Raw genomic sequence first — 72089 nt, 5'->3', positions numbered from 1 at the left:
ATATCATCTGGGGAGGCGGGTCATGTTTCAACATATGAATCTGGAGGGAGAGTTCCCTCACTTATGCCTATGTCATATGAAGTTTAAAGTACTACAAATAAACATAACCTGAGTAGTCACTTAAGTTCTTTGAAAGGGGAATTTCAGGAAATAAATTATCACTCTTTGGGAAGAAAATGTACTATTTAGTATTTCTTTGGATTTCATTAAATGTTTGTTCATGCTGTTTACTTCTGTTTTAAAACATGGCCAGACACATCTTTATTATCCACTTTAATCTTTTGACACTTCAGATGTTACCCATCATCTGTTCAATTTGAAATACTCTTACTTGTACATGTCAGTGTACCTAGAACTCTTTATCAATAAAAGTTCTTCTTTCTCTCTTGTTTTACCTCATTTGTACCTCTAGGACAGAAATTCTAAAGTATTCTATGAATACCATAGCAAAACAATAAAATTAAATATGATATGGCTAATATCATATTCCCAAAACCTAAAAAAAAATATGTTGTACAAATTTTACCATGATATTTAAATTAAAAATGATATCTGTGAATTCTAATAGTTTGCAAATTACCCTTTGATGATAGACTTCAGAGACTGAATCAATTGGATTTTAGTAGCAGTAGGGAGTGAGATGCTGTGTTAATAGGAACAGTAAAGTGGTCCCTTCTTTTAACAACATCCTCTCCTTTTAACTTAGTGCCAAATAAACACAACTCCTGGGATGAAGATTTAATAGGAAAAAAAAGGGAAAATTTCCCAGCAAATAATAACAGCAGCACTTAAAGCACATGAGGAATTAAGATACATCTCTGCCACCAGATTAGTAATGAATAAATAGGGCCCACTAATTTTTACTGTGCTTGCAGTAAAACAGACCACACAGGATTTCTCTTGTGGAATCTGGAAGTAATGCTTTAAAATCCTTACATGGCTCTGGCACCTGTAATGACTGAGGATGTTCAGGGATGTCTAAAGGAAAAGGTACTCAGCATTTTCTTATATACACAGTTAAAAATAATTTCTTGACTGTTAGCTACTGTGACCCCAAGGACAGCTTCAGGCCCAAACACCAGGGGTATTATTCTCTACTCACTTATTATCTACATTAGTTTTTTTTTAATGTGACTCATCAATTACCCCTATATTAATACATCCTCCAGCCCTGATGATTGATATAAATGTTCCCCATCCATGATAACATAATTTACAGTACTAACTTCCTTTCATCTACAATTCTGCATAGGTTTTTTGACTCATAATAAGATCCCACATCACTTTAATTTTTCATATTGAATTCATTTCAAGAGCTGCACCCCGGGATCCCCTCACATGACATCTCATTTTCAGGACAATCTGTAAACACTATAGCAATCTGTAAGCCAACCTGATAGGAGGTTATGTTTGTAGAGACCCCAAGGAACTGCTACTGCTAAAGGGAGAATCTCTCTCACTGTGTTGCTGCCCCCACATTTGTGACAGCTCCTGCTAATGGCTGTGTTCTGACTGATGCTGGTACAAAGCTAACTCATATACAGTGGAAATCATTCTTGGGTAGAGGCTTGGATAGCTGTACAACCTTTAATTCCCCAGGTACAAAGCAGGGATTGCGATGGGTATACAGAAGCAGAAACACCCCATTTTCCCCTTTCCCAGACCCCAAATCCCCACTGTCATTGGACTATCCAGCTGTGTCCCATATTATGATGGAAATTTGACTGTAAAAAAATTTACTGTGAGAGTCCCACAGCTTCTGTGCATTTGCTACTTTTTTCCTATAGCTCAACTCAAAACCTCCTAGTTTTAAAAACATCCATGTCTTTACAGATTTTAATCCAGACCTAGGACCTATGTCATGGGAAACCCACTGAAATCACTGGGAAGCATGTATATATGACATATTTAAGTAGCCATGAAACAGTTAAACAGCAAAAGCCTGTGAAGGCAGCCAGTGAACAGCTTTTAATCAAAGGCTGCTGATGTCATGGGGTGGAGGGGGGGGGAGTGGGGTGAGGGAGGGTGGTGGTCATTGATAGCAAAACACAAGAAGCAACAATAAAGTAAATGACTTCTAAGTGGTGGTGGAGACGATTTTTTAACTAGTGCTCATCCTGAAGCTTGTTCCATTTCCCACCCCTCAAAACCTCTTCCTTGCTATTACAAAGGTTAGATATTTTTGCCCAGGCAGCTATGAAATAACTAAACAAGTACCAAACCAGAAGATAATCACATTTCCAGCATTAACATGAATCCATATAGTAAGAGATAGGAAGTAATTAGCTAAAGTCATGAAAATCAGTACATAAGGAGTTTGCACTTCAAATACTAAAACAAATAGTAATAAAAAACTTTGTCGTGGCAGATTGAGAGACTAAGAATTTTCTATAATTTGTATATCAGCCCTGACACATATATATTGTGTCTATATTGGCAACTATAAAATGGAATACATCACCGAGAATCAATGGGACAGCAGGTGATTAAAAAAATAAAACAAAACAAAAACAAAAACAAAATAATGGCTGGACCTAAACCAGGTCAGAGATGTTTTCCTAGCCATGTCTGATGCTTCTCATGGATTTGGTGAGAAGAAATTGAGAGATAACACAAAAGTACAATATATTTCCAAATATAACAGAGTTTGTTTTTATCTACAGGTCATATTTATATTCATGACTTAGTAAACACATCTATTTCGTTCTATTATGAGCATTGAATTGCCTTAATTATTATGATCCTCATAAACAATCTTTATAAATACTTTGAATAGGGGTGCCAGGATGGCTTAGTCCGTCAAGTGTCCAACCTTGGCTCAGGTCATGATCTCACTGTTCGTGAGTTCAAGCCCCGCATCATGCTCTGTGCTGACAGTTCAGAGCCTGGAGCCTGCTTCAGATTCTGTCTCTGCCTCTCTGCCCTTCCCTGCTCACTCTCTGTCTCTCTGTCTCTCTTTCTCTCTCAAATATAAAAAATAGGGGCGCCTGGGTGGCTCAGTCGGTTAAGCGTCCGACTTCAGCTCAGGTAACGATCTCACAGTCTGTGAGTTCGAGCCCCGCGTCAGGCTCTGGGCTGATGGCTCAGAGCCTGGAGCCTGCTTCCGATTCTGTGTCTCCCTCTCTCTCTGCCCCTCCCCCATTCATGCTCTGTCTCTCTCTGTTCCAAAAATAAATAAACATTAAAAAAATTAAAAAAATATATATAAAATAAAACAAAATATTTTAAAATACTTTAACTCCATTTGATCATATTTAATTTTTTTTTAATTTTATTTAAATCCAAGTTAGCTAACATATAGTGTAATAATGGTTTCAGGAGTAGAATCTAGCGATTCATCAGTTACATATGACACTCAGTGCTCATCCCAACCAGTGCCCTCTTTAATGCGCAGCACCCATTTAGCCCATCCCCACACCCAACTCCCCTCCGGCAAACCTCAGTTTGTTCTCTGTATTTAAGAGTCTCTTATGGTTTGCCTCCCTCTCTGTGTTTATCTTTTTTTTTCCTTCCCTTCTCCTATGTTCATCTGTTTTGTTTCTTAAATGCGACATATGAGGGGCGCCTGGGTGGCGCAGTCGGTTAAGCGTCCGACTTCAGCCAGGTCACGATCTCGCGGTCCGTGAGTTCGAGCCCCGCATCAGGCTCTGGGCTAATGGCTTGGAGCCTGTTTCCGATTCTGTGTCTCCCTCTCTCTCTGCCCCTCCCCCGTTCATGCTCTGTCTCTCTCTGTCCCAAAAATAAATAAAAAACGTTGAAAAAAAATGCGACATATGAGTGAAATCATATGATATTTATCTTTATCTGACTTATTTTGCTTAGTATAATACACTCTAGTTCCATCCATGTTGTTGCAAATGGCAAGATTTCATGCTTTTTGATTGCTGAGTAATATTCCATTATATTACCACATCTTCTTTATTCATCTGTCAGTCAATGGACATTTGGGCTTTTTCCATAATTTGGCTATTGTAGATAGTGTTGCTATAAACATTGCATCATTTTAAAGAGAGTAAACTCTACTAAAATATCCCAAATTAGGTTTTCAATCAAGCTCTTTATATGCAGGTAACCATTTTAAACAAAATGATGTCTGATCCAGGTCTAGCTCTGTGTGAATATATCTTATAACTTTATGCAGAGGACATACTATTAGTTAACATATTACAAATGTGTGAGCTATGTTGTCTGACCAACCTGAATCTTCAAAATTGTCTATTTGAATTTAACATGAAGAAATATGACATTATCTGCAGTCAAATGCTGTACCACTGAGCTTTACCCCCAGAAATATGACAATATCTAAGTGTGTTGCTCTTATTCACCAGTGAGAGCTGCTAAGTTGTTAGTTGTAGAAACACAGCCCAAATGCAAAAGTTAATTTCCTCACCAACAGAAGGAGCCTTCTCTGAAAAGAAAATGTCTTCTCTACTTTAAAAAATTTTATGTAGAAATACTATCAAACTTACACTAATATTGCAAAAATAGAACAAAGAACTTCTGTATTCACCTAGATTCAGTTTTACTGCATTTGTCACCTTCCTCCCTCCCTCTCTCCTTCTCTCTTTCTCTCCTGAACTATTTGAGAATGAGTTGCACATACCACAACCCAATCTCATAGTACAATTACAAAGTCACAAAACTTAACATTGATGCAATACTATTTTCTAATACAGTAACCATGTTTATATTTCATCAGTTTCCTCAATAAATCCTTGTAGCAAATTTTTCTTTGATCCACATCCTAATATGGGATCATAATTTGCATTTGGTTGCATGTCTCTTTAGTCTTCTCCAATCTGAAAGAGGTCCTTGGCCATTCCTTATCCTTCATGACACTGATACTTTTGAAGAGCACATACCACTTCTTATATGCATGACCCCTACATTTGGATTTATATGATGTTTCCTTGTTATCAAATTCAGATTATGCACATTTTTTTTGCTGGATGTCAAAAGGCATAGTGACAATGTAAGTGACATTTCTAAGTGTATCACATTAGGAGGCACATAGCACTGGTTTAAAATGGTGCTAACCAGGTTTCTCCACTGATATGTGATGAGTCTCCACTGACTTTATCCATTTATTTTTCAATTCAACAACAGCTCTATCTCATTGTCCAAGGCACAAAGAATATATTATTAAGAATACTTCTCCTAGGGGCATCTGGGTGGCTCAGTAGTTTAAGTGTCCGACTTCAGTTCGGGTCATGATCTCGTGGTTCCTGAGTTAGAGGCCCACATCAGGCTCTTGGCTCTCAGCATAGAGCTGCTTCAAATCCTCTCTCTCTCTCTCTCTCTCTCCGACCCTCCCTCGCTCACACACTCTCTCTTTCTGCCCCAAAATAAATAAACATAAACAAAGAGAATACTCCTGTATCCAAACAGTAAAAAAGTTGAAATCATCCTTTATACTTTGATTAAAAACCATTCATGCTATGAACTGTTTTACCGGTGTATTTGTTTTAAAATCTTTAATTTATAATAGAGAATTGAAAAACTTTGTTAAGAAAATTTCGGGCAGGGGCGCCTGGGTGGCTCAGTCGGTTAAGCGGCAGACTTCAGCTCAGGTCATGATCTCGTGGTCCGTGAGTTCGAGCCCCGCGTCGGGCTCTGTGCTAACAGCTCAGAGCCTGGAGCCTGTTTCAGATTCTGTGTCTCTCTCTCTTTGACCCTCACCCGTTCATGCTCTGTTTCTCTCTGTCTCAAAAATAAATAAACGTTAAAAAAAATAAAAAAAAGAAAAAAAGAACATTTCTGGCATCAAAAATCAAGTAGAAGACGTAGGAAAAAGGAAGGAAGAAGGAAGGAGGAAGGAAGAAGGAAGAAGGAAGACTTCTCTCATGTCAGTCGTAATAAATGTCTGACTAACTCTAATGTACACATAACATTTTAGGGTCTTAAACATCCAGACTTTTGGTAAGAAAGAACAATGGCATTAGTAGCCATTTCACTTGCCCGTTCCTTAATCCATTCTTTATTTCTTCTTTCTTTCTATCTTGCTTTCCTTTCTACCCATCATTCACTCCTTCCCTGGATAATCATTTAATCTACTCTTGTCTTCCTATGCTCCAAACTTGTAATGGTTACATGCCAAAAAGCAAAGATATTTCTCAAAAATCAGTGCCTCTCTTTCTCCTGTACTTCTACTCTTGACCCGACATACAATGCCCGCCTTAGGAACTAGATAAGTGCAAACACACACACACACACACACACACACACACACACACACACACACACTTATAAGTCATCTAATTCATTATTTCACTATTCACCTAAATTATTATAGTCAAATTTATGTGTGTATTTTCTGTTACAATTTAGAGGACTCTAGTGTAGCAGGATATCTGTTGCCAGTTAGAAGACTTCCAAAGAATCAGCTGAGAATCTCTTCATTCCTTGCTACTGGACAAACCTATTAACTTTCCAACCTCCCTTTATTCAACCAAGTCTATGAGTTCCACAATATTTCAGAGAAATTGGGTGAGACTGAGTAAAACAGAATAGGTGAAGGCCCACTATAAAGTGTAAAAAGCTAAACAAACATAAACTATTGTTTTCATTATTCTTTTCAACAGAAGATTTGCCTTTGAGTTTGTTTAAAGTCCCAATCTAATAGCCATGGTTATGCATTGGTTCTGAAGGTTAGAAGAAAAAGTGTCTCAACTGGAATAATAAAATTTCAAGATACTAGGAGTACATTGGGTTTCCTCTACGTATATCTTGGGATCCCTACAACTGAAAATGAAGATTTAGTTAGCTCAGTGATTCTATTTAAAGGAGAAGAGGAAGAATGAAATGGAGAAGAGCATTTTATATACCTGTATCTATGTATCTATTTTCATGTATATTTATATCTATATATAAAGTTGGGGAGGAAGGGAAAGAAAGGGAGAGGGACAGCACATCTTAGCTTTATTTACTAAGTCTCTCTCAAAGAAGAAGGAGGAGCAGGAGAGGGAGAAAAGAGGAGGAAGAGAAGGAAAAGGAGGAAGAAGAAGAGGAAGAACTATAATATAGAATACCCCTTGGTCACACAGTTCTGACTAAAAACCCTGAGGACTTCTTATACAATGGACTCAACTGTCCTGCTACTTCAATAGTATACATGATGACCCAGTGTTTTTAATGAATGCTAAGTGTTAAGTTGCTTGTTTTTCTTCCCAAAGAAAGAGCCAAATGCATTGCCTGTGCTTTGCTTTCCTTAATGCCACTATTGTGCAGGGATTCGCTCAGCAAGCTAGAGGAATAGCATGTGGATATTGAATACAAAGAGGCAGCAGGTTCCAAATGCAGCCTCTAAAAGATGAGGCTATCCCTGTACCCTGCATGGGACAGAATGAAACTGTGTTTTGTCCAAAATTAAAAAGCCTGACCTGCGGGTCCTTAGAGCAGAAAAAGATTTCCTATGAAGGTGACATCTGGATTCTCTCCCTGCTTCTGCTACCACTGCTGTTTTTACCACCATTTTCTATATTCTCATTTTTTTTTTTTTGCTGCAAAATTTAAGTTTGAAGCTATTTTATCCAATCCTCTTGTACTACATAGTTTGGATGAGGGAGAAGCTTATGATTTCCCAAGCAGATATATTTTTAAAGAGTTAAAAGGCACCACCATTTCTTCCAGAAATTTTAATAAGCATATAGAAATAGCCAGCTGGCTAATCCTGGGAATATCCCTCCTCCCTGTTCATTTTATAGAAAGATCCTGTGGTCAGGAAATATAAAGCTTTCAACACATTGACCACAGCTAGGATTATAGCCTCATATGGTAGAGCTTTTTCCCACTGTCTTTTTCTGGGTGTTGGCAACATCCCGCCAACTTCTCACAGGGTGTTGAAGTCACCTTCACCCCTCACTCACCGGGGAGAACTTCAAGATTGACTGCACTAATGAGGGCGTCTGGAATTGAGACATTACATGTAAATCCATCAGTATGATTAAACTTAGCATGCACACTGTGTGTGCTTGGTACTTTCAAAGAGGCTGGCTATTAAATGGCTTCATATTTTTATACCTTTTGGCACCCTCATAAAAGGACTTAAGGAAACAGAATTTTTCCTCCACTACTACAGATGGACTAAGGCAAATCTATACTAAGAAGCTATAAAATAATTTGAAACATCTCAGGTTCATTGATAAATCAAGGCATTAACTCTGAGAATATTTTTAAATGTATAAAAACATATTAATAAGGTTATACGTGTATGTAAAGGCGGATACGTGGTAGAAAACTTATTACATTGCAAATAAAGTAAAACTTATTAATTCAGACTCACTTAAATCAGAATTTCTGATCTAACAAAGATCTGGCTGAGTGAAGTTTGTCTTTATCATATCAACAGAGAAAAGACTTGCTGAACAAATTGCTAGTGTAAATAAAGATTACAGAGAGAGTATATAAACTGTTTAAGAGAATACACTGTTTTCAGTATCCTCAAGCACTCGGGGAACACCCATTTACATACAAATAATTGAGAGTATAATTACAAAGCAATCTTATGTATTAATCAAAGTTAGCACTCTAAGGACTTCTAAAAGGAAGATTTAATTATTGCGGGTCCACTTCTATATACTTGAAAGAGGTAATGCTGCATCCTTTTAAAATATTCTGTAGTTCAAACTTCTTACAAATGTATGCACATTTTTGTCCAGTTGATGTAAATTAGTAAGCTATTAAAATATATATCATGCTATTATACATATATGCTAGCTTTATTGTTTTTGCATTTTAAATACTATGAAAAAGTATTTGTGCACTTCTGTTGCATGTATGGATACATGCTTACATTAAGTATACCAGTATGGAATGATAGAAAGAGCATGGAACTTACACTCTGCCACATTCCTGCAAGGTGAACTTGGTTTCTCAACCTGAGCTTAAGTTTCCTACCTGTAAAACAAAGAGAGGTGTTTTAGTACCTATCTTACATCTCAGACTTGTTGCAAACCCAAATTAAATGTTGTTACTTAAATTAATGAAAATACCTCATAAATGAATCATTTGCATAAATGCAAATACAAATATTTTATCTACATAATTATACTTATCTTTGATTTAGAAGGAAATGTTAATGAGGCATACCATATTAAGATATCCAGATATAAAGTTCAAATTCATTATTATCTGAAAAATATATTATGTCCTGGCTTGGAGCAAAACTACAGTAAAGGAAATTGACGCAAACACCTACTCATTCTATTTACCACCTACAGTGCAGCATTAGGGATTGAAACCATAGGTATTTTAGCAATTTGTAGAATTCTTTTAGATTTTAAAAATCTGAGGTTCATTATATAGGTAAGTGAAAATCTTACAGGTATACAGAGTTTAGGACACACAAGATGGGCCAATATAAAGAGAATATACAACAGCGTGCCTAAACTAAGCCTCTGCAGCCTGGCTCATCTACTGTAATGTAGCCAGGACCTAGCATAATGGCTAGCACATAGGAGGCACCCAACAATAACCTGCTGTACTAAGATGTCTCTTGGCCAGCTATCAGCTAATCCTAGAGAGATTCACAAATGTGGAATCAACATACTTGCCTTCAAGAACAAAAGACTGTAAATTTCACAAAGTAAAAGACCAGATCTATCTTGTTACTGATTTATCCTCAAATCCTACAACTTAATAACTGCCTAATAAAAGCTATTGGATGATTTAGCAACTACTGTATACCATGTTTTATGTAAGTTGATTACATGGTCTTTACACTTAAAAACTATAATATAAGGTGGGCAGAGAGAAACTTTTATAATAAGATAATGTGGTAGGTGCCATATTTGGAGGAAAGTTCTCTGAGAACATAAAGCATTGATTTGTTATCCTAGTTGAACATTAGAATCACCTGGAGATCTTCTGAAGCAATGCCAGTATCTCAGATCAAATACATCAGGGGGTGGAGCTTGGACATCAGTATTTTTAAAAACTCTCTCTAGGTGACTTTAATGTGCAGCCAGGGTAAACAACCATGGAAAGAGAAGCTGAAGACTATAACAGGAGGTAAAGGAGTTAGGAAAGAAATTTTTCTTAGATAAGGTGATATTTATACCAGGCCTGTTTATCCCTATGATCCATTGAGCCCAGAAAAACGCTAAGATTTCTTCTGTTTCCAAATTTCAAACAGGGTCTCCTCTTCAGGGACTATGAAGACCAGCTCCTCCCATAGACTGCTTTTCCAGACCCTCTGAAGTTCTAAATGCCAAGGACCTAAAGGGGCATCAGTGAGTCTTAAGTGTCCTAAATACAATTCACTAGAGAGTAAGATTCAATATCTCAAGAAAGAAAAGGGAGAGGGGCGCCTGGGTGGCTTGGTCGGTTAAGTGTCCGACTTCGGCTCAGGTCATGATCTCACGGTCGTGAGTTTGAGCCCCGCGTCGGGCTCTGTGCTGACAGCTCAGAGCCTGGAGCCTGTTTCGGATTCTGTGTCTCCCTCTCTCTCTGCCCCTCCCCTGTTCAGGCTCTGTCTCTCTCTGTCTCAAAAATAAGTAAACGTTAGGGGCGCCTGGGTGGCGCAGTCGGTTAAGCGTCCGACTTCAGCCAGGTCACGATCTCGCGGTCCGTGAGTTCGAGCCCCGCGTCAGGCTCTGGGCTGATGGCTCGGAGCCTGGAGCCTGTTTCCGATTCTGTGTCTCCCTCTCTCTCTGCCCCTCCCCCGTTCATGCTCTGTCTCTCTCTGTCCCAAAAATAAATAAAAAACGTTGAAAAAAAAATTTAAAAAAAAAAAAATAAGTAAACGTTAAAAAAAAAAAAAAAAAAGAAAGAAAACGGAGAACAGGAAACTTGTGATTCTCAAGTGGATGAATTGCCTGATATTGCCTAATTTCTTCACTTGGGGAGGCCTTTATATGTGGTCATACTCAAGGGTGTGTGGTTTTATGATTTAACAAGAGCTGGTATGATCTGAGAAGTCAAGGCATTAACTTTGTCATAAGTTTCAATCATGTTCACACTTACATCACTTTCATTTAAAAGTGAACAACCGGTCCACCACATTAGGAAGGAAAACAATGTCGTTCTTTATCTTATTATCCTGACCCTCCAATCCCAACTAAGTTGGAAGAACAATTTTCACCCTCTTCTTATAAATAATGGCAAAAATTGCAATACCCAAAGAACATCCATTGTAAGAGATGTGTTCTTCAAAATACCGTATCTCAGTTGTATGGGATCAGAATGTTTTTAAGGCCTCTTCTTCAAAAGTACTAGAATACATGTAGAAAAAATTCAACAATCTCATCTAGAAAAAAAAAAAAAAAACAACAACCAAAGTCCTAAGACCTCCTATACCAGAAAAATACTTTGGAACTAATTGTGGTTCCACCAGGAGCTACATATATAAGATTGGATGAGTCATTCTCTAAACATCTGTAAAATGAATTGTTCAGGTTGATGATGTTAAAAGAACTTTTTCCATGTTAACATCCTGTCCTGCTTTAAATCCAACATATTAACAACAGTTCCCAAATGCATCCCAGGCAGGCAAGAGAATATCCTGAGGAAAGAAAAAGCCAAGCCTCCCCCTAGTGTTTTCAAACTTTGTTTACTGATTCTAATATTAAAGAAGAAAAAAAATCACTCGAAGTTTGACTCACCATCAACATCTCTGGATAGTCTTTTATGTGTCATCTTAGCACCATGGACTTTACGTGTCTCAAGAAACTTTTTCCTACACAGCTATTGCTCATCTAAATGGAAGAGCCACCCCCCCTGTGCTCTATTTCACTGCATAAGAATGGCTGTGTGTGGGTGAAGTGAAGGGGTTACTAGTCTACTATACCATACAAAAGTTACTATAATCATGACTGTTTTAGATCTCATCATGCTTTTCCAAAGACTATAAATCAATGAGTAAAAAGGATTACATATATGACAGGACAGGTAGTGAGAAAGGCAGTCATACTTTTAAGCCACCACCAATGGATCCAACAAGTGCATTCAACTGTGCATTTACAGACCTAACAGAGCCTGAAAGAATTCTTGACCACTACTGCCTCTGTAAGCTCAAAAAGGGTGCTTCTGAGGGAGCATAAACTCTTCCTTTCATCCCTATATATTTCATAGGCCCTTCTCCCATATGAACAAGAATTTAGATATCACCTATAGGATCTCTAAAACCCTTGCTATGTGATCTTTGTGGCCAGGTACTCATGGAACCAAAGTCTTGTCAAGGAACCAGTTGGACAGAAAAGGAATTTAATATGTGTTTGATCAGCATCACGAATTATATTATTAAACTAAACAGGGTATGAATCATGGCAGGTCCAAAGGAGAATTAAAATCACCCAAATCTTCCCCATAGCTGGGAAAGGCCACAAAGGACTTAACTGATTATAAGGTTAGAAATTACATTTTCAAGTTCCCATCTGGAGGCATGTTTGTTTCTTGCTGTGTAAGTTTGCTCCTGAGTTCTTCAATGGTCTGTTTTGAAAGCGTGAGGCTGACTGAAACCAATGCCTCTGTCTTAAGGACTTAAAAAAAAAAAAAAAATCACTGAAAACAATGTAGGGATATAAATGTCTGTGCCCACAGCCAAGATAAAAAATGCAAAGTCTGGGCCACCTTGCCTTTAATTTTCTAACTGCTGTTTTGTAAGGCTGTGTCATGCTTCTCAGTTCAAACACGCTTTGGCTCTTTATTATTCATGGACCTTTTTCTCAGTCAGTGGTGTTGAATAATAAAACAGCCCAGGATCAAATGGGCCAATTCTCCACGCCTGACACCAACTGCTACTGTTCGCTGGGCTCTGCCAAGCGTTGCCTCTGATAATGAGTGGGATTTGGTTAAACAGTAAATTAATGAATAATGAAATATCCAGGTTGATCAGTTAGAGAGCACGCTTGCTTTGCCCTGGGCTAAATGCTTGGGGCAGAAATTACTCTCAAACGGCACTTGCCTGGCTGCTGGTCTGGATAACTATTTTACAGCCTATTGCTTGACAGAATGCTGGGGAGGGGTGAAACCAGTGGGGGAGAGAAAAGGAAGAAGGACGGAGTTATTAACGGCAAAAAAAAAAGAGAGAGAGGAAGAATAACCTAGTTATCACCTTGTAGGTTTCTAAACTGCATGTGTAAGAACAAAGTCACAAATACGATCTAGAGAAGCCAGAGTTCCAAAATTCCCAACACATGTTTAACATCAAGGAGAAATGGTGAATGAAAACAGTCTTCTGTGTGTGCCTATGCACATATGTGATTAAATGTAGAACAATTCAACCACAAACTCATGTTTCTGCGTACACATCAGAGTGATGATATGCAGAGAAGCCACGCAGGAAAACTCTACCCTCATTTTAAAGTTCCATGTTCTGGTTCTTAAATACACACCCTTTTACAGATTTTAGAACATTAAAAATGTTTCCAAATGATCTCCATTTAAAAAAAGCTTCACTGCAACTGAGCTTCCAGGAGACACGTATATGACATATAATATATAATAGTCTATATATAATATACTCTATGATATAGTCACTTTTGAACTTCAACTTCACCCAAGAGTTTTAAACTGTGATGTAGTTTCACGCATGGATGCTATAAAAGGTTTGCTCCTTCAAGATCAGATATATGTCTTTCATAGGAAGCAACCTTTAGATCATCAAAAACCCACAGCAGAATGCCAAGAGGACAGCTCATACAAAGAAAACCAACACCTGCTTTCACCGCTGACATCTGTTTGGAGATAAATTTCTCTGATTATCTCTAGAATACCTTATTCTTTCAGAACTTTTTGACCCTGTCTAATGGCCTCAAGATTGGTGGATTTCACAGTTTTACACACCAAAAGCTAAAATGCTTTTCAACTAATTAACATGTGGTGGGTGTTTGTGTTCTGTCGAGTTGTTTGGGTTTGGCTTTATGCTAGTTTGTTCTTAGGTGGAAGAGAGAGAAGAGTCTTCACAAAAGGGGTGGGAGAGGGAGCATGTATACATTCAAGAACCTAACTGAACTGTGCTCACAACTGGAAGTAAACTCAGAACAAGGCTAGAGACAGGTGGACATTATTTTCTTTTCATGCTAAGTTGACAAACGATAGGATTATCTTTAAAAATTGCCCACAGGGGCACCTGGGTGGCTCAGTCAGTTAAGTGTCTAATTCTTGGTTTCAGCTCAGGTCATGACCTCTTGGCTCATGGGTTCAAGCCCCACATCGGGCCCTGCGCTGGCATTGTGGAGCCTGCTTGAGATTCTCTCTTTTCTCTCTCTCTGCCCCTCCCTGACTCACACTGTTTCTGTCTCTCTCAAAATAAATCAATAAACTTTAAAAATTTTTAAAAATAAAAAATAAATTGCCCACAGAGTGAGAAACAAAGGAGAAATATGAATTACCTATAACTTCAGTTTCGGTAATTACTATGCTCACTTCCTCAGGGCCTATCGAGCAGTAAGGCCTAGTGGCTGATATTTCCCCTTGTTTTATCCTGCAAAACAGTGTCATAGACAAGGTTTTAACCTCTTCACACGGACAACCAAACCCCTCTCCCCCAAGAAAAAATAAAATGTTCTAATTGTCTTTATTACTTTCAGACATTGGCCGCCAAACACAGATGTTCACTATTGAGGATTAGAAGAAGGGTAAAAGGTCACAGAGACCCAGATCAGCTTGATCCTTCTTTGTATTAATTGGCCCCATTGTCTTGAAGGGGCCTTATTTTTTCTTTTTTTTTTTTTTTTTTTTTTTTTTGAGAGAGAGATCCCAAGTAGGGGAGGGGTAGAGAGACGGAGACAGAGGATCAGAAGCAGTCTCTGCTCTGACAGGAGAGAGTCCAATGCAAGGCTCAAACTGTGAGATCATGACCTGAGCTGAAGTCGGAGACTCAACTGACTGAGCCACCCAGGTGCCCCAAAGGCCCTTATTTTTTGAAAAAGAAAAGAATATTTAAATTGAACATAAAAGTGAATGAATCACTCAGTGGGCCCATTTTGTTGATGGGGCTTGGGCCTATGCCCCCTGCTTCTTAAAGACAACAAAAGGGTAAGTGTGTGAAGCAACACATTGAAAATAAATTGGCTTCTGCCTTAACTTTTGGAAGTGTCCTATCTTTAGGAATCTCTGACCAAAAAATTCTATCTTGAAAACAACATCCCTAAAACCTAAGACATGAGATTAAATCTTTCCAACACATGGGACTCTCGTGGCAAAGAAAATTCACATTGGTAAATGTTGTTTTGTTTAGGCTGTTTTCTTTAGTCCAGTTCTTGGGAAATTCCCATATTGTAATAGTGTGTGTGTCTATAAATAGTCTTAACTGTAACCCACCCTACCCCCCCCCCCCAAGAAAGGTCTCTCACCTAGTTTCCTTGCAGAATCATTTATAAAGTTAGCTAACATGTACACAAAATCCATCCTGGTCCAAGATTAATACTTTGATCTCAAAGCGCTGGCTGCTGCTGATTCTTCTTCTGTTTCTCCTTCTCCTTCATTTGGGGGCTGGGGGGTTGTGGTAGTGGTGCTGATAGAACACTGAGGTTTGGATGAGTTTTATGCTTGTTTTCTTTGTCTTGACTGTGATTTTCCCAGCCATTTTGTATAACCCCTCCTGGCCCCTCTCCAAACCTAGAATGGTCGACATTTCAGCAGTAAAAACCACCGCTGTGTAGAAACTCTAACATCCTATCCTTGGAAACTCAGATTAGGGTCGCACGTGCTTTTCCCACTTAAACAGCCACCAGTCCTTCCGTAATCAGGTGTTCCCAAGCTGCCCAGGCTCTAACTGAGCAGCTAGATGCCAGGTTCTAGCGCTCAGGACTCGATGGTTCACATAGTGAGCACTAGAACTCATTAGGTTGACTAGATCCTCCTGCACTTCAGTCTACATAGTATACAGGTCTGACCTGGGTCAAGTTTCCACCCCAGAAAGATTCTCACGCCCAGTCTCCTTCCCAAAGAAGCTCCCCTTCCCATGTCTATATACCTCACTGTTTTTGTGTCAGCTTTTCTCTGGTCATTTGATAAATTTCCCTACAAGAAGCAACATTTGACTGTTACAGAGGGCATACTGATCTCCCAAGTTTTCCACACTTATAAGCCGTGGCCATGCACACACACACCGGCGCCCCCCCCCCCCCCCAGCTAAGTGCATTGGCTAATGACATCCGACAGCCACATCCTAGAAATGTTGGCTAATATCTCCACTAACAGGCACGTCCAGGACGTTAGCTGGTGGGTGAGTCACAGATGACTGCTGGAGCTGCCCTCCGTGCGGTCTGGGCAAGTCACGCTTTGCTAAGTCCATTGGCTATTGTACTGCTTTTTAAAATTTTTAAACAGCATTTTTATGCAGAGGCCTCTCCCAGCAGCAGGTGTGACCCCTACTCGGGTCTGGACGCCTCTCGCCTGAATCAGTTCCAGAAGGATGCAGCCCTTCAGACAGCAGAGAAAAAGCGAAAAGAAGCAGGGTGGTGAGAACCAATAAGTTTCGAACAGGTGGGCAAAAATCGCCGCCTGACCTTGATAGCTTGTGACCAACGTGGAACGTATTGAACTTCTGTGACAAAACTGCTCCCTCCATATGAACGTAACCACATACACACACAGACACACACACACACCGTTGCCTACACTGCAGCCGATTTTGCAAACTCGCTGCCTCGGTTCCAAAGGCTCACAGCAAAAACCTTTTCAAGCTCGTGCCCTGTCCCGGGCAGAAGCTGGGGCTGGAGTCGCACCCTGGGGCGCCGCGGCGCGTGCGCGTGCGCGTGCAACCGCGCGTGCGCGCTTCTTGACGCGCTGCCCTGCCACCGGGAGAGCGTGCCTAGACTCGGCCAGCCGCTCTGTGTGCGTGGGCTCGGCGGAGGCAGGAGCGGCGCACGCGTGGTACAGGCTTACCAGACACCTTGCTGGGGTGTCAGTGTCACCGCGCTGGTGGTGCCCAGCCTCCACGTTGCTGTGCGCGGCTGCGTTCTGCAAACGTGCCTGAAAGGCGGTGGGAGTGTGCCAACTAGAGTGAGCTGGGGGAGGGCACGGAGGGATCCAAGCAAGAAAGTGGACCGGAGGAGACGTTTGACTGACCTCATCCTAAAGAAGCGACGGGGTTATTTACGAGCCCTGATTTAAAAGTAGTGGCTGCTAGGGAAGTGAAAAAGGAGCTCACCCCAAGCTATAAAAGAAGCTATAGTCTCAAGAATGCTGTTTATGACGATATAAATCAACGTGGAGCTTGTGATGGGAAATATGGAGAGCGTGAATTTGGGATAGAAACAAGGAAACAAAGTCAAGAAGGAAAAATGAGTTTTCGCCGTCCTTTTTCCACCCCACCCCCTCCGTCTCCATGCATTTCCTTCCTTCCCCGAGAGCCCACATTTCCAGCGAGAAAGCTGGGGCAGGCGGAAAACCACACCCCATCGCGGGTCAAGTCAGCCTGAATCTTCCCCCAGTTTAAACGAGGCTCGTTAGATGGCGAGGGAATACATGTAAATAAACAACTTGGAAGATTTATGGGAAGGAGTTCAATTTTATAGGACTGTATTTATAGAGCCAGCGCTGGCTCACTTATAAATAGATTAATGGGAAGCTAAAATTAATGGACTTGTGAGCTGCGCGTTTAATTTCTGAGGCTTCTACATGACAGACAACCGCCCTCAAAGTCCAAGCATGGAAGGCAGCTTGCGTCGGGAGTCGTGAGCAGCCTCGGGAAGGGACACATCCCTTCGGGCCAGCATCTCTCTAGTGGCTCTAAGCTGTGGCTGCCCCCGGGTCCCAGGGCAGGGACCCCACGGGGCTGTTATTTGCAAACGAAGGAAAAGAATGTGGCCTCATAAAAAAGTAATCGTCTTCCTCCTAGCATTATTTTTAATCAGGGCCCTTAAGCCTCTAATACCGGCGGGCAGGTGGGCTTCTGGGGCACTCTAAGCCGCTCAAATGGGCTGGCTGCCTCCTGGCAGGGAGGGGTGGGGTGGACAGGGACACTTTCTCCAAGTTACCTAGGGTCCCTGTGCTGGGCTTGTGGTCAGGATCCAGGACCTAGCGGTTCCAGCTGCGGCTTTCCATACTCCCTCCGCAGCTTGGTAAAACAGTAACAAAGGGAGTGGGAAGCTGTGACAGGCCATTTTGTTAGACAAGGCCGTCTCAGGCTTCCTACTCCTTTCCTTCTCTTTCCAGTTCTTCCTTCCATGCCTTCTAATTCTTTTCTCGCATTTGAGACATTCAAGATCCTGGGTTTTACCTAGCAAAGATGATTGTCTGGGATACATATTCTCCTTGTCAAATGGTGGTAGGAAGGGGGGGGCGGGGTTTGGAATTTACCTATAGGATAATAGATGGCAGGCAGGTCTGTTTCTCCAGAGTTGGAGGTAACACTTCTGTAGGAAAATTTGCTATAGGAAAGGGAAATTACTCACCACCCACTTTGTATAATCCCAGTGGTAACCAAGCTCTCGCTCTCCAAAAAGCAAATGAAAAGGAAACTCTGTAATATAGTTGAGCCAGAGACAAATACATACACCTATTTTCATTATAGATAAATGGATTGCATGCCCTCTTAATCACATTTCCTTTGCAATTCTTTCCATCCTTCTACTTCCCTTCCTTTTTTTTGGGGGGGGGGGGTGGGGTCTTGATTTAGTCATTTATAGTTCTAGCCATGATACCCTCCCCACCTTTCTTTAGTTAATAAGGAAGGCAAGAAGTGGAAAATCTCACATAAAGCAGATCCATTGTCCCTTCTGTCTTTCCCTATAGGGAAGTCCAACTGGGAATGATTCACCTGAAAAACAGAAAATTGATATGGGAGGCATATTATTAATTAATTAACTGAGCACCAACTATATGCTAAGTACTCTTATAATCTGGAGTTACCACGATTTGACTTTGCTGATTATCCTTAAATGTATATACACATTACTGTTTCTGCTTTTTGTAATTAAACTAGGCAATATTGATGTTGGAAAGGACCCTAGGAGACCCACATTTTTCAGATAAAGACCTTGAGGTCCAAAGAGAAACAGTGACTTGTCCAGACTGTGTAACATCTTGGATGACTTTACGTTCCTTGCCTTAGGGAAGACACCCTAGCCTTGGGATGAAATACAGATTGAGAAGATGTTTGATCACTGCAGCCCATTAGGGCTGGGCTGCAGCCCATTAACCCAAATGAGAAAAACTCTGGCTTCTCTAGGCAGCCTCTGAGCCCAAGGTAAGAACTAACTTCCTAAGACAACTATGCCTTTTTCCTCCTCTGGGTCAAAGGAGCTGTTCCTCATTTGTTTATGGAGGGCTTTGCACAGCTGGTGAGGTCAGGGTTGGGTTCAATCCTGAAATAAGACAGTTAACTCCTCCAAATCCCAAGGTGTCGGGTGCAGGAGCCCATACCTGGCCCTGTGGGCATCTCCTGCGCCATTTCCTCCAAGGAACACCATGCCAGAATGCTATCCCATTAGCAGTGGGAGGGGAGCATCATCTTTGACTTGTAACCAGAGCCCTTTAGTTACTGGGACACAGAGTGTTTTAGTTGCCTGGGAAGTAAATTTGACGCCTCATTTTTTAAAGGGCAAAATAAACCAAGAGATGCAGTTAACATGAGCTTTTATTGAAAATCTAGTTCGAAATAAAAGAGTGTCAACTTGGAATTAAGAAAATAAAAAACACCTCCTAGTGAAAACAAAGTGTCAGTTTTTCTAAGAAGCAAAATTTATTGTATTTATGCTGTAACGAAAACATTGCCTGTGTTTCAAGTGAGAGGGGACAAAAAGAAAAAAAAAATTCTTGGCTATACTTTTTCTGTCTGTAGAATTAAACAATGTCCATATTCAAGAAACTGAAGATGAAAACACAACAAAAACACAACAGTCTTTTTATTTGTGTAAATCAGATCAACACTGGACAATAAACCAATTTCTACCCATTACCATAACAGCTCGTCTATAAAGAACAGAAAAATTCAGATAGGATTCTACCTAGGGGCAAGCTATTTTTTTGGGTTTTTTTTTTACTTTTTTTTTAACCACCCATTCACAGAGGTATAGATTCACAGATAAATAATCCCAAACTACTTGCCATATTTACACATTCCCATTAAATTAAGCATAAATAAATATATACAAACTTAACATGGATACCCTCCAGAGCTCTTCTTCTGAAGAGCCAATAGATTGATATTTCTCGATTGTGTGGCAAAAACAATGTTAGTGAATTAGAGACCAACTCAACAGTGGAGTCAATTTTGGCATTTAAAGAATAGTGTTCATTCCACCTTTTGAAAGAAAACAAAAATGAATTTTGATATTTCTTCTTACTCTTCTTTCTTTCTTTCTCTTTTTTACCCCGGTAATTTAACATATATTGGCACAGGAGGGGAAACACTGTTTGGGCTCTTGAGGCAACATCAGATGGTTTAAGGTTATTATTTCCTTTCCACATAATGTATTACGCATACAGGATATCAGATGTGATGACAAATTCTCTATAAACACTCTAAGTAAGAAGGAGTTGCCCTTTTAAGTAAGGCTTTGTACCAGAGGAACAGTGTGTAGATAAGTCCGAGGCTTCAGGTTTTCCATTCAACCAAAGTTTTCATAGGATATGAAATAATTGCTTGAGAGAAAGTGGTTTCCTTGGCCAAAGAAAATAAAACAGCCAGGTCTTTGAAAGCCTCTTCGGTTCTTTATGTGGGGGTGGAGAAAGCTAAGGATGTGGAGCCAGAGAGAAGGAAAGAAAATGGAAGATAATTTTGGGGGTGGGGGTGGTGAGAGAAAGTTACTTCCCAGTTTAAGGGAAAAATTAAAGATCGTTTTGATGGTGGAATACTTTCCTGGACAGCTCCCCCGCCGTTTTTTTGTTCGTTTTGTTTTTGTTTGTTTTGTTTTGTTTCTCCCCTGAGACCCATAATACCTGTAAGGGGAGGCTGGGTCGGACAGAGAATGGTCAGGCGACCTCTGGAAACTCCAAAGGAACTTGCAGAGTGGAAAGTGTTAAGGCAACGCTGCCACATCCTGACTCCTTTTTTCTATCTTTAGCTATGTTGGTTTGGGACTGAGCTTTTGGGAGGGGGGCACGCGGCTGTCTAAAGAGTGCAGGGGTGGAGGAAGAGCTGCAACTCACCTGTTTGGTTTGAAAACAAAACTCAGAAGAGCTTGTTTTAAACGTTTCCCTTGACTTAAAAGGCAAACTCTTGCGTTAATCCTACTGTTTATTGATTTATGGGCCCAAGGAAACCAAATCTTTTAATAACTCAATTATCAGATAAACGTAGTGGGCCTGGCTAACGAAAGCAAAGGGGTGGGGGTCGTACCTAAAAAGGAGAAGGGAGGGAGGGAGAGGGGGCAGTGAGCTCTCTCCACGCGGGGAGGAGGGCAGGGGAGGCGCAAAGGGCTCTACTTAGCGGGGGCGCGGAGGAACACACAAATGAGGGTGAAGGGAGTTGAAGGGGGCCTGCATAGCCAAAGAGCACAATTCCTATCCCATCACCCGCCTTTAGGAGCGTGAGGAGGGGGAGAGTTTTCATCCTGGCAAAGGCGGGGGAAGCTTCCGATTCCCTGGACATTTCTAGGCCACTTGCCTCCGGGGAGCAAGTGCCCGGAGCGGCCGCTGGTAGCAAAGGGCATAGGCAGCGCTGAGACCCCTCCCCGCCTGCTGCCCCGTGGCGCCGCCCCATTACCTACTGGAGAATGGGGCTTTCTCGGTCGCCTTAGCCCTTAGGGTGAGACCGAGAGCGAAAAGGGCCCGCGCGGCCCGCGGCCCCTCCAGCGGCTGATTCTATGTCCTCAACACGACTGGGCGTCAGTGGCCCACACGCTCTCAGGACCTGCACAGTAAGAGCAAGGCGCGTCCATCGCGTCTCTCGAACGTCACACGCGTGGGGCGCGTTGCCCTGCAAGGAAAGGAGACGATGGTTTTCAGTGTGGTTTCTCCTGGCCTTTTGCAACCAGAATACATATAATGCAAGCGGCCAGGCCCTCGGACAAAGGCGCAGGCTTCTGAGCTGGGGAGAGATGGAGTGTCTACACTCTCCATAGGGGTTAGTTCCCGGCCTTTGTATTTCACCCGGTCTGGGGCTGAGCCCTGCACACCCAGAGGTCCCCAAAGGAGCTAGCGGTAGTTGGGCTGGGGAGTGACAGTAACCGTTGCTTGGACCTTCCAGGTGACCTAAAACCTGCTCCCTAACTCCCTTCCCTATGAAAGTGTCAGCGCAAAGCTCTCAGCAGGTGCCTAAAGCCCAATCCTCCAACCTACCCCCCCACCCCCAAGGCCAAAGCCCTTTGGGGCGGCAGAACTGAGAGTCCCAGTGGATTCTAACTGTGAATCCTGAAGAACAGACATCTGGATCTTTAACTTCCAGGGATGTTGCAAAGGTCCTAAGGTCTACTTTGTATAAAGAGGTGCGTGTATCAACACTAAATTTAGACTACTGGGGGTGGATTTCCCCACTGCTTTTGGGAGAGTGGGGACAATAGGTTCCAGATCTTATTTCACGATAATGCCCAGATGAAGCCCAAGAAAGGAGCTGGGCTGCCAGAATGAGACACAGTAAATGCATGAAACTTTATCCACTGGGAATAATAGTCCCAGTGTATACAGACGGTAAAATTCAAAGCTGAAATACATCTCCTTTCACTTTGCATTCATTATTTTGCCATCATATGCCAAAACGAGTGCACGTCTTGGGAAGGGGGGGTGATGCCTCATTCAGAAAGCATCTTGTAGAAAACAATTGTTGCTGAAACACGGAAGCTTGCACCACCCTCTTGCCCAGGACCACTCGAAAAGCTGCTTCCTTACCCGCTAAAACAGCAATCACCAAAGAGCCCAAGGAAATGGAATCTATTTCAAAGGCAGGGCAATATTGCTTTTGGACTCCACAAACCCTTACTTTTCTCCCCTAAAATTCATTTTCAGCTCCCCCCTCCCCTGGAATTCCGTGTTGAGGTATCTGTTAGCAACTAGACTCAAAGCTGCTTCAATTTCTTATTGGCCACTTTCTAAATTATTCCCTTTGAGCTTCTTTAAAGAAGTGCACCTGCAGAATTCTGACACACAGGCTTTGATTAAAAAAGGATCGGATTTTTTTTTTTTTCTCTGTACCTTATAGATTGTGTAGGAAGCCCAAGTCCTCTTTGAAGAAGCTCATAAACCATGCGGGCAAAGCTTTGGAAAACAGAAGAGAATGAAATGGTACATACCCCTCCGAAGGAATTACATACTAATCAACGTATTCATATTGTGCTTTTTTTTTTTTTTTTACTATTGTTCTTAAAATTGGTAGATGACACAAACATAACAAATGCAAGATTCTCTGTATGCAGGTGCTGGTAAGGCTGGGAATTAGTAACATTTCTGAAAGGAACTGATGATGAGTCTGAATCAACTTATTGATCCGGATTTTCCTCAGCCGCAGGAGCCTCTCTGCTCGGGGGGGCCCCCCCGCACAAGCGGCAGCCACCGCCGGCACCACGGCGGGCCTCCCGCCCCGCCCGCCCTCGCCCTCCCCGAAGGGTGCCAACGGGAGCTGGGCACCGGTGAGTTAACAACGCAGGGCGCAGGGCGGGGCGGGGGTAACCGAGGGGCAAACGCAAAGGGGCTAACCACACTCATGTTCATCCCGGAAAATTCCCGTGACAGCTTGAGGGAGGGAGGGCAACATAGAAAAGGGTGGTTGGGAGAGGGGTGAGGTGAGGGGGAAGGGCGGGGACTGCGAGAGTTTCCTAAAAAAATATTAAAAATTAAAAAGTTCGTGCGTCTCAGTCAACCAACTCTCAAAGCACTGACACCAACGTTTCTCCGATTTTCTTCCAATAAGTTAGCGTTTTCTCATGTTTAGTCTTATGTTTATTTTTCCAAAGGGGGAAAATCATGATTTTCTTTTATTATCAGTATTACTAAGCTCGAAAGAACCGAAGTGGAAAATCCGGACGTTTGTCTCCAAGTGTATCTTGAAATAGACACTGAGAACCGATATTGTTGCTCCGTTGTAAGCCTCAGTTTTTTTTTAAAGTTATTTAGCTCTTTTTTTAAAATTTGATTGTATGTGTATTCTACCTAATATAATTAATTCTTCCAAAGCCAATCCAACATTTTAAAGCTAAAATTAATTTTTTTTCTGTTTTCCTTTTGTATTTAAAACATTTTTCTTTCTTTCTTTCTTTTTTTTTTTTTTTAATTTTTCATTTCCTGTGTTTCTCCTCCTTGTCGCCAGTTTTACTACCTGGGCCTTCCCCAGACGTGTGCCTGTTAGTGGTGGTGTTGTTCAAGAACATCTTGTCCATGCCTTTGAGCGCCTCGGTGAGATAGTTCTGCAGGGCCGTGAGTGCGGCGCAAATGGCCGGGGCTCCGAAGCCGTGCGTGATGAGGCTGAAGTGCGTGAGGCAGCTCTGGATCCCCGGCTCCAGGATAGGGCTAGGTCTGCTGTTCCCGATTGGCGTCCGGTCCTGCGCCAGCAGATCCGTAAATTCTTTACAAAGTTGCCTGCAAAGAGGTGGGAGAGGAATAAAAAATCACTCTCGGTGTCGTTGTCATTGGCATTAGAAAGGAGACGCGCACACTAGCCCAGAGGCGCCGGGTCACCATAGAGCCGGAGAGCGAGGCTAATGCGGACGATTCCGCTCTGTTTCCCTTCACGGCACTCTCCCTTCTAGAGCAGCTGGGACGAGAAGGAAAGCGGGGGTGGGGAAGTTATGCACCCCTTACAGCCCAAAGCCTTGCCTTTCTCCCCACATCCAGTCTTTCCTCCTTCATTCCAGGACCGCCTAAACCCTGCTTGGGAAATCCGCTAGGCTTTAGCGTTTGATCTTTACTATTCAGTCATTTTTGGCTCTTACCTGGCAGATTTTTTTTTAAGCCCTTTCCCCCTTCTCTCCTCTGCCTCTCTAACCTCTTGATGATCAGACTCAAAAAGCCCTGAAAGATTTAGGCCCCTAAACCACAAGCCCGTCCCTGGCACAGAAGCAGATTGCCAGAGACTTGCATGGCCCAGGGCAAGCAACTGTTTATTCCAGGACAGAATGCTGATTCCATTCAAAGCAAAAATCTGTTTACCTGCAGTATTTGGGAAGGAAGGTATTTTCCCCCCTTTCCCTTTCTTTTAAGTACAGGCTACTGAAAATCTTTGTACAACAGGATTGTTGTCAATATAAAAGGATTCCTACATTGTTTAAATAAAACCTACAGGTAGATGGGTAAGACACTGGGGAGGGTAGACTTTTATTTGTTGAAGGTTTTTATTTCCTCAGGGCAACTACAATTTAGAGGAAACTCTCAGCCTTAGAAATCCTGTGTGCCTACGAATTGAGCTTATTTGAGAAATTTTTAATATAGGAGATGGACAAGAGGCTTAATATAGGATGGTTTTAGCCCAGAAGGTCCAATGGCATGGCATCCCAAAGGCCACGACCTTTCACAGACTGGCAAACTTCTCCTGTCAACCTGCTTCCACCAGTCCATGGGTCTATACAACTCCAGTCCCAGTCCCTCCCCACCCCACCCTCACCTCCAGTGTGGCCTGACGCTTGGCAACACGTGGCCTGGCCAACAGGTAAACAAGGCAGTTACCCAGAGGCCCTTATCAGTGACCCTGGGGCATCCTTTGCCAGGGGGATTACTCTCAGGAAGAGTAATGGCTAAACAAGACAGAGACTACGTCCCCCACCCCCACCTGCAGCAGGTGAAAAGGTTTTAGTTTTAAGGCTGGTGGTTAGATAATACTGACAGGCATCTCTCTACCCTCTCTCTACTGGTTACTCCATTCAAAATGCACATCTACATCCTCACAACCAGGAAGAAATAGGTTACGGTGCTGAGGGTGCTGAAGTAAATAGGGCAGTTCTTAGGCACCTCAGAAGCACCTGTGGGGTTCAGATGCATGTATCCATGCCTCTACCCCATGATTCCAATTCAGAGGGCCTGGGGCTAGGTCCACAAATACCTTGGAAAAGCTTCCCAGATGATTCTGATACTCACCCCAGGTTAAGAAGTGCTGTCCTAAGTGAAGCCACAGGGCTTCAAGGAGTGATGGGGTGGAGGAAGTTACAAGGATTCCTTCGGGAAATAAGAGTTGGTGGGTGAAATCCTATTATCTAATTTATACACTTTAGTTTTATTTTCCCCCAAAGTACATTTACTCTTTTATAAAGCACCAACAGGTCCCCCACCACCAGACAGCAGGACAAGGGGTAGGAGGGCAACAGATCCATTATACTGCTAGCTGGTACATCAGAAGAAAAACTTTCAAAAACAGGACAAGAGCCAAGTTTTGATCATAGAAAGAGATGGTTAAAGTCTGTCCTTAAGTTTGTACTCATTACCAAAGTGCCAAAAAAGAAATTCTGAACTGGGGGGAACAAATGCTCAGAGTCAAACATTCTAAATCTTCAAAGCCCAAAGCAGGGTCTGTAAGCAATTAAAGTTCTGGGACATTAATATTTTTTGACCCTGCGGAAAGGGGCAATCAAATTCCAATCACGTCTCAAAAACATCTGGACAAATTTGAGCAAATGATTTTTCAGCCTTCCATATATTTCTTTAAATTACGCTGTCAACGGAACAAACTGCGTCCTCCAGCACTAAATAAATGAGCGCCGCTGTTTGGGCCGAGCCTTGGAGAGAAACGTGCGGACGCGCACAGCGCCGCCCACTGCAGGCCTGAGTCGGCCATAAAACACCAACAATATGACACCGAAGCCAAAGACAGGAGTAAATCAAATAAATAGAAAACCCACTGTAAAAGTTCAAATGAGCTCTAGACCTAAATTTAGCCAGAGATTTACTATTTTCCCCTCTGGAATTGTAGTAAATTTTACGTCTGTGGAAGATGCCAAACAGCAACGTTGGAAAGAGAATAATTAGAGCTGCGGGTGGAGATGGGTACACGTGGGTGACATATAGACATCCTGAGTGTGCCTATGACGGGAGATGTGAAACCAGGAAGAAATGTGCACCTAGGGATCCAGGGAAGATCTGGATCCAGGAAAGACCCGGAAAAGTCCTGCCTGGGATCCCCAGGGTTGGGGATAAGAACTGTAAAAAGCCTGGATTCATAATAATAAAGCCATTCTCCCCCAGAAACTTGGTAATAGAGGAGATCAAGACAAACCCACAGCCCTTAATCAACTTGCATGGGGGGAGAGAAGAGAGAGGGTGGAGCTGGGAGGGCATCCTAGCCAGCAATCCACAGGCTGCAAAAGCTACTTGGACCACTGAGTTGCTTCCCAGCCCCACAAATGAGGTCTGCATTGTCCTCCCAAGCGAGGGGAGGCAGCAGGGTGGGAGTCAGAGAGGAGGGCTGAGGGTCTGGGATACTCACTTTGTAGCGAGCAGCATATTCTTTCGGGAGTGCAGGTCACTGGGGTCCGTGTGCTGCCGGTTCAAATACTCAGAAACAGCTTTAGCAGGAAACTCTGTTTCGCAAATATACCCAAAATCCCGAGCTAAGTGAACAGCTTCTCCTGAAAAGACGGGAGTAGAGGTAATAATCAGCACCTAGTCCCTGATCATCTAGGACAGGAGACGGTCCCTGGTCAACTGTTGTTATTTATAGAAGAGGCCAGCTGTTGGGGGCAAAACCAAAGGTGAGACTGATGTCCAGATAAAAAGGATTCTCAAGCCATAAAGTTGATGGAATAAACTTTGCTCCTGCTGCTCTTTCCAGCCTCTCTCTGATGATCCTTTTAGCCAAGTCCTAGCTAGACATCCCCTGAAAAGCTTTGGGTCTCCTACACACCATGCTTTCACTTAAGGGCAGATATATTCAGGAGCCACCTTACAATTGCACCTAGACAGTTGGCTAGACATTCAAGCCAGATTTCCCCCTTCCCTTTTTAAAAAGCACCTGTTATACCTGCTTTAAATAAAGTTTAAAAGTATTCCTATCTTTTGTGTTATCTTTTGTATTTCCTATGGTTGCATTAGGAAAAAATATCTTATTAATAACAAATATATACGAACAATTCCACGTGTGAACATGTCCATGTATATTAAAGAAACATATAAGGAATGAGTGTTTCTGTCCAACAATGAAATATGTATTCTTTGTCAGTTCCCTGATAGGTTTCAGGTCTCTCCTCAGAGGTTCCTGTCATCATTCTCCTACTCAAGAACTTTCTACTGCAGAAAGATGACACAGCAACTATAGAAAACCTGGACATCTGAGTCCTCAGCTTATGTGGAAGACCTTTCAAATAAAACACTAATAGCCCTTCATGCACAGCCTTAGGTGTTCCAGGGAAGATCCTGAACATGGTAAAGAGATATGGTGAATTATCCCATAGCTATGTGATTTTTAAGGAGCATGACTTACTTTTAATCATCATTATCATAGTAACAACAAAAGACTTCAGGCATGGTGCTTACAACGATCCAGATCCATAAAACTGAAAATTGCCAACTAACTATTGTAACTTCAGTAGTTTTACAGTTTCCTTCCTTCTACACACAAATTCAAGTCTTAGGCAGAGATAACCTTGACTGCTTTTTAAAATGAGGATTGTGATACTAACAAATCCCTGAAGGGCAAAAACTAAACCCCCCAGGCTGAGAATCAACTGCTAATCAGTGTGATCTGGAAATTTGGTAACTGCTTCCCCAGAGGGTAAGTTTGGGCCAGGCAACTCTGCCTTAAAGATGGCAAAGTGCAATGCCTGTAAATGTGATGACTTTATGGTTGCTGCTTACATATTCTAAGATCTCCTCCAAAAACCAATTCCCCACAGGAGTGTCATAATATCACATCCATAAAAATAGAAGAAAAAACCAAGACCAACATGTTAGACTCTAGAGAAAATTCTATAACTTCCTTCATTAAGACCATCTGGCTGTATTTCCTATCCCTTCCCTGTCCCACAAATTAACTGCAGATCCTCTTGTTCTCAACTGTGTAGAAGTTCCTGTTTATTACATACCATAAATATCATCCCCAACCCCAAAATGATGAGCAAATTAGAATGTGCCTGTCATAATTATGGCCCTTTAATTCACAATTGATGAATCTACACTGAAGATCATACGTGACTCCCCTCCATGTTTCCTCAGCACCTCCCTGCACCCTGTTTTCTCCTAGGCGTCATTGGCCTTATTAAGCCATATTTCAATAATAATAATAAGTCCCAGGTAATCAGCAGGAGATAGAACCCTGGGAGTGGCATGAGTTTTAAAATAACCATTAGGGGTCAGGAGTGCAATAATAGTTTCCTTATGAAAAAAGGCAATGTGCTTTCTACTACTGACGATTCAGAGGTAGAACCTGGGAAGGAGAGGAATATAAAATGGATTGCTGCTTACAGAGTTACTCTTGCGAGAATTCATACAGAGGGAGTTTCACACACTGTCTCCTGCACATGGTGGTACAAGTGACCTCTGCACTGCCTTAGAGTCTGGACCTGAGCACTCTCCAGAGCTTAGGGACTCTTGCACATGTCCTTTGGCCTCTCTACAATTGCCAGTTCCCTCTAAGTAAAAGGACCTTTGAACTTCTCTCAGGCAGCCTCTTGACATTCGACTCATAAGGGCACAACAATTGCAGTGATTTCCAGTTAATCATGAAACGTGTAAAATGTCAGCCTTCAGCCAACAGTTAAACTCAGCCACTTCGTGAAATGGCCACACGTCTTGCTTACCTTCCACCAGGGAGGTGAGTAACGTGACATTTGCTGCTTTGCGCCTGCCCGCGGGTAAATTCAAACCGATTTTTTCTAGCCTTTCTCGCAAAGATCTCCCCCCATTTTTCGATTTGGCTCTGAAATTGCAAGAATTAACATTCTGATTAACCTCAGAGTATTCCTGAAACAAAGTTTAGACTTAGCAATCTAAAGCCCAGTGGAGCTTGAAGAGGTTTTAACTTGAGGTTAGCACATTTTCCCCCTTTCCTTGTGGTTATTTGCTGATAGTTTGCTGAGGTTTGCTTAATTTCTGCAATACAGAGCATAAAAAAATTGAGTCTTTTTTTTATCTCGTGAGAAAATAAAATGATACCAGATGGGAATAATTAGGATGTAGGTTGTGGGTCCAGAAAAGGTAGAAGTTGCACATGCAAACACACAAGCTCTTTCCTCGTAATGGAGCTAGTTGGTAAGTAGAAACTGGGCAAGCGCTACCTTGCCGAAAAGAAGGAAAGAACTGGGTGGTTCAGAGAGAAGGCACTAGCTGAAACAGGTGGGCCTTTCGAGGAAGGAAGGGGTCAAGAATTGCTGTAAGATGGAGTTGGGTTAAAAGGGGAAGGAAGACTGAAACATGAAACCAACATGATGATGGTAATCGCAATAACAGTTAAACTAACACTTTAGGGAGTTTAGTTATGCGATAAGCACTGTGTATTGATTATCTCACTTAATCTCATAGCAAGTTTTATACACACTCAATGCCCAGGGGGTGAGTGAAAGAAACTTCCACACTCCAGGACTCAAAGGACTCATTTGGAGAGCACGGCAAAAGGATTCAAAGTGAGAAAAATCCATGAGTCACCCCCTTACTTCCTCCCTCATCTCTCCCTGTATGTGCTAAAGTCTTGGCAAAAATACAAGAAAAAACCCAGTTACTCTGACCTCCCTGGTGGTACAGTTCACACAGCCACTTTTAGGAAAGAAAGGGACTTTCAACCCCCCAAATAGGCCAGCTTGAAAAGTTCGTCTCCTACAGCGTCACCTTCCTATCAGAGACACTACCAAAGTGTCCTTTGTCCAGGCACTGGCAGAGAATCTGGGGAGAGGCTTTAAAATCTTAAGATAAAAGCCACCTCTTCCTCCATTTTTCACAAGGAGTCTTCCTCCATTTTTCACAAGGTCCTCCAATATTGAGGACCATTTGAATGCCCCCACGGGATAACTGTTAATATTCCATTGTTATTATTGGCGGTGTTCTTACTGAAGACAAGAGGTCGCAAGTCTAGTGCAGAATTTTTCAAGCCGAGGGAACAATGCTTTGGTGGCTAGTGACCGATTTAGTCGGCCGCCAAACATACTTTAAAACAAACCAGAGAAGTATCACAGTACGTTACTGGTACAAAGTGGTTTATTCCATGAAACTTCTGTTTTAGATAAGTGTGTGTCGGTTCTGAGTTTCACTCAGGCTACAGAACGCCCTCGAAGTGTCCCGGGGATGGGAAGGAGTCCCGCGCCAGGCACAGGGCAGGGATAGTGGGAGGCTCCAGCCACCGATCGCAGCGGGAGGGCGAGGCGGCGCGCGCTGACGGCGCGTGGGTCCCGGGGCGGCGGCGTTTGCGCGCGCTGCCCTCAGCACGTGGCGGCCGTAGCTCTCCGCACGCGCAGCTGGGGGCGGGAGGTGGGGGGGAGGAAAGGGGGGCCGCGCGCTGGACGCCCGGTTGCTAGGCAACTGCGCCGGGCTATATGTTGGTTTCCGGGAGCGCCCTCTTCCTTCACCCCGTAAAAACCGATTTGGGGGTTTTACCTTCTGAGGACGCCGCCGAGGAGAGACGCATTGAGGCATTCGGGGGGCGAAAGCCGTCTCTGAACTTCTCCCACAGTTACTTTGTACTTTGAAGTTGAACTGAGCAGAGACAAACGGCCCGGGACCGAGCAAAATACCTCGCCGGTGTTGACGGACATGCCTCCCAGGAAGCCATCTTTATTCATCATCAGAGAAGTCACAGATTTGGGAGGAACCGGAACTAGGGAGAAAAAAAATATGCCATAAAGGTGACCGGGTTTCGATCCTGGTGACCGGCTGATAGAATGTGTCGGTGCGTGCGCAGGGGCGAGGCCACAGGACAGGCGCCAAGTGGAAAGCTGGAGGAGGAAGTGTTTGTTCCAATGGGGCTGCGGTGCGTTCAGAGCACTGTGTACAAACAAATGGAAAAGCCATCACTCCTCTGGAAACTTACCCCATGTGTGTAGCTATGAGTGCCCCTTGCCACAGTCCCACTTACTATACAAAATCAAAACAGACAGCCCAGAGTTTGAATTATGCTGTGAAACCCGGCAAATCCTATTCCACTATGTGCTAGCTTGTGACCTTAGATATCTCAGTGAACCTCTCTAAATCCTAGATTCCTCATCCATCCCCTAAGGATAATAATCATATTTGGTGCTGAAGCCTGGGAGTGATTACATTATCAATGATATAAAATGGTAATACCAATGTTCTGTATGAGAACCCCTCCCCCCTTTCTTATTGGACTCAAATCTATGGTCATCACTGGAGAGCATTGGAGAGTGGGCTCTTTCAGACACTGCTCAAGAACAGCCAAGTAATACCATTAAGCTTGGGCTCGAAAGAGCTGCTCATTTCTGTAAAAGTGGATCTCATTCTTTCCTACATCATAACAACATATTCATTTCGAAATGAACCCAAATGCTCCTCTCCAGTGAAAGCAATTCCACAGTGACATGAATTTTGTTTACAAATTAACTAAAGCACCGGCTGGTGATTGTTTGGAGCAGTTATGATTTACAACAGGTGCCCTGATCAATCAACCAATCACTCTAATTCATGTGAGCGGAGGTCTTGCCTTGCCCCAGTTGTTTCATTTCGGCAAGTAATTGATAACAAACCGCACTCAAGGTATGTTTTATGCAGAAGTTAATAAGAGCTGACAGCTGGTTGCCACTGCTACCCAGGCGCATTCAGTCTCTCCAGCCTGTATTTCTGTTTAATTGTGTTTCAGTGTCATCTGCACCTCAGGAAGAGGCGGGGCTCAGTAGAACCAAAGGGCTGGGAATGAGGAACAATGAATGGTCAATCTCCCAATTCCCGGGCAGTCTTGCTCCTTTGGACTTCTACACTGCTGAAGCTCATTTTCTTTCTGCAGGCTCTAGAAGCCACAGGGCAGGTGACTTTTCCTGGCTTGCCTTACACCTTAGCTTCTTCTGATGGGATATGAAGCCCCAAATCTTCAAACAATATTTGTTGATCACCAGTTCAGGGCATTTATTGAAACATGCATCTGGCATGAAAAAGAAGGCTCCCATTCCTTCTCTTTAATAAAGATTATGTCTTATCCTATCATCCTGGTAGGGGAAGACATGCTCTTTCCACCATCCAGAGCCTAAAACTCTACATGTCAAACAAGTTGTACAACTTCTCTTGTATAGAAGAACCAACAGTGAGTATTTTTGTAACAGCTTATTCTCTCTACTACAGATTCCAGCATTCAGACTTCCATGATTGTTTGGAGACTCCTGAAAGCCAGGTTGGTCCCAAATCTCTTATTTATTAGGAATTGCAGTTTGGCCCTTTACAAACATCTCATGGAAAAGGATTTTCCTAGGAGAATGGATGGAGGTCCTGGAGCATTTCCTTTTGCTACTCCTTAGATGTTTTAGTATTTCTGGATCTGCAGAGTTCAAGGCCCTGTCTCAGAACAGGTGAGTGATGTTAGGTAACAGAGTGGATCTTCTGCACTGTCCTGGTTGGGGTGGGTGGGGGGGCTACAGAACATGTTTTCTTCTTTCTGATTCCCCTCATCACATTCTCATATTCCCTTTTGAGAGTGAACCAATGAAAAGTCACAGTGTGAGTATTAATTACATTTGAGTAAAATACGGAGTTAAAGTCATTTAAAAGACAGTGATTTTGGTGGGAACACCCTGTCATTTAATTCTCTTACACAACATCCACATCTAATTTGATCTGTCTTATTCTTCACAGCACTCTTGATTTCCATATTTCAGATTTGTATTCAAGAACTATAAACAAATAATTTACGATCATGGGAATTAGCTTCAAGTAACCTTGGAGAAACTTTTCTCCAAAATATAGATATAATTTTGTAATTTTAACATGGTATGAACTATAGAAATAGGTTGTAAAAAAAAATCTCATCTTTGACATCAGCAATATTTTCATATTTAAATACTATTTGGAAAGAATATTTTAACAGAAAATAAACCTCACTATAGAATATTTTAACAGAAGAAAAAACCTTACTAAGTTGAAAATACTAAGTTCATTTCCTGTTTCCCATACTGAACAACCAATACCCCTTAGGATTGGAATTTTACCTGCTTCTCAGAGTCCCAGATGCCAAATCTCTTGAAAAGCCAAGCCTTTAGAGACACTTTATAACCTGCCCTCTAATTTCACTATTGTTAATTGCCTGATTTACCTGACAAGAGCCATTTCCTTTGGGGAATGTATAGTGTTCTCTTCCGTTCCATGGACTGTACCTTTCCTCAAATGCATTATCACCTAAATATCACCAATCCAGTCAGCTTCTGTCAACACATTGTTGTCCTCTTTTGTTGTTGTTCCCCCCGCCCCCCAAAGATGCAAGCCATTTGAGCAGATATGCTTCAGGTTATATTTCCATTTTCTAATTTATTTTTTTATGTTTATTTATTTTTGAGAGAGAGACAGACAGAGTGGGAGTGGGAGAAGGGCAGAGAGAGAGGGAGACACAGAATCTGAAGTAGGCTCCAGGCTCTGAGCTGTCAGCACAGAGCCCAACACAGGGCTTGAACTCAGGAACCTTGAGATCATAACTTGAGCTGAAGTCGGACACTTAACCAACTGAACCACCCAGGTGCCCTTCCATTTTCTAATTTAAGTATAAATCATGTTCCTACCCTCTACTCCCTCATCTTCAGGTTCTAACCCTCTCCCACTCTGACCTTAATCTTGGTATCTTAGACTAGACCCTACACATTTCTTGTCCTAACTTTCCTTTAAATCCCTAGCAGTGTTATCTACCTTCCCCTCCACTTTCACACCTGCTTAGCTCAGCTGATTAACCCCATATTTTATTCTCTTTGTCTTTTCCCTTCTGCTTTCCTCCAGCTTATCAATAAACCCAGAGAGCAACAGGACCCGGTTGATTTGTTAGTAATTATGAGCACACTGTTCCTGCTCATGGAACCCAGAGATGACTAAGATAGGTTTAAAGCGACAGCAGGAAATGGTAAGGAAATGGAGCATAGCAAAACTCAGCGTGAAGCTTTCAGTTCTTTACATGTTTACAATTTTGTGTGCATACATTAAAACTGGTTGGGTTTTTTTTTTTCCTATTCAGTCCTCAGTTGCATATCATGGCCAACTTCTGCACGTAACATCCACAAAACTTGCTCCATTCCTTTTTTTCCTGGCATTATATTAGGGAGAAGAAAAAAGGTTTAAACCCAATCAGTATTTCATTAGAGTGACTGGAGTTTTATTTAAGGAGAGAGGAAGGAAAACTGATTACAGAAAATATTATTCATTAGTGGACTATAGAGAACCAAAGTGTTAATAGACTAGCTCTTAATGTGTATTTTTTAAACTTAACTATGAAACCGTAGCCTTGAGATCTCTGTGTTTGACTGCAAACAGACCCTTTGTGGGTCTGATCCGCTGGTGGAGAAGAAAGGAAGAAATGAACCCATCTAATGGATTCAAAGGTGAGTCCCTCTGAAAGGTACTCAGACTTAAATATGTAAGCTACACCAGGAAGCCAACAAGAGGTTGAATACTGCTTGAAATAAGTACTTCTTACCAGCAGAGCACCCTTTTCTTTATACTTGCATTGTCTCTCATCTACCTGAGGGCTAAATATTATTTCACATGGATATACAACACATCTATAAATGTGAGCACTGAAATCCTGGAAAGAAAAATAAAAGGATTCTCACAAAGAAAGCTGGCATATAAAGAACTACGAACATCCAGTGTTAGCATCCTTTAGGGGCAAAGTCTAAGAGGCTATAAACTGAATGGGTCCCATCACTTACTTGGTGTGTGGGAACTTGGGAAAGTCATTTATCTTCTCTCCATCTCAGTTCCCCCCTCCTCCCCACTGGGGGTGGAGAGTGGGAGTTGGAGAAGAGTGTCTGAGCTTTCCAACTTTGAAATTCTGTGAACTCTTGGGGCACCTGGATGGTTCAGTCAGTTAAGCATCTGACTTTGGCTCAGGTCATGATCTCACGAGTTTGTGAGTTCGAGCCCCGCGTCAGGCTCTGTGCTAATAACTCAGAGCCTGGAGCTTGCTTCGGATTCTGTACCTCCTTCTCTCTCTGCCCTTCCCCTACTCACTCTCTCTCTCTCTCTCTCTCTCAAAAATAAATAAAAATTTTTAAAAATTCTGTGAACTCTGATTACTCCCTGGGTGGCTGGAATGTATCTCAGAGTCTTGAGTTGAATAAATACCTATTGGGATCCAAGTCAGCTCTGGAAATGTGAACCTCTTCCTTTGAGGGGAAACTCAAACCCTTTCAGAGGCTCTGACATAACTCTCGGTGCTTTTTTACCTTCTAGGTCAGAAGGAAGAATCCCAACATTGTAATTGAAATTGGCAATTTCTTCCTACCTCCCCCCCCAAAGAAAATCCACACCAAATCAAAGTGTTTATATGGGGAAGGGGCCAGAACTAATGGGGAAAAAAGTGGGAAAGAACTGAGGTTGAACTGAAACTAACCAAACAGGATATCCCCAAGACCAATGAAAATGCCCCACAGTCACATTTGAACCTTGGACTCCAGCCACACTAGCCTTTCCAAGAAATCCCAGCATATTTTCTGCTCTCTAAGGTGTCAAACCTATTGCATTTTGGCCTCTGAATGCACCAAACACTTCTTCTTAAAGCCTAGGTGAGCCTTTTTTAGTTAGGCTATAGGATGGTGGCAGTGATCATTTATATTAGCTGGGCACCAATGCAGCCCCTCCCCGGCCCAGAATCCTAATCTTAATGGAACTGAGAGTTAAGAATGATTTTTTAATGTCTCGTTGGATTTTTAGACTGTTAATGTACCGAATCCTTCTCATTATTACTTTATTGATTGCTCATTGACCAGCCCCCTTCAAATCGTATTAACCACCCTCTGCCGGTTTAGATTAGGAGAGTTTAAAAAGCACCTTTCATTACTCCCTCCACTCCTGCCACGGAGTTGAGACTCGGCAGCTTAATGGGAGCTCTAATGGGGCAGCTAAGAGGAGAGGGGCCACGGTCCCTGCCGATTGCATTAATAGCTCAAAGGGGGCCAATACAGAAAATTAGCCGTAAACGAGCTCTGGAGATCTTCAAATGAAAGAGCCATTTATCACGCTGGCTACCTTCACTCCACTCGTTTGCTCTCTCTACTGGGAACAACTCATTTCCTCTTAACTAAATTACTTCAGAAATGTCAGCTAAGCCCAGATAGCAAACATAACAAGAGAGCTAGCCTATAATCTATGAGGTGATATCAACACGGGTGAAAAATTGGTTAAATTTTAGGAGAGAGTCCATAATTAGAGACAGTGACAGACATAGAGACCTTTATCTTTTATGCCTAGGTCTTCTGGCTTCAGTATATATAATAGCAGAGACACCGAAACCTGGGCCAGTGGCTGCACTTTTATTAGTGAGGTAGACTTTTAAAAATCCCTCTACAAAAAATAAAAATTAAAGATCTCTCTAAAAACCCATTAGAAAATAAATTAAGCAACCGAGTCCCTTGCCCATTGTTGAGATGTATAAAACTTAGTTCTGAAAACTGTCTCACCTCCTCTTTTATGAAATTAATCTCTGGGAGATATCCTTCATAAGGGTTGGGGAGGGGACAAAAACGAGAGACCAGAGGGCCAGGAAGAAGCAAGTAAATCCATACCCTTATTTTAAATGATTCACAGTTATCTAGAAAAGTAAATCAACCACTTATTTCTATTTTACCCATGACTCTCTAAAGATAAATATATGATACTCAGATCTTTTCTTCATGTAATAAAGGAAATACCTGAAGTATTAAATAATGGAGTTGACCTAATACTTCATATTCATACCATGCCCCCTAAATCAATAAAGTGACTGGAGTGCCACTTAGATGTTTTAAGCTATACATTAAAAAAAAAATTAAAAAGGCTTTAGAGGCCATAAAAAGTATTGCATGTTTTCGAACAGAACCAGCCACTTTAGTCAATATTCTCCTTATTCCTGGAGATACCCTTATACATTAATATTCATATTTTGCTGACAAACATATACTAGCCCTGAAACCAAAGCAGCATACATCTAAGAATATTTTCAGGTCCATTTTGTTAAGCAAGCTAAATTCCAAATATTTTTATTGGCCTGCCTATTAATAACATTTCTGATTGGTCATCTGTCGGGCATGACCCACTGACAGCCCAAATGTTGTTTCTAGGATACAGAACCCTGAGATAAGGGGTTCTAGCCTCTGGTGAAAAGGGAGGGAGGGCTAAAACAAAAAAGAAACAGAAAAGCCAATAGGGAAGTACCTCCCCACTCTCCCCGCCTTGCCCCCATCAACTAGCAGTTAACCAAAAGAGAAGACCCTAGAGGAAATGGCGAAAGTGAGCTGTCAGCACAGTTGCAAATCTAAGCACCAAGCCTGGGTGTCCGAGCAAACCGAAAAGCTGGCATTAAAAACTGAAATGACACTATCTAAAGAAGATAGGGAGAGAATTTGGAGCAACACTCAAAATAAATAGTTTTGCCCCAAATCTCACCATTCTTCTTCAGGATATTACATTCCAAAGACAAATGGCATTATTCAAGTACAGCTCCCCCCACCCCTGCCCCAACTCCCATCCTTCACCTCCAAAGCCACTTTTTCTGTCTTTGTAAAGGAAGATAATTTAGAATACCCCACCCTGTTTGGAATCCTTACTTCACAACCCTTCTACTGTACCAGGCTTGATTTTGCATTCCTTTCCAAAGCACCTTTTCTTTAATTATTTTTGTGACTGTCATGTGGTTCAAATTAATCATAACTGACGGAAGCTAGGGATTGTTGACATCAAATATAAGGACGGGCCTTCTCCAGAATTGATAAGAAAGGGTTACAGTAGTTAAAACTATCTCCAAATACCAGCTCTAGCGATAATTAAAGATTGCACTGTTTACACATTCAAGCTCCTAAATTGGTGGCATGTGAGTGACATTCGGGCCTTTCGGCAGCCACACTAATCGCCAGGCATTCTCTCAGTGACTGTCAGAAGAGAGGGGGAAAAATTAAGCAGCTGCAATACGCCCAAAATGAGTTATTGTAATTACATTTAATTAGTTTAATTAGTTAATTATTTTGCTTACAGCTGTACAAGAGACTGCAAACATTTGTTAATATCACATGCCCTTTAACAGTATGGGGTGATTCCACAGTCACACTAAATCATGAATGCATATGTAGGAAGATTTAGAAATGTGCATAGGCTGTCTCAACTTCTCGGGATGTGCATATTTAGCAACACATTTCGCAGGATTTTTTTAAAAAAATAATAAAGAACTCCTAAAAGAGAACTGGGAACAGAATTACCACACACAAAAATCAAATACAAAAACAAGAGAAGGACCTGTCTCAATGACCTAGGTTAGGGTTTAGCTCAGCAAACTCCAGTCATAAATGAAATAATTATAGCACAGTTTTGAAAGCAGTGTTTCCTAACCAGTTCCACACACGATGGTAGTTCGATTATTTAAGATGTGTCTACAATTGCTGCCAAATGTACCATGAGAAAGTGGCAACAGTCTCTGTCCCTCTGTCTCTCTCATCTGGGTTTCTGTCTTTGCCCCTCCCCGTTTCCTTCTTCCCAACATGCCTTTTACACCCAGGCCTTTTACACCTTTGTCCTGTGATTGTGCACAAACATTTCTCTCTTATAACATAACGAATTCCCCCAAAGCGAAAACTCATAAAGACATGACTGCACAGGAAAACTTTGCTTACTTTTGGGAGGAATAATCCATACCTTTTTTTATGACAGACTGGTCCAATAGATTCATGCCGCTGTTATTGGCATCTTCAACTGACTGTGAATATAAAAACATCACTATTCAAATTGACTGGATATTAAAGAATTGCACACATAAATCATGTCATTCCAAACTGGAGTTTCTGTTATTTCCATTTATATTAATTCACAAAGGGAGGTTTTATTATTATCATTATTACCTCCAAATCAACATAGAAATGAAAGTCACCCAAATTATAAATTCTTCCAATGGAAGAGGAGGAAAAAGGAAACTGCGAGAGACATCTGGGATGCAGTATTGGTTTAGTTATTATATTAAACATAGATGTTACACAGACATATAAACTTTCATATTACTTGCTCTTATGAATTGTGAAAATTTGGCAACAGCTGAAAGATTTTCACCAATATAAGTACGGATAATTCCTGTTTTCAGTTCTATCCCAGCACATCTTAACCCCAGAGTCACTTTACAAATACATAATAGTTTACATTATGGGATTTTAATTAAAGTCTGAGCAATTTGGAATGGAATGCAAACAGCAACACATAGGAACACGTTTGCAAGCTGGCAGGACCGCACACACTCTTCAGTCCGTACACGTCCTTGTGTGCTATGAATTTCTTGCTGCCTGATAATCCCTCAGAGGAACCTGCACAATTTGCTTCCCCTCCCAATCCTGCTGCTGCTACTTCCCAGCAAGAAGCACACCTGTTAGGGCCACAGTAACCACAGACACACAGACAGCCCCCGATCCTCCCAGTGATCACCTAGGTTCTGGCAAAGAGCATTCATCTTCTGTGCCACAGTCTTATCCTAAAGGGGAGTTTCAACCCTGGGTGTTGGCAGCACTTCTGAGGGGAAATGGCTGTTGGGATGAGTTTCTTACTGTCAGGATGCACAAATACAGAAGTTCTGGCTGTGCGTCCCAGAGCATCCAAAAGCACTGTATTCCCTCCTCTCCCCACCCCACCCCACAAATGAAAAATAAATGCTAGGTCTTTCTGAAATGTACCGCTGCTTTCTTTCCTTGATTCTTAGAAACCTACGTTCGGACCAATCTGTCCCCCACTCTACAGAGAAGGAAAAAGCAAACGGCTTGGGAGTGAGGTTGTGTTTTCACAGCACCTCCCACCCACTCACACCTCATCCCCAGACAGGGTGTGTGTTCATCACAAGGAAGAGACTGTCTACCCCAAACAAGCAGCACATTAGACACGAGATGATCTAATCACGAGGAGCGGGGGAGGAGCATGTTAATTTGTTTCTTTACGTTTTTAAGAGTCACTCTTCAGTTGTCGGAAAGGTGAGGAAAATTGTTATTCCCCGTAAGACCCGTTTTCCATGTTGCAACATGCCATGTCCATATTAAGAAACAGTAAAACGCTTTAGCAAATACTTCATACAACTTGCTCGGAACTCCTCAGGACACCCCCACCTTGCACACCCGCGTGCGCGCGCACACACACGATTCACGCCTTGCCATGCTCACGTGTCTACAGTGCGAGGCGTCCACTCAAGACCAAAATAGTCGTCGGTGACTGTGGGCGGGCAGGCCCCGGATCTCGGGGGCCAGGACCCAGGGCGCCCCCACACCTCACCCTCACGCCGATACGTAAATATGTATATACGCCTCATCAGCGACGTGGGGTAGTTGTGGTAGTTAATGAGAAGGCTCTTGTCTGATTTTCTATCTAATTACGGCCGCCTGCTGGGTTTTTGTACAGGATATTCACGCAGCATGCTGGCGCTTAATCGTCACAGGGAGGATCGTAAAGATTTAATTAGGACTGCATGCGGAAGCGCAGAAAAACAACTCAGACTCGTAATTACTAGACTTCTTTAGTTAAAAGTGATACCAGGGGTTGCTTTAAGACACTGGTGTGTGTGTGTGTGTGTGTGTGTGTGTGTGTGTGTGTGTGTGTGTGGTGGGGTTTGACAACGTCCTTATATGCTTATACTCAGGGGTAGTAGAGGTGGCGCGAGGTTAGGGAGCAAAGGCTGGAAGAAGAAAAGAGGGGTTCCACGACAACTAAACTCCAAAGTAGGTGTCATCTCACTCCATCTTTCTCTCTGATGCTGTTTTTCCGGAGTTTTTTTTTTTTTTTTTTAACAGTGCACACCCCCCAACACACATACACGCAAATGGGTGAAATGTAGCATACCCAGAGCCCAAACTGCGATTTGCTAGTTTAATAGCCCCTGTGAGTAAATTGAAATAGAAATTGACAGGGTTTTATAGTTTCATTTAAAAAAATATTAGAAGCATTTGGTTAATTAGCTCCCCTCCTCTTCTCTCACGGTCGGTCGGGGCGGTGGCCCTCTGCGTGTGTCTGGGTCACACGACATACCCACAAACCAACCCTTGGCCAGGTGAGTACCCCTCGCGGTGAGGCCCTCTGGCCCAGCGGCGCCCTGGGGACCTGTCAGGTCCGCGGCTGGGAGGGGGCAGGGAGAGGGATCCGGAACACACACTAGGTCTTCGAGTGCGTACAAGTGACTGAGGTCCAGGCCGAGGCACCCTCTGGTCCCTTTTTAAAGACTGGTCAGGCGCAGCCAACCCAATCCGTAGCTTCAGGAAACGGTGAAATCCCCACCGGCTCGGGTAACTTCACCTCACCTCTCTCCCCACCCCTACCCGCCCCACCCCACACACCCCCCCCCCCCCCCCCAGCAACTCGGAGTGGATCCTCCGGGATGGAGCAGCTCAGGCGAAGCCCCTGCATTCGGGGCCCGGTCCTAGGTACATCTCTCCCCCGTCTTTCTTTGTCACCTGCCCCGTCGTGTCAAACGCATCCCTGCCTCGGAAGGTCTGTCATCGCCACCTCGGAGACAGAGATCCTCCCTGCAGCCTGGGACAAGCACAGGATGTATCCCCCGTGACCCCGTGCACTGAAGGTCGTCCAGAGAAAGTCCTGCGAGCCACCCCACCCCGCCAGATGACGGGTTTGGAAGCCTCTGGGGGAGGAACTCGGTAGAGGTGGGGAGCATGCGTGGGCCGGGGCCTGCACCTTCTCTCCTCTGGGCTCTCTGCACCTCCGCAGTCCTTGTTTCGACGCAACAACTCAGCCTGCCGCGCGACGCTTTGATGCGGGTGTTCTCCCCAATACACCCTGAACTGGTCCTGTGCTTCTCTCGTCCTTTGCATTTGACCAAACACCCAAAACCCCTCACAATTCTATCTTAAAAAAAAAAAAACTAAAAAACTAAACTAAACTAAACTAAACTAAAACCAAACTAAACTGAGACCAAAGAAATCTATTCCCTCTTTTGAGAGAATTCCTGGGTTAGAATGACTGAGTCACTGGGCCTGCAGGGTGGTGGTGACACGGCCAGTGCGTTAGCATTGCCAACAGCAGTGGTGATGAGTTGGTCCACTTTCATTATCTAGCACTTTGAGCCGTACTCAGAAAGGTTAATTTAAAAACTTGCCCCCTCCCAGACACATATTACCTCAATACATTTTTTAAAAAGCTATTAAATATTTCCTTTTTGTATGGTATTCTGAAATGAGCAGTATCTCCAGACAGGGATCACCAAGCTTGATTAAACCAACAAAACTATCGTTCATGTTACTATGGGTAAATCCAGCCACAAATCATGTGATCCCATTATTTTGGGAAATAATAAATAACTGAATTTCTTCTAAAACAATAAACCATTACAGGCTACACACAGGCAGCATTTGATGCTGTCACCACACTTTAACTGTCCGAAATAAATGTATATTTTCCCCAGTAAGGTAAAACAGAAGGACTTCTCCCTTTCCCATTTCATTTTCCTTTGCTTTAGAGGTACGTCTAAAACGATGCATAATATATACAACTATGCCAATGAGACCAAAGTGTCAAATACCCTTCAACCGTATTTATCCTTTCTGCAGACTATTTAAATTAGGGAGCAAAAGGAGACCTGCTCAGAATCACCCAGACAGGTTTTCGAAATCATTTCTTTGATGTTTCTTTGTTTAGTTTAACCAAGTATTCTCAACCAAATCAGGCTCCATTGTGTGGGTTGCAGATGGGTTAGGGAGTGGGTGGGGGGAGTGTTTTGAGCCTTTTGTTTTAAGAAACAAACACGTGATGCCTGTCTAACTGGGATGGTGGCTTTGGGGAGAGGAGAGTATTAATGGAGGGGAGAACTGAGGAGGGATGTGGAGAATACTGCTCCATAGTCCTCTGATGCACCAAGAGGTGAAAGCAATTCTCCAAAATGGTATGTGTCCTCTTGGACTCCCAAGCAGAATTATGGCTTTCTGGGTCACCCCCACCCCTACAATTATTCCATTTCTCCGGAGATGACTTTGGAACTCATTTATCTTCAAAAAGGGCTCAGCAGCTTATGGGACATTCAAAGTAGGACCTGGTTTGGATGATCATAGCACATGTTTTTCTGCCCATGTGCATTGTCATGCTTAACATCCAGCAGGAACCTCTGGAGCCCAAGAGGCCCTTGCACCTCTATGCTGAAGCCCCAGACTCTAAGCAGCCCAAGCTTTCACCTGCCTTGTCAGGGGCCAGGCCCACTATGGAACGTGCATGGCGGGGGGCAGTGGTGGTTGGGAGGGTACCTAGCTTGCTAGCACAAAGTACAAGAGAAAAAGGAAGTAGCTAAGGCAAGAGGAAAAACAACTAGCCTTGATTGTGATGACCCTAAACTATCAGCCCGTACATGCATCTCTTTCTCCTTCAAGATTTCATTTCTAGTGGTTCCAGCTTTCATAACTGGACCTCCAGAAATCGCCACTACATGCATAACACATAAACAGTTATATAAGTCGTGTCCAGCTAGTCCTGTTTTAAAGATGGAAACTCCCCCCACCAGGATGCAGAGTGCCCCTCCCCCACCCCTCCCATCTCCCGGGGCACTCACTATTTATTTATTGTCCTTCTCATTTGTTTGTTTGTGGTTACCTGGACGTCTTCCATTCCGGGATGGCCGAGGCCGTGCAGCGAGAGGCTGTCACCCATGCCCGCGTCCAGGCCGTGGTGCGCCGAATGCAGCAGCACGTCTGGCCGGCGGACCGAGTGGTAGTCCCTCCGGGGGTCGAGGCCCGAGAGCTGGGGCAAGGCGGCCCGAGGCTGGGGCAGGAGAGAGCCGGCTTCTGAACCCACTTCTTGCCGCTGCCGTTGCCCCCAGGGATGCTGCTGGGGCTGGTGCAGTGGGTTCAGGGAGTAGGGGTCGTTGACGTGGGAGTAGGGGTCCTGGCTCTGGTGGTAGGGGAGCGGCTGGTAGGGAGGCGGGAAGTAGGGCGGCTGGAAGTCTGACGACGGGGTGTGGGACAGCGGCGGGGCGCTGGAGTAAGGTCCTTGAGACACCGAGCCCAGCTGTGAGAGCCTGGAACTGTGGCTCGGGACGCCATCGTGCCGGTCCTGGGAGCGGAGAGAAGGAGAGAGAGACAGAAGGAGAGAGAGAGAGAGAGAGAGAGAGAGAGAGAGAGAGAGAGAGAGAGAGAGAGAGAGAAAAAAAATACAAGCGACTAATGGAGAAGCCCCGCTTCTGTACATTCTTCCCAGGACAGGGGAAGCAAGAGTCTGAAACTTATACTCCCAGGTTGACTCAGAGGGCACATGATTTCAGCAATTCCAAACGCGAGGCTTTGAGGGGAAAAGTGGGTAGAATCACCACCCACTTAACCAACATCTGAGCCTTCTGTTGGGAGTGCAAAGCAGGCAAAAGGGGTAAGGGTCAAGTAACTGAATGTATGGGGGGAATTCTAAATTCCTTAATTAAAAATATAGGAGCCTCCCGTACAGTGTTTCCTCTTCTGGGTGTTTTAAACTATCTTTTCTCACTTTTCCAGAGGTGCAAAGCATAACAAATAAAACTTCATACTGTTTGCTCTGCTGCTGCTCCTGTTCCAAACCAACTTCTGCCTTCACTGGCAACCCAGCCAGCTGACCAAGTGCTCCCCACACAACCTGATAATTCCAGGAGCTCTGAGAAATCTGCCTACTCTGGGTTCCCAGTCACCCCTCCCTCCCCAAGAGGAATTAAATCACTTAAATACTGTTTGATTGAAATGGATCTCATTTGAAATTACATCCTGAACCCACGTTCCTTTAAGTTGAGTCGTGGTTCGAAGGAGTTATTTCTATGGTTGCTTTTCTGTATCTAATGCTATGAAACTCCAGGGTGTGAAAATTAAGGACCTGGGGAGGGAAAAACAAGAAAAAGCCCAGACAACTTACTGTTGGTTCTGTCTGGAGTGGCAAACTGAGTGGAAGGAGAAGGGGGAGGTGTGTGTGAGAGAGGGGTGTTTAAGTTTCTCCCTGTCCTTTGTGGAAGTGCCTTGGTAAAGTCCCCGTGATTCTTTTCTGGAGAAATTGTCACCTAAATTTCCAAACTGCAGTGGCAAATAAAAAGTTTTTCTCTACGGCCTCCCCCCTCCCCAGCTGACTCATGGAGCTCAGACGGAGAACACACAATGCAGAGAGAAGCAGCTGCAGCCTCCTCCAATTATGGTGCTAAATTACCAAGCCAAAGGCGCTCAAAGGAAGACAGAGACAGAGAGAGTGAGATGCACGCACAGAGACGGAGAGACAGAGAGACAGTGAGAGGGGGGAGCATGCAATTCTGGTACAACGTGAATCCAAACTCACCATGGATGAATAGGTGTGGACTAACATCTGGAAAAAAAAGCCTGGTTACTGCTCAAAATCAAACAGTGATTAAAAAAAAAAAAATCAAGGAGTCCAGCAGAGAAACGAGCTGGACACAGGAGCCGAGCTTGAGGGGTTTCCAGGACAAGCCATCAAAAAAAAAAAAAAAAATCCCCCCCACCCCCAAACAAGATTGGCGATGCCTGTCACACACAGACAGAGCTGTTCATCGGGTCTCTTGCTGTCTTTTTGGCCTCTTTTCTTCTGCCGCTCTTCGGGGCTCCAGATACAGTCCTCTTCCACCCGAAGCTGGGCTCAGACTGCTCCAGCGCCCCTTCCTCCCTCCGCTTGCCTACACCGCCTCATAATAATTGATATTCATGACTATTAATATTACACGAGTACTTTAAAGGGAGAATGGAGGACAAATGGAGCGTGAAGCAGCAGTGAGCGCAGAGCTCCCCTACTATTGTAAATGACGTTCATTCAGTGGAGAATTACTAGATGTAATCAGACGAGGGGGCTGGCAAAGGCAGACTGGGGAAAAAGTTTAGCAGGAAAGAGGCAGAACTTCAATTAACTGAGCCGGGGACACGCGTAAGGCAGCCCCTGCTACTTTGGACAAGGCAGTGAGGGAGAGCATCGCTGGGGGCTTGTACGGAATGTAGGTGTCCTTGTTCCTGGAGAGGGACTTTCCTAATGGGAAGAACTGATCGCCCTAGGTGCTTTGTGTGCAGATTAGAAAAACAAAATAGAAAGGCGTTGCCTCATCATTTGGAGGGGAGAGAAAAGTAAACCGGTGGGCCTGGTTGTTTACAAGTGACGTTTGCAGATTTGCACTGAATATTGGAGATTATGCTGATTTATTAAAGGACTGGAGAGAGATGGGGCTTTTTTTTTTTCATCCCTTGTGTGACCAGTCCCTTTTCACTGCTCAGTCTGTGATTTTTACCTCAATTTAAAATATATGCAATCAATCTCCAAGTACACTAAATGTATCCTTTCCAGGCAAAGCCAGGGGCAACAGAAAACCTTCTGGGATGTTTCAGGAACCCGTTCAACTGGCCTGACTGCCATTTCTGTTAAAGTTCAACCTTCCTCCGGACTTAAAAAGGTTCCTTCCACAGGGCTCCTGGTTGTCCTATAGTTTTGATCAGAAAATTTAGCCAGATAAGGGTACCTGCAATATTCTCTCTCCTCCCTCTCTTTCCCTCGCTCTCATTTCCCCTCTCTTCTCTCTCTTCCCTCCTTCTTCCCATTTTGGTCTCCTCTCTCTACCCTTCTTGCACTCCACTCCTCCCTCTTCCTCTTTCCCTCTATTCTTTCTGTTGTCCCTCCCTCCTATCTCAGTTAGCCAGTTTACTTTTCGTAAGCAAAGAACAAGTTTTATCCTGCTTACTTTTGGGAACCCACTGAAATCCCTCTATGTATATTCCGAGCTGTTCACACACACCATGACCCCATCTCCGTGAGTGTCATGCTCACTTCGGGCGCTCACATTCTTTAAGACAGTTCTAGCGCCTTCGACTTTACCATTATCCCGCCTGTTAAAGAAAGAAAAGGAGGCCGAACCGAAACAAGCCCCACCAGGCGGAGGCGCGGCTCTTCGTTACAGTCGATACACCGCCACAAAGAGGAAAGGAAAACCCTCATCATCTCTCTGTGTCTCTGTCTCTGTCTCTGTCTCTGTCTCTCTCTCTCTCTCTCTCTCACACACACACACACGCACACACGCACACACGCACACACACACACACACACACACGCACGCACACACACACACACACACACACACACGCACACACACACTCTCTTAGGGTTCCGGCCCGGCCGGAGCTGGGGGCACTGGCTGCCTGCGGGACGGGACGCGGCGGCCGGGCGGTGGTGGGGCCGCGGAGTCCCAGTCCGCGGGGGTGAGGCTGGGCCCGCGGCGTCAGTCGGGGCTTAGCGGCCGCCTCTGTGCGCGGCCGGTTCCCTGTATCCGCCAGGCGCCTCCCGGCCGGGCTTTCCAGAATCTTCCCGGAGTGCCGGGGTGGCATTTTCTCCCCCACCGGCTCGGGGCACCTCTGTGCGTCCCACCGCGACCTTTCCGTACGACCGAGCGAGCGCCACTTGGCGCCGGTCGCCCAGGACTTGGCTTCCCGTCCTCCTCCTCTCTCCAACTTTTCCGCTTTACGGTCTCGGTCGCCCGGCTCGCCAGCTTCCCCCTGCCCCCTTCCCTAACTGTGCGGCGCCCTCCCTCCAAGCGCTTCTTTCCGTCCTCCCTCCCTCGAAGTCTCCTCGAGTCTGCGCTGCCCTCTTCCCCACGGCACCCAAGTCGGGGTCTGCGAGGCCATTCCGCTCGGAGCGGAGCTCCGCGGGCCTCCGCCGCCGTCCCCTCCCCGTCCCGCCGCGCGCCCCGCCCGGCCGCCCGCCTCGCCCGCCAGCCCCGGAGCCGCCCCGCCGCCGCGTCAGCCGGCGCCGGAGGCCGACCAGGGCAGCGGCGAGCGCTGCCCCGGCCCCGGCCCCGGCCCCGCCGGGCTCCGGGCAACTTCCCCCGCCCCAGAAGAGTTACGCCAACCCCAGCGCTGGAGAGCCGTGCGCGCTCAACAAGGGCAGAACACTGCGTTAAAAATACCCCCAAACGGGGTGTTGGACGCACTGACTCTCAAAAAAGCAAAACACAAGGAAAAAGATTTTTAAAAAAAGAAAAAAAGGTCTGCTAGGACTCCTTAGCTTCTGCTCTATCGACACCCATCTAGCTATCTACCTCCCTCCTTCTAATTTTCCGTCCTCTACTTGGATCCGTTTGTTATCGATTTCAGAAATATTACTGAAAATAAAAATTAAAAGCCCGAGTCTGTTACGAATGAGGCTTGAACATCTAATTCTCTCCTACACTCAAACCCAGGAGAGCCTCTGCCTTGATCAGTCTCTATTTTCTCTGCCCACATTGAGTAGCACCACATTCCCCATCAAAGCCTAAGGGTGGGGGGGGGGCGAAGAAGAAGGAAAGAAAAATAAAAGAAAAAAAAAAAAAGAACGAAAAGAGAGAAATTTCCTAACTTTAAAGTAGCCAGATTTCAACCTTAAAGTCCCTTTTTCCGAATAGTGAAGTCTCTCCCCCAGCCAGCTTTTCTAAAAGTTAGGGAAAGCTGAGAAAACCGACCGGAAATCTACGACTAAATAGCTGAAAAATATATATCAGTTGGGGTGTCAAGAAGCTCAAATTCTGTATCTGCAAAGCTCTAAGATGCATCTGGGGGTGTCGGCTCACCTCATAGATATCCTCGTACTTGACATTCTCCACGAGCTTCCAGAGCATGATGGCAGCCTGGTCTCTAGGAGGTGAGTGCATTCATGTGAGGAGCAGATGTCTGGCTTCTCAGGACTCCGCTGTCTGTAATGATCCATCTATAATTGGAAATGGGGGATACACACCAAATCCGACGCTCCTCTCCCATCGCAACTTATATCTGTTGTCTCAAACAATAGGCTGGAGAAGTAAGCCTCAGCAGAGGGAAAAACATTATTACACACACAGGAGTTAGATGCAACCCACAGACATATATATTATAAAAATCATAAACACGTATTTACACCCAGACACCCACATTGAGTTATATAAGCACCCCTGGGTCACTCAGTCTACAGACTCTAAACATGCATTTAAAGGAGAGATAGGCGTGCAGTGTGATTAATAGAAACATACACATTTAAAAACCTCTATATGGAAAATGATGAATCATTGTAGCCACTGACTAAAGTCTTTACAATTCATAATGAGAAACCAGGGGACCAGCAGTCCCCCATTTTCTATGTAGATTTTAAAAGGGGGACCATTACTGAGATTTTTAAACACAAAAGCTCCTATTCATGTGTGTTCAGCAGGAGGGTATTTTGAAAGCTGGATTTGGGGATTTTTTAGGGCAATTTCTCTGTATTGATGTCTACAAACTTTTTTTTTTTTTAACTGTATCTCTGTCCGAATAGAACCAAAAAAGCCAGCTCACCACAGTGACCATTTCTAATATTTTTTGGTCATTTTGTCCTACATGTTTGGAAACTTAAATACTGTATGAACACCTCAATCTGTCTTGTTTGTCATTTTAAGGGTTATTTGTGTGCATTTTCAACGAATTCCATGTGCCATTCTTTTCTTGGCTAGAGTCTCCACATTATGAAGTTTTGTTTTGTTGTTTTTTTTTCAGATGTTGGGAACAACACATGCAGACATTCACACAATCTTAATTTCGAGCCTTCTTTGTAGAGACAGGACATTATATCTGCATCTGTTGTCTGTAACTTTTAAGTGGTTTTAATCATGGACAGTCAACAAATGGTCACCTGAACCTTTGGAAGATTTAAGCAGGATGTTCTTAAAAGAAATAGTGAAAAATATTTTAGCATGTATGGATTTTGTTTGTTTTTGTTCTGAGTGTTTTTTTTTTTCCTTAGTGAGGTGAATTGTCTAGTTTTTTTTTTTCAGAAGGAAAACATAAACAACAACAATAACAAAGTTAACCAAACCTTGAAAACGGGAGCCCTAAAAAGGCACAAGGTTTACGAATTTCATCCCGAAGCGAATACTCACCTCATTCCTTTTTCCCACCCCCTCTATTTTTCTACTCCCTCTCAGGGTACGGAAGGATTCCCACAGCCAGAAGGGAAATCCAGTGGAGGATCCCTGCCCCCGGGCAGAAAATAAATGACAGGAGGGAATGAGGAGGGACGGGGCAATTTGGGGTGGAAGTTATTAAACCTGATAAGAGTGAATCTGCAAAGGGCGATTGTCTGTAAATCTCACGACTGCTGAGCGCTACCGTGTGCGCGCGGGGAAGGACGCTCTTCCAGGAGAGGGCTCCGGACAACCGCGGTGGATTCGATAAAAACCAAGGACAAGCTCCATACAATCCAGACCCAACAATTCTGCAGGTTTTAAATTTAATTTCTTAACGATAAGTCAAATGAAAGGAACACCAAAAAAAGGTGCTTCAGAAAGAACTTCAGGAAATAAACCCTTTCTTCATTTCCAGTTGTAATTTTCATGTTTGGTCTTTCCTTTTCTCCCTCCTTCCTTTCCTCCCTCCCTCCCTCCCTCCCTCCTCTTTTCCTTCCACCCTGTTACTCTTCCTTCCGTCCCTCCTTACTTCTTCTTTTCCTCTACTTTAAATATTAACACCTTAAACCATACAAAATCTATACCGATTTCCCGCTGGGAGCATGAGCCAAGATTTTCTTCTTTGCCCCCAGAGCTGGTTTGGACATGGGAAGGCATTCTTTCTAATTTTATTGTGTGGTAGGACTTGAAACAGGTTTGACCATTCCTTCCCACCCTTTCCATAACTAAAATCAGTCCCAGATCAATATTTTGCAAGACAAATATTATAGACTTGGAAATTCAGGTGCTTTAGACACAAATTTATTAATGAGAATAATTGTCTTCTTCCTTCAAGTCAATAACTCCATTATCTATTTAAGTCTAAAGATCATTTCAACCCAAATAGAAAGCATTTGAAAAAAAATCTTAATTTTTTCCTCTGAAACCTTTTAAATATTTTTTTTGGTATGTCATTGATTAGTCTAAAGTAAATAAACTCTATAGCTTAAAACAAAACAAAACAAGAACCCAAGAAAGATACTTTATATGCAAAACTACTAAAAATATATGTTAGTGTATTTCATAGCCTTATATATGTCTAATTTCAACATTTGCATATGTAATTTTATTTTATGCTAATATTAGATATTTTTAAGATTAGGAACATCTTTAAATATTTGGTTAAAATTTATATAAATTCTTTAGGAAAACTGAAAAAACCCAAATCTGGTTTATTAAGAATGAAGCATAAATTTAATAAATAATAAAGAATGAAGCATAAATATAAAGGGATACGCAAAGAAGTACATAACGATAATTAAAACCCGAGTCAATTTTTCAACATGGGCATTATTCAAAAAATCCTAGAAATTGCAAGGGAAATTTTTCCTTCGGAGTCTTCCGTAGGTCATCGAACGGGCAACAGCGCCCTCTGTCGGGATTTTATACAAGCAAATCCTGCGCGGCCGCTCGATTTCTTTTTTTAGCGATTTCTTTCCATTCTTGAAAACCTGTTATCGCTTAAAGCATTTTTAAAGTTCAACTCTTAATATATCTACTAATTTTTGAAACCACTGTTTCAGGATCTAAAAAGTTCAAACGTCTCAAAAAATGTACAACTGAAAGCGCGATCACTGCTCAGACAATTTTCCTTACTTGAGCCTGCTTTTCTTGCTCCTGTCTGTTGCATTTCGCTTTAACTTCCAGTCACATGGTGTAGGAAAAGATCTCCTTTTAATAAATGCAAAACAAAGCAAACGTAAAAGCAAAACACTCTGGTTTGGAATGGGAGATAAACGAGTAAAATATGCATTTTCATCATTTCACTTTTCATTTCGTCTTGCCTTATGCCTATATTTCTTTTTCAGGGCGCGCACACGCTCGCCTAGGTAAAAAGCTTGCTGGAGACATCCAAAATAGCTATATTCGTATTTTACCCTTTCACTTATATTTATTTCCGTTTATAACAGCGGAGAGGACAGTTAATAACGCCCTCCTCTTCTCAGCCTCAAACGGAGGGAGTATTATCCATAAATGTAGGAGGCGCTAAGGGAAAGCTAATGCACCTAGGATAGAGCCCTCTGCTGGCGGTTTTCGGAGTAGGTTTAAAACTTTTTTTTTTTTTTAATGTTGTTACCGAAAAACGTCATTATATTAAATCAACTGTTAATACTCTCATATTTTATTTTTTCTAAAAACATAATTATGGATTATCTAATTTTCATAGACTTCCTTCGTTCCCTTATTCCTCACCTTGACACCTATGATTTAAGGTTCATAAACTATCTCCCTTTGCAGCTGCCTGATGGACTACTTTTTCTTTTACACATTACATGGGCTGCCTGGGTTTCCTTTATTTTTATCTTCCACAAACACAAAAAATAATAAAATGGAAAAAGCAAAGACGTAGAATTAGGATTATTGTTTCAAGTCAAGACGCTGACCCTTCTCATTCTAGGTGGTGGGGCCTTGCATAAGCTCCCTGTTGGAAAGCGGAGGTGGGAATCCCAATTCAGGTCTTCAACTATGTCCTCAGCACTTTTCTAACAGCACCATGATGCTGTCTTCCTTCCTTCCAACATTCCTTCTGAAATTAAGAAGACTTTATTTTTGGATTAAGTTTTTGCAGTTATTCTTGTCCTGGATTTACAAACAAGCAAAGGAAGAGAAAAGGGAGCATTGACTTACTCTGACATACCAGATTCTACCCCCACTTATTACCCATCAGAACCATTATTGTCCACCGAGTGGATTAATAAGACATGACAGTTGCACTGTTCATTGGTGACAGTCTGACTCTATTTTTCTAACATGTTTCTAGAAGTTTTTTCATGATCATATTCTTTCAAGAATCTTGCTTTTGTGTGTGTGTGTGTATATATATATATATATTATATATATATTATATATAATATATATATAATATATATATATATATTTTTTTTTTTTGAGAGGAAGAGAATCAGAAGGTGAGTGAAGAAGGGGCAGAGAGATAGGGAGACACAGAATCTGGAGCAGGCTCCAGGCTCTGAGCTGTCAGCACAGAGCCCCACTCGGGGCTCAAACTCACAAACCATGAGATCATGACCTGAGCTGAAGTCAAATGCTTAACCAACTGAGCCACCCAGGTGACCTTGATAATATATTTTAACATCGATTTGGAAAAATTACTGTCAAATGTGTGAAAACACAATTCAAGCACCTGCCTTTTGTTTATAGGACTTGGATACCACATAGGTTTCCATGATCTGAGTATGAGGAAACGAAATCGGAGGAGCTAATTCTTCCATAAGTGTTTTAAAAAATTAAATGAGGATGAACTTATCTGTAGATTGACTTTTCATGGTCATACAGACTGAGGTAAACGTTGGAAAGGAAATAGCATTTCTTATTTTAATCATAATAGTCAGCGGTGCTCTTATGAATTTCTAAAGTGATATTTAGTTGAAATCACTTGTAAGGATGGAAATAACTGTGGCTGTGGAAACTCCTACTTTCTCGTGGACTTTTGAGGAGTAGTAGTAAATTCATCACATATTTTAGATGTTCTGAGTTTCTTTGGTTTTTCTGTATAATTGTGGGGGTATGAAGTTGCCGAGGGGACAGTTTTCAAATTTCTATCTCCTGGAGATAAAGAGGTTAAGAAATGGAAGGTGGGGAGTGGGGCCGGGGGAGGGGGTGTTGGGGGTTGGAGTAAATGATGCAAATAGACACAGCACAGTTGTTCCCAATACCAATGGATATTTCATATACAAAATGTGAGAGGTGCGCGCTTTCGCTGGCGTGACTAATGCAGGAGGACAGGTATTTCCATCATTGTGGACATTTTCCATATTATTGCTTTAAGAAGGAGCAATCTCAAAGGGTGAGAACACTAAACAATTTGGTTTCAAAATGCAACCAATAGACCAATACATATCTGTGAGTAAAAATTTGCAAATAAAGACATGGAAAGATGTAGAGCAGAAATATAACCTTTAAAGCATGAATAAACACATACAATGTATAACATCAGGGCTGAAATGTCTCTTAAGTACAAGGGACATTTGGGAGAAATTAACATTACCGTGGAACTATTTCCTAAAATTCACATTTATGCATTTTGATAAAAATAGAAAATGATATTCATTTTATGACTTTTTATTTCCATAACATAAGATGCTTCTTCCACTTACCATGTCACCTTGGGCATGTCCTTTGACCTTTCCAGATCTCAGTTTTCTTATCTATAAAATGAGACAAATTTATAGGGTGATATTCAAATTTCTTCTTTAGAAATGGACTTTATGAGATTTATGAAAGCATCTAATAGTAATTAATGAAAAGTTTAAAATGAAAGTGATCCTTTTCTTTAAGTTTATTTATTTATTTATTTATTTTGAGAGATAGAGTGTGAGTGGGGGGAAAGGGAGAGAGAGGATCCCAGGCAGGCTCTGTGATGTCAGCGAAGAGCCCAATGCGGGGCTCAAATTCATGAACTGTGAGATCATGACCTGAATTGAAATCAAGAGTGGGGCGCTTAACCAATTAAACCACCCATGTGCCCCAAAAGTGTTCCTTTTTTTAACACATTACAGCAAAATCTCAATTCTCTGGAACTATCTGTGGAGATAGAGAGTTAAGAGTTAGAGAGTTAAGAGAATTGACCCAGATCTTTTGATAAATACTAATTACACACACACATATACACTCACACACAGTTTTTAGGAATATCATCTGAGAAGAGAGAAAGCAAAGAAAGGATAAGAATACAGCTCTAGGGAAGAGGATATAATTTTAATAGTACCTAACAGGCACTTTGAAAGAGGTCAAGCATCTAAGTCTAGAGGAATTACATCCTAATGTACAAAAAGAGTTTGTGGTTTTGATCTTGAAATTATGGTCACTAACCTTTGATAAAATATGCAAAAGGAAAGCAATGCCTAATAGCAGAGGCTGGAAAGCACTTAATTTTTCAGGAAGAGGGGAAAGGGTGGGTACCAGAAACCACAGGTGGAGACTCATACTATGTGTGCCCAGAGAAATGACAGTTTGGGTTGTCAGAGTGGTTAGTCATGTACTCTGGAAGGGAAAAAGGAAATCCCTAGGAACCAAGATAGATTCAGGAAGAACAGATCAATCCATGTGTTCCCATTTCCTTTGGTTATAGGTTTACTAGAGTATCAGGGACATAAGGTATCTGGAGCTCACATAGACATTTCAAAAATTTCTCATTAGCTCCTGAGTTCAGCGATGCCATGGTATTTGAAAGCAGTTTGTCTTTTGACTAAGGACATGAGGTTCGGAGTGGGACAGATGTGTGTGAATTCCAGATCTGCCCCTTACTCTCTTGGGTAGTAGGAAAATTACTTAACCTCCCTCAGTCTCAATTTCCTTATATGAAACATTTGAAACATACTTCCATATGTGAGACTTATTAATTATATGAAACATGTACATAGCAATAACCATTGCCTGGAGGTGGTCATGATGATTAAATGAGATAATACGTATAAAATATTTATCACAGCTTCCAGAATAAGGAAACCACTTGGTATGTTCTATCTACTGTTACCATCACAGATTTATAGCTGTTTGAATAATTCTTTCCAAAGTGGTTGATTGATTAATTGAAATCATTTGAGGCAGCTGTTTCAATGAGACTTTGTCCTTAATCTTATTCTAATATTAAAAAAATATATATTGGTGCATTAGAAGAAGAAATAGAAGACATGTTTGTTATTTTTCAGGTGCTAAACATGGTGGAGAATAGTCAATACATTTGACTACAGGATAAGGAATAAAAAATATTTTGACAGGCCAATAATATGGAGCTAATCCCCAAATCTATAATTTTAACGAACGTAAAAGTGGCAAAAATGTAAGTGTAAAATGGAAAATCAGAAACTGACAGAGGAAGGTAAGAAAATTGCCATAGTTATCCACTGCTCAGGGTCCTTATGGTTTCCAGAGCACAATAAGCACATCAGAATTCTATCCAACAACTTATTGAGACTGATAAACACAGATAGTGAGTGCTCCCAGGTTGCATTAGTAAAGTTCACGTGTTCAGTTCTGGAGAAGTTGCAATCCCACAGCCCTATATCCTGGTCAAACTGCATTTCAGGCATTGGATTCAACTCAAGTGCCTGGCTTTGAGATTGTCACTGATAAATCAAAAGGTCTCTAAAAGAAAGCAATCAGATTCTAAAAAGTCCTGGAAGCTAGGTCATAGGACAAGGAGTTGAGCAAACTGGGGCAGTCCTCTTAGAACAGAGAAAACATAAGGATGCAAACTTTATATTCCAGTATTTGGGATTGGTCTTGAGGAAGAGGGGGTAGACAGAGGGGAAAGGAGAAAGTTGGCATTTGTCTTGTTCACTGCTATACAGCCAGCATATAGCAAAGTGGCTGGCCCAAATGTGCTCAGAGCATTTTAGGTGAAATAATTCTCTTCCTCTAATGATACAGGACAAAGATCAGCAGAGAGATGTTACTCCAGGAGGCTGATTTAACTCAGCGTGAGTAAAAAAAAAAAAAAATTTCTAAAAATTGGAAGTACTTGACAAAGCAGCTTTGATTGTGTTGAACTGACAGTCCCTGCAAGGATTTGGACAGAGCCTGGATGACCTCTGTCAGGGATGGGGTAGTGCTGGGCAGGAGGTCTGCCTGTATAGCACTGGGCGGGAGGTCCATTACAAGACCACAATCTTGTGATTCTACTCCATGTGCTCAGCTTGATACTGTGTTTCAAGTTTAGCAGATTAATAATTGTAAAGGACTGTCATTGAGAAATATATGTGGAAGATCCCATTATTTCTGCATCTGTATAAGTATTATATGATTGGGGAATTGTACACATTTACTGAGCCCATGTTTCCATGTACTGCATATGTTATCTGATTTCTATTAGTAGAAATAACATCACAGTAATGATACTCAATAGCCTCATTGGTCTGTCATTCTCTGTTTTGCTTCTGTCATTATCACTTTTTCCTCATATTTAATAGAGTTTCTGTGGGTGGCTTGATAGAATGAAAAAAAAGAAATTTATTTATTTAGAGTATGGATGAAGGGCCTTTTAGGCTTTCATTTGCAATCACTTTTTAGAAACATTTGTTTGATCCCTAAAAGAAATAAACCCTTTGTGGAAGATTTATCCAATGATCACACTCCAAGCCAGACTCCCTTTGAGCAATTTTCAAAAATCTTTAAACTATTATAGCTTTGTTGCTCTAAACAATGTACAGTAACTTTTACTTCTGGGTTCGTTTGTATAAACAAATCATTTGCTCTCCATATTATAGTTACACTGAGTCATCTTAACTCATGGAAATGTATATTAAAAGAATAAATAATTTAAAAACAGCAATAACAACAAAAAAAATCTTTAGGTGATTTAATAAACACGTGATACATAGAAAAATAATCCTTTCCAAAATTTCTCCTAACTGTAGGGAAATGTGAAGATTCTTCATAAAACTTTCACTATTATCTACAAAGAAATTATGAAGTATGTTCTTTTCCTGCTGTATGGTTAATTATTTTTATTAACTCCACTGTTACGACCTGAACAAAATGCAAAAAAATATTTTAAGGCCTAACTAAGAATGGGCAGTTTTTAATCCCTTTTCTCTCACTGATTTCCTTTAGAATTTTGGTCAGTACATGAAAGATGGACTTTTCAGCGTGAAAACTACTGGAAAGCTTCCAGGGAATTGAAATGGGGACTAGAGTTAGATCATATTTGCAGTTTCTGGAGTCATATGATGCTTTTCTGGGGCTCATTCTTTCAATAAATATGTCTTAAGTACCTATTTTCTTTGTAATGCATTACGTAGATCTAAAGATAAATCAGAGAAGGAACTTGCTTAGAATTAGTAAAGAAAATGAAATGGGATGGATGCGGATTTTTGATCGCAACTATGAAACTATATACATTAATTGGTATTTTGTTTCTAAGTTAAAGTTTCTAAGTAACTTATCACATTCTACCTAGTATTTAGATGTCCTATTTTTGACAAATTTTACTTTTTTTTCTTTTGTTTAGGAGTCTTGTTTTATTTTATTTATTTACATTTTTTTTAACATTTATTTATTTTTGAGAGAGAGACAGAGCATGATTTGGGGGTGGGCAGAGAGAGGGAGACACAGAATCGGAAGCAGGCTCCAGGCTCTGAGCTGTCAGCACAGAGCCCAATATGGAACTCAAACTCAAGAACCATGAGATAATGATCTGAGCCAAAGTCAGATGCTCAACTGACTGAGCCACCCAGGCACCCCAGACTTTTGTTTTGTTTTACTTTATTTTATTTTATTTTTAATTTTTTAATGTTAATTCTTTTTTTTTTTAATTTTTTAAGATTTATTCATTTTTCAGAGACAGAGCGTGAGCAGGGGAGGGGCAGAGAGAGAGGGAGACACAGAATCCAAAGCAGGCTCCAGACTCTGAGCTGTCAGCATAGAGCCCAACGCAGGGCTTGAACCCACAAACTTCAAGATCATGACCTGAACCGAATTGGACGCCTAACCGATTGAGTCACCCAGGCACCCCTTGTTTTATTTTCACTAAAAATCACAATTAGTGATTAATAAGTGAAGTGTGTGTGTGTGTGTGTGTGTGTGTGTGTGTGTCTGTGTCTGTGTGAGTGAGGGAGGGGGGGAGGGAGGGTCTATTTGTTCCCTATCAGGTGCTAAGACCCAGACTCTTCCATTTTTTAATAGGAGAAACTTCCATATTCTGCCAGTGGTGACTTTGGCCTATAAAGTTTCATCCTGAGTGTTCCCAGGTCTTGATTTATGCACTTACCAGTGGAAGCCTATCTTTAGGACCACATCTCTATCACCCTCATAGCTTTTGGCCCTTGGCCCTTAGAAAACAAAGAGCATTAGAATGTGTACCCATAAGAAGGCAAGTCTTGGTCTGCACACCAATATATTATTTGGCTTTGGCTGGTCTTTTTATCTCTTTGGGTCTCAGAATCCAGGAGTGAGATTCTGTGACTGAGTGTGCTGGCATGTTGAATGACAGCTCATGGAGAGATCTGGATTAGGCAGTGGTTGATCAGATACTTGGAGATGCTAAAAAAAAAAAAATGTTTTAGGACTTACGGCTTTATCTGGCAGGGTTTCTGGCAGAAACCCTTCTGATTTCCACAAATCTGTAATGCAAGTCTGACCACTGTTTATTCTTAACCTGGTATCTTGGGGGAAATGGCTTTTTTTTTTTTTCTTTTTGAATCAGTGAGCTTGATGGTATTTTTGCAAATACTTTTCATTTCAGATCTAGTCATGAGAACAGTCCCAGAAACTGGGAAACACAATTTTAGAGAACATGATGATAATGAAAAGTAGCCTTTTTTACCCAAGTGATTCCAATTAAAAACTGACTTTGGCTATAGAGACCAGAGGTCTAAGGCCTTCCAAGCCATATTAGATCTGAAGGGTAGGAGCATAGCAGCTCTAGCATTTTGAAACCAGGGTGTTTCAAAAATTTTCTCTGAACATCATTTGGTGACTTCAGTTATTGTTTCCAGCCAGTGTTTAATTTTTTTTTTTCTTCAACAGAAGAAGGGAGCCATTGCTTTTGGAATGATTACTATATTAATAAATTCTAGTAACACCAGCTTACATTTGAGAATAAATGCAGGTTTTCCTATGTGAAATGGTCACGTTACAGACAAATTAAATTAGCAATTTGTGGATTTAACTGGGCAGAAAGATTCAAAGGAGCGCCATTATTAACTTTGCCCTTTTATGTTTATTTTCTTCAGACTGATTAGATACTACATACTTGAAGACTGACAATAATGTTTTAGTTTCTCTTATGAGCCATTCTACTCTTAAAATCTCTTCACTGTGATCAAAGTACAGCTCCCTTCTTTCTGGTAACCTAATATTACTAAATAATAGCTGCTATCTATTGAAACCTCACACTGTCCCATGCCTTAAGCTAAGCACATTTAAATATTTGAGCTAACTTAATCTTCCCAAGGCCCATGAGAAAGGCATTATTTCTCTAGTTTTTCAGATGAGGAAACTAAAGCCCAAAGAGATTAAGCAACTTTCCCAAATTGTCATAAAACGGGTAAATGACAGAAACAGGATTTGAGTCTAACTTTTACTTCAGGACTGTCCCTTTAGCCTGACAGCTAAAGGGTGCTCATCAAGGCCCAGAGTCAGTTTTCTCTGACTTGCCCGGGGCCAGTGGTTTAGATAATTGCAAAACTAAATCAAACATATTGGAGACAGAAAAGAGAAAGGAGAAGAAAAAAAAGAGGAGAAAAAATAAATCAAATAGAGAAAATGAAAGAAAGATGAATGGAGAAAGAAAGTAAGAAAATGGACATAAAGGAAAGAAAACAGATACAGCATGTGGTTGGCTGTTGGCTTCCTGTCTGCACCATGATCCTCAATGTGGGGGTGGGCTTCATCCCCAGGAGACACTGGGAAGCCTAGGGAGATGTTATTTACTTACTTATTCATTTATTTATTTAACTTAAATTCAAGTTAGTTAACATACAGTGTAGAACTGGTTTCCAGAGTAGAACCAAGTGACTCATTACTTACACACATAGTGCTCATCCCAGGAAGTGCCGTCCTTAATGCCTTTCAGCCATTTAACCTGTCCCTCCAACCACCCCCTCCTCCAGCAACCCTCAGTTTGTTCTCAGTGTTTAAGAGTCTCTTATGGTTTGCCTCCCTCTCTTTTCTTTTTTTCTTATTTTTCCTTCTCTTCCCCTATGTTCATCTGTTTCTTAAATTCCACATATGAGTCAAATCATGTGATATTTGTCTTTCTCTGATGGACTTATTCACTTAACATAATACTCTAGTTCCAGGGGCGCCTGGGTGGCTCAGTCGGCTGGGCATCCAACTTCGGCTCAGGTCACGATCTCGCAGTTTGTGGGTTCGAGGCCTGCCTTGGGCTCTGTGCTGACAGCTCAGGGCCTGGAGCCTGTTTCAGATTCTGTGTCTCCCTCTCTCTCTGACCCACCCTGTTCATGCTCTATCTCTCTCTCTCAAAAATAAACATTAAAAAAAAAAAAAAGACTGGGATCATAATACTCTAGTTCCATCTGTGTTGTTGCAAATGACAAGATTTCATTCTTTTTAATCACTGACTACTATTCCATTGTATACATATGCCACATCTTCTTCATGCATTCATCAGTCGATGGACATTTGGGTTCTTTCCATAATTTGGCTATTGTTGACAGAGCTGCTATAAACATTGGGGTGTAGGTGCCCTTTGAATCAGCATTTTTGTATCCTTTGGATAAATACCTAGTAGTGCAATTGCTGAGTCATAAGGCAGTTCTATTTTTAATTTTTGAGGAACCTCCATACTGTTTTAGAGACATTTTTTAGTTGTCACAATGCAGGGTATGGGGTGCTGGTGCTCTAGTGGGTAGAGACCAGGAATGCTGCTAAACATTAAACAATGCATAGGACAGCTTCCAGAACAAAGACCTAGCAAAATGCCAATAGTGCTGAGGTTGAGAAACCCTGCCCTAGAGTTTCACGGTCCAATCATTAAGATGGGACATTTTAATTCTCTAAATGATCTTTAATCATAATCTTCAAACAATCCTGGGGTACACAAAAACATGAGAGAAGCCTTAGTATTGTTAATCTTATTTCCCTGGAGGTCCAAGAAAGAAAATTCTATAATGTAGTTTTAGAGCAATATATTTTATATCTTTATAATGTTATGTAATATAAATTGCAATTCAGCTAAATTCACTCAACTCTAAGGAAGCAGAACTGGATTGAACAGTGTTCTACGTGTTCTTTGTGAGGACTTTAGAAGCCTAGCATTAGAACTGGGAGGAACATAGGAGCATTATGCCTGGCCCATCATTTTACAGAGGAGGAAGTTAGGGCTCAGAAAGGTGAATCACTTGCCTAAGGTCATAAGTGGCTGGGCTGGGACAAAACTCTAGTCCTTCTACCTTCCAATTCTTAGTTCTTCCCCTCCACCGAATTTGCTCCTGCAATTCATTAACACTCACTGTGGAAATGGCTGAAGCATCTTTCCCTTTAGTTCCCCAGGTCTGTTAGTAAGGAGAATGCAAGGACACGAACACATCCCTAACACACACACATTAACATTTACAGACTCTCATGAAATTTTTGTGATGATTGATAAAACATTTGCTCTTTCTTCTGAGGAATATAATAATAATAATAAAGTCCTGTACTGTTTTTGATTGAACCAGATTACAGTTTTGCAGTGATGGTAGTTTGTTAAGTTTTATAACTCACACTAATTGACAAAAACACTACTAATTCACTGCTGTTCTTCATTTAATGCAGTCTTTAAATGCATGTAACTTCCTTACAGTGTAACTTAACAATGGGAGAATGGAGCTCAAAAATTAAAATCTCGGGGTGCCTGGGTGGCTCAGTCAGTTAAGCGTGTGACTTCAGCTCAGGTCATGATCTCGCAGTTCGTGAGTTTGAGCCCTGCATCAGATTCTGTGCTAAAAGCTCGGAGCCTGGAGCCTGCTTCAGATTCTGTGTCTCCCTGTCTCTCTGCCCCTCCCCAACTTGCGCTCTATCCCTCTCTCTCTCTCAAAAATAAACACACACACACAAATTAGATTTAATACATGAATGAACTGTGCACTGATATACAGATATTTGTTTGTTGCCTGTTACTTGCCTTCACACTTAGGTAGTGATGATGGCTAATACTTATCAGGTGCTTCTTTGTGCCAGGCAAAGTTCTAAGTGTATGTATTATATGTGTTGTCTCACATCTTGCACTAGCCACTATACAATCTGGAGATGAGAAGACATTGCAGTAGGATTCCCCTGTCCTTTGGGAATATGTATTTAATTAGGGAAGCAATACATATGAGGATGAAACCCATTTATATATGCAAGCGCTTGACCCAGTCTAAAAGGAAAATTGATAGGAGAGAAGGCAAATACTAGTCACAATATGATCTTAATCAGAGAGGATTGCTGGGAAAAGGTGGATGCAAAGCTAAAACCTAAGGGAGGCAGCGGAGAAGAAAAAACAAAAATAGGGACACAGGAGGAATGTGTGAAAGCATAAACCCCCTCCAAACTGCAAGCCCGAGAAACCAAGCTAATGATATTAGAATATGCATTTGATAGATTGATTTTTTTTGTGGTTATATTTGAAGGTGGAGTTCTAAAGCTAATGAAATGACTCAAGGTGACTTGGATTCAAGCTGATCTCCCTGAACGTGAGACCTGAAGCTTTTGTGTGCAAGGCCAGAGGGAAGCTGGCCAGAGCTAGGAGAGGTTCTGAATAGAGAGGCTCCAGATCTTTGGGGATGCAGACATAAATGGAGTTTTCTTAACAGGATTATGCTATGGAGTCAATCCACACCTCCAAAGTGCATCTAATAATTTGTTTCTTCATCTAGCCAACAATCTCACTCAATGGGAGTAAAAAAAAAAACAAAAAGCCCCTATTCAATTATCTAGGGCACCAGAAATGTGCATAGGATGATGGTGTAATTGGCTCATGGATGTAGTTGAATATTTTTGTTCTGCAGAGTAACCCACTCAAATATTATATACAGTGAATTGATTTAAAAAAAGAGCAGTAATAACACTACCTTTGTTTTAATAACACTACTTAATTAGTTTAAAACAACATTCCAGGGAAATTGTAGCAAAATACTAAAGCCTAGGTATGAAATTTCACTATGTGGTTCATTAAAAATATGTTTAAAACACAATAATGGGAGGGAAGGAGACTACCTGAAGTTGACCTAATATGAGAGGGGTCTGGTTATCATCTCGTTCTGTAGGGAAAACAGCAGGAGTGGCAAAGTTAAGGGACAATCCTGAGCCCATGCTGTGAGTGAGAAGCATCATTTGGGTCATTAGGGAGGAGACCATTCTGTTTTGAAAGTAAATCTGGCTCTATTTTTACTTACTGATTTATGTTTGCTTTTACCTCTTTGATTTTTTTTTCCCAGTGGTTCTCATTTGCCCCATTCCCTAGATCATTACTCATGTAATCTTTAAAAGGAAGTTATTAGAAGCTGTTGACATTCTCTGTCCACAGGATTTGAAGTCAGGAAAAAATTATATTAAAAATCATATTTAAAAAGTTCTGTATAAAAGGACTTTATAATTAAAATCAGACATTGCAGATTAACTCCTGATATAAAATGAAAGAAACAAAATGAATGAAATATGGTGAAGGAAGATAAATAACAAATGCTGATAAAGAAAACATGTTTCTTTTCATTTCCATGTAGCTTGGGTTTCAAGAGGCATGAAACTTCATATGTCTCTGAAAATTTGAATTTTGGCACACTTTGCTATTAGACAATGGGAAAAAGATAGCTTTCCTTCTCTATGCAAATAATAGCAATATTATACTTGGGCACTCGTGGGAAAAAGAGACAGAAACTTAATTTTAACAAATACTTTAAGATCTTTTTAAAATATTTTGATCTGAGTAAGAAGCCTAAACCAACTTCAGGAGTTGGTTCAAAAATAACACACTGAGCAATATTCTGTCTTTCTAATTCTGAAACATTGGACGGGAACTAAATTTTCCCTTCAACTTCCCATATTCTGAATCTACATATTTATATACAAAGAAATAGTGAGGACATAATTGGTTGGATACAAAGGGTGGAGGACATTTTGGAAGCTCTGAAACCCATATGTGAACATGAGTGAAAAGACATACTTGGCATTCTTTTTGTAGCACTCACCCTTCTTTTGCAGGTGATCTAGATCTTAAAGCAAAGAAGGTAGTTCAACTCAGTATTTGTGACATAATTTCACATGGTTCATCATGCAATTACAACAGAGACAAGGGAAGCATGGAAAAGAAGTCATTTTGCTTCAATGGTTTTGGCATATTACAAGAAATAAAAGAATGACATTAGATTCAGTTAATGCATTTTTCGAAGGAATAGCACAGAAATTATGTGTTCTCATTGCATCATATCAGAAAGCAAATGATGTCAATCTGTGCTATGACTGGTGATATTAATGTTGATTGTTTGGCTCAAACGGTGTCTGCTGGGTATCTCTGCTGTAAGTCATTCTTTTTCACTTATGAGGGGAGAACACTGGACAAAACTTAGAGCCATACTACAAAACAATTGCTAATATCATAAAAGAAAGACTGAGGACCTATTCCATAGTAAAAGAGATTAAAGAGATATGACCACTGAATGCAATGTGAGATCTGATACTTTTCTTTTAGTATAAAAGACGTTGTCAGTGTAATTGCCAAAATCTAAATAAGGTGTAGAATTTAAATAGTATTCTATCAGCACTAAGTTCCTGATTTTGAGAACTGTGTTGTGGCTATATAAAACAATGTCTTTGAATTTAGGTAATACACACTAGGACAAAGCATTATGTATGCAATTTATTATCAAATGGATATATATAATACATGGATATCTATCTATCTATATATCTATCTATCCATCTCTCTAGCACATGAAGTACAGTGTTAATATTTGAAAAATATGAGTAAAGTATACACATTAACACACACTTTATCAATCTATAAGGCAGAAGAAAAGGCCCAGTTTTGGTAGGTGGTCCTTGTTTTGAATTCTTATCTAATCATAGGAAAAATACATAGACATCTTGTTCTTTACTTCAATGATCACTCTCACTATTTTTCACTGTGTTCTATTCCCATTGGTAAAGACTTTTTCAGACTTTCAGATGCAGCTACTTTATAGTCTTGGTGAGCTCAGCTTTTCTAGGAATAAACCTAACTGAAAGGCTATCTTTCGCAGGCTCAACTGATCATAGAGTCATATGATTAGTGAACCATTAGCACAGTGTGCTGTGACACCTCAGGAAGGGTGCTCAAAGATAGTCGACTTTCAGCCAAGGAGGGCACATTTAGTCTTTTCGCTTTCCCCCATCCCTCTTGCCTGCAGGGTGGGTAGGATGGCAGTCATCTTGGACCATGAATTGAATTGGGGCTCAGATGGTGGAGGAGAAGGATGGGAGGAGCCTGGTCATTGATGATCAGAATTACCACACCAACTCTGAACTGCTTACCTCTGAATTTCTTTTATATGAGAGAAACAAAATTTTATCTCACATAAGCCATTGATATTTTGGGTTTTCTATCAAATCCTTTACCAACTGATGGACCACATTACTCTGAGATTCTCAAGAAGATAATTTCTTCAGGCACGTACTATATTAAGATATCAAACCTATGTTAATAATATTTTCTGTAGGCTTTCAAATTTGGAATGCCTTATAGAAAGAGTGTATGCTGAAGACTAAGTTATTGTTCTTTAACTTTAGTGGAGGAAGATTGAGTTAAAACTTTTACTTCACCTTTTGGATCTGTCCATGTAGGCACAGGTAGAGGACCCAGAGGTGTAGTGATGATGGCTTTCTTCTGGTATGTAGGTGGTACATATGTTTCTCCTCTTATCCCAAGGCTTTAGAACCTCATTAGATCTGGAAAATGAAGACTTCTGATCAATGGGAGAGGCCGACAATGTCAGGACAGGCCTGTTCTTTTTTTTTTTTTTTTCCCAATGTTTATTTATTTTTGAGACATGGAGACAGAGTGCGAGTGGGGGTGGGCAGAGAGAGAGGGAGACACAGAATCTGAAGCAGGCTCCAGGCTCCAAGCTGTCAACACAGAGCCTGATGTGGGGTTCAAACTCATGAACGGTGAGATCATGACCTGAGCTGAAGTTGGACGTTTAACCTTCTGAGCCACCCAGGCACCCCAAAGGTATTAAAAAAAAGCAATCACTTAGTAGGAAGGAAAGCTGGGAGGCTAAAAGAAGTGAAATAATTAATAGAAAATAAATTGGAAAATAGTAATTAGTACTTGTTTTCTGGATCTTCCTCTTCCATTAGGTAACACATGTTCAAATGCTAGCTCCATGAGTGTAGGGAGATTAGTTTGTTTCATTTGCTGATAGATCCCCAGTGCCTACAAGAGTCTCTGGAACACAGTAGGTCCTCAATAAACATTTATTGATTAACTGAGTGGGGGCCTTTGAGCCTAGACAAAAATTTGGCTCATTATTAAAAAGGACCATGGACATATCTTCAAGGAGGTGCTAGAAGAAGTTTAGTCTATTTGACAGTGAGAAGCAAATAGAAAAGGAAGGTGTAATTTATAATAAAGAAAACTAGGCATAAGTATCTATTAAGCACCTATGTCTTTCGTGTTCTTAGCTGATTTAATGAGGCCTCAATAAATAGGTTAGCAAAATTGTTATTTTTTTGTATTTGTGAAACAAAGCATATTTTTGAAACTCTAAAAGAAATCATTTTATAAAAAGGGAAACTAATAATTTATTTTAAGAAGTGAAGAATTCTGTATAAATGTGACTTTATCTCTCTATAAATTTGTATAATCACATGACAGGTTTGCTTGAAGTGCTGCGAACTGATAATGCAAGAATGGGGACCAGATGATTTTACCTATTAACGATCCACAAACATCACACCTATATTAATAACATCCTTACTGATAGATGATGGGAATCTTGGAATTATTTACAAGGGTAGGAATTTAGAGTATTTTTACAAATAGAGATATCGGGGTGCTTGGGAGGCTCAGTCAAACGTCTGGTTCTTGATTTTGGCTCAGGTCATGATCTCATGGTTCTTGAAGATGGAGGCCTACATGGGGCTCTGTGTTGAGTATGGAGCCTGCTTGGGATTCTTCTCTCCTTCTCTCTCTGCCCCTCCCCACTCATGCTGCTCGCTCTCTCTCTCTCTCTGTCTCTCGTTGTCTCTCTGTCTCTCTCTCCATCTCTGCCTCTGTCTGTCTCTCTCCCTCTCAAAATAAATGGATAAATTTTTAAAAAATACAAAAAAATAGAGATATCACATGCAGCTGGAATGTCTTGATTAGTATCATGGAAATTAACCTGAAGTTAAATGGAAACCCCTCAAATTTTCCCAACTTAGAGTCGTAAAAGCCTATTTCACCAGAGGGTTTATAAATGAACCATATAATATGTGGCTCACAAGTAAGGTATTAATAACGACACCTTCCTGAGCAGCAGACACATGAGGAAAGATCTGAAGATTAACGTTTTGATCCTTTGGAGGAACCACATCAAATGGCGGAGGCAACCAAGGAGTGCAAATATTCTGTATTGGAGGAGACATTATGGAATGGTTACTGGAGTAACCAGGGCTGGAGACTTGATGCCAGGAAACAACAGACATGTCTCCTAACACCACAGAAACTGCAGGGAGCACACCTGTGTTGCCCAAGAGTGCTCTGTGAGTCAGGAATGGCAACTAATATATCTGTACTGTGGGCTCTGGATCTTACATGACTTCTAAATAACCACTTGTGAGAATAAATGGATTCTCACTTGTTCAATGCATTTGGGACATGTAGGGTTTTTTTTTTTTTGCTTTTTTTGTTTGTTTGTTTTGAGAGAGAGAGGGCACAAGTGAGCAAAGGGGCAGAGAGAGAGAGAAGTGGAGCCCACCCAGGGCTTGTGTTTTACCTGAAACAGGACTTGTGCTCACCCGATGCAGGGTTTGGGTTCACCCAAGGCGGGGCTTGAGCTCACCTGATGTGGGACTTGAACTCTTGAACTGTGAGGTCATGACCTGAGCCAAAGTCAGATGCTTAACAAATGAGCCACCCAGGGGTCTGGGACATGTAGATTCTTATATTAAATAATTAGTTGGATTAGAGTGAACTTTCCCAGTCTAAGAGAATCATTGGATTGCCCTATTAGTTAAGAGGTGAGTGCTGGAAGTAGAAAAGTGTGATCTTCTGGTTGCATACAGAATTTCAGGTAGGGGAAACAGATACCATCTCCTGTGTTTAACCATCTTGGTCACAGACAGGTGAGGGGAAAAGAAGAGCCAGGGATGTCATGGCACATGTGAAGTGAAGGGAATTTGTCTCTCCCTTTCCAATGCTCCATGGGGACTCCATCTTCTCTCAGCTTGTCACATTCTCATGGACCTCCACCACCCTCTCAATTAACCCTCCCATTTCTTGCTCCCCATCTTTTTGTTGGGTTGGATTCTCCAGCAGTGCTTGAGCTACTTGAGGGAGATTGGTGTGCTTTTATATGCTTCTTTCTGTCTTCTGATCCATTTTCTCAGCAGACTGCCCAGAGAGGAGTCCTTGAAACCCCCTAACCCTACAAAGTCCTGAGATGGCCTCATTCTATGTGATTAACTCACCCCAAACTGCCTAGTGGTTTCCATAGATATTTTGCCAGTGTTGGAAATGAATTATGATATTGAATCTAAATACGTCATAATAAATGAAGAAATGTGATTAAAACCAACAGTCCTTAGCACACACTAATACACATTCATAAATACTGCTCTGAAAGTCATAGGGGTTTTCTAGCTTACACAGTTCTGATTTTTACCAAGGAAAGAAAAGGCAAAAAGGAGAGAAAGAATGAGAGGGTTAAGGAGAGAGATATTATAGTGGATGGGGGTGGAGGGATGGTGGGAGAAGAGAAGAAAATTAGGAAATCAAAACAGATCCAGTCCTGGGGATGCAGGCATCAGAGGTGAACTTTGCTGCCCTCCCCGTTCTAACCTTAGTTCCCTATTCTAAGATAGTAGTTTTCAAACACGATGGTACTTTAATGGGGAGCGCACTGTTAATACTCAGGTTCACCCCTAAACGTCATGATTATGTAAATCTGGAGTAGCACCTAGGGATTTTCTTTTTAACAAAGACTTCAGAACATTCAGATTCAGGCTGTCCTTTGAAAGCTGTAGGAGGGTCCGTGTGTGTGTGTGTGTGTGTGTGTGTGTGTGTGTGTGAAAGAGGGGGAGAGAAAGAGAGAGAGAGAGAGGGAGACAGAGAAAGATTATTTTAAATAAATGTGACCATACTGGAAATTCAGGGCTAAGTTATTTTGACAAAATAGAAAGGATGTCCAAATCAAAGGAGGGAAGATGTACTGTAATTCTTTTTCTTTTTCTTTTTTAAGCTTATTTATTTATTTATTTTGAGAGAGAGATAACAATCGTGAAGTGAGGACGGGCAGAGAGAGAGAGAATCTCAAGCAAGCTCCACACTAACAGTATGGAGCCCAATGTGGGGCTTGAACCCACGAATCTCGAGATCATGACCTGAGCTGCAACCAAGAGTCGGACGCTCAATGGACTGAGCCACCCAGATGCCCCAGTAATTATTTTTCTGTTGACATCTGTGATGTGAGTAGATGTAGGGTCTGAGGTTACAAAAACCGCAGGCTAGGCTTCCTCATAAAACTTTCAGAAAGTGGGGTCATTCATACAACAAGCTATATTAGGAGAAAACAGAGTGATAGAAATAACCCGCCAATCTGACAATGAGGAGTTCTCACTCCAACTTTGGTGCTGCTTGGGGCAAATTTTCTAAGTTCTCTAGATCATTATTCTTACCTCTAAAGTGAGTCTGGGAAAGAGGGTCTTTTGATTCTTTTCTAGCACTGAATTCTTCAGGAAGACTCTGCAGTGTTCTTACTGAGTGATCCATCACTATTAAAAACTGGCTGTCAGGTTAGTCCATAAGCACCAAGTTGTTAAAAGACAAAATACCAGCAACGATTTTACTCAGCATCTACCTGGTACCAGGATCCCTGCATCACCCTTAATGTGTATTTTCCTCATTCTTCCCCAAATCCAGCAACCTGGGTTTCTTTACTATCATTTTATAAATGAGGAAAATGTGACTCAGGGAAAATAGGTGGCATAATGTAGGTCTTGAGAGCAAGGATTCTAGAACCTTGAGCCCTGGTCTTCAATCCTGACTCCACCACCTATTAACTCAGTGACTTAAGTATGTAAACGTTACTTAACACTCTCTGTGCCTTAGTTTCCTCATTCGTGAATGGGGATTATAATCTCGCTTCCCTCAGGGGGCTCTTATTCATGGTACATACTATGCAAGTATTTATTTTAACAGTTATTAAATGTTTTGTTAGAGCTGAGATTCAAACCCACACTTGTCTGAATCTGAAACCCATTCTGGTTTCTCGCCTAGGGATTGGAATAACACGGACATGCCACTGTCCAAGCCCAAACACAGCCCCAGTGAGTCAAGATGCATGATTCAAAAGTGAATGTCAACAGTAGCTCGCAAGGGAATGTACAACATGACCCCCCAAACTAGGACTGATTAAAATTTTAAGCCATTATGTTTCAAATAAACCTTCCAGAAACTTTGAATTAAATCCATGGCTCAGATAAAATTATGGGATTAAATCTAACAACCGTATTTTAAGAAAATTCTCACATACACACAAACACACAGTGTTTGTCACCCTTGGTATGCTTGTAATGTTGGAGTAAAAATTTTAGAGGTGGGTGAACTAAGGCACAAAACCATGCAATTATTTACTGAATGTTCTGTTAAGTACTCTCTAGGACTTTACATTCCAGTAGGGCTCATAAGTAA

The 72089-nt window shown here is 41.9% G+C and overlaps 1 protein-coding gene across 8 annotated transcripts; it reads right to left on the bottom strand.

Annotated features, from left to right (window-relative positions):
- Nucleotides 1-19507: 19507 nt before the first annotated feature.
- Nucleotides 19508-49726, bottom strand: TFAP2B (transcription factor AP-2 beta). Of its 8 annotated transcripts, XM_058734225.1 has the most exons (10): nucleotides 49394-49726; nucleotides 46138-46164; nucleotides 44449-44907; nucleotides 39532-39592; nucleotides 31327-31546; nucleotides 29541-29659; nucleotides 27233-27374; nucleotides 24140-24399; nucleotides 23020-23082; nucleotides 19508-21808 (listed from the first exon to the last, which is right to left on the bottom strand). In XM_058734225.1, exons 1-9 carry the CDS (start codon nucleotides 49472-49474, stop codon nucleotides 23021-23023), a joined length of 1431 nt encoding a protein of 476 aa, XP_058590208.1. In that variant the 5' UTR covers nucleotides 49475-49726; the 3' UTR covers nucleotides 19508-21808; nucleotide 23020. The 8 variants fall into 8 exon arrangements, 7 of the variants coding, with proteins under 7 accessions (XP_058590208.1, XP_058590211.1, XP_058590214.1 ...); XR_009263030.1 differs by having other exon boundaries at nucleotides 23020-24399; nucleotides 49394-49720; XM_058734228.1 differs by lacking the exon at nucleotides 23020-23082 and having other exon boundaries at nucleotides 49394-49724.
- Nucleotides 49727-72089: the final 22363 nt, after the last annotated feature.

This window comes from Neofelis nebulosa, chromosome 6 (genome assembly GCF_028018385.1).
Source record: "Neofelis nebulosa isolate mNeoNeb1 chromosome 6, mNeoNeb1.pri, whole genome shotgun sequence".
NCBI classification, from domain to species: domain Eukaryota; kingdom Metazoa; phylum Chordata; class Mammalia; order Carnivora; family Felidae; genus Neofelis; species Neofelis nebulosa.
Note: the sequence above shows the minus strand (reverse complement) of the source record. Positions and strands in the feature narration are given on the sequence as shown.

Coding starts and splice junctions, on each gene's coding strand:
- TFAP2B (XM_058734225.1), bottom strand. CDS start 49,474: ATGCACTCACCTCCTAGAGACCAGGCTGCCATCATGCTCTGGAAGCTC. Junction 44,908..46,137: donor TCCACACCTATTCATCCATG/GTGAGTTTGGAT, acceptor CTCCGCTCCCAG/GACCGGCACGATGGCGTCCC. Junction 27,375..29,540: donor ACTCACCTCCCTGGTGGAAG/GTAAGCAAGACG, acceptor CCGTCTTTTCAG/GAGAAGCTGTTCACTTAGCT.